General features: G+C 40.4%; 2 pseudogenes; both read left to right on the forward strand.

Moving 5' to 3' along the window:
• The first annotated feature begins 24,125 nt into the window (after positions 1-24,125).
• LOC149138896 (isoleucine--tRNA ligase, chloroplastic/mitochondrial pseudogene) lies at positions 24,126-25,456 on the forward strand (annotated as a pseudogene).
• A 3,190-nt stretch (positions 25,457-28,646) lies between these two features.
• Positions 28,647-29,607, forward strand: LOC149138897 (MLO-like protein 11 pseudogene; annotated as a pseudogene).
• Positions 29,608-72,089: the final 42,482 nt, after the last annotated feature.

The following is a 72,089-nucleotide window of genomic DNA, read 5'->3' on the forward strand; positions in this document are numbered from 1 at the left end:
ATACAGAAGTCATTTTAGTTCCATAAGCAAAGAAAGAAACACCTATAGCATAAGGACCAACAACGATAGTAACAAGGGTGGATCTAGAACCACCTACAGAAGAAAGGGTGGTAACATATGTTCCAAAGCTAGTTGTTTAGTATCCTATAGAGATTGTAGAGCTAGATGTTCCATATTGTATCTTAGTTCATTCGTGAATCAAACAATAGCATTAGTTAGTCAACTACATAGCTATGGAATATTGTGTGAGCTTGGAAGCAAATAGATGTTGAGAAATGGCAACAAGAAATTCCAGTTTAGTTTACCTTGAATTAAATTGAGAATTAAAATCTAATTCTATTCTCATAACAACTTGTAAATAGTTAGTTAAGTTTAGTTGACTTAATTAACTTAGGAATTTCAAGTTGGAAGTCATGCATATATTCTCCCTAGGTTTTAGGGGTCTAGTATGAGTTTAAATTGAGTTGTAAATTAGATCACTCAGTTTACTAAGTTATATTCAATTAAATTAGTTCCAAACTATTTGTGGAACTAATAGAGAGTTAAAAGTCAGTTGGTGCACTAGTGCATCAACAAGTGTCACTCTAGTTAACATAACATTCCCTCATCAAGAACTCATGCATGTCAATACTGAGAAAGACCCAGTTGAGACTAGAGTGCAGGGACAACGTACTATTGGTTGTGTGATTTACTGAGCTATAAAGATCATGCATGCAATAAGAGAATAACCTATGTTTGGATTGCGCAGTTTTGGAAGCATGATTTCCCTTTAAATATGGGTTATTCATCCTAGGAATTATGCAAGAGATTAAGGGTTTGGAGAGTTGCAAAATTGGCTAAGTGTTAGCCAAGAGCTAGCTTGTGAGATGAGAGAGTAGAGCATAGTTGTACGGAATTGTTCCAGTGAGAACAAGCTTTGTATCCTCACTCATATTTCTGATATATGCAATACAGATAGTGGGGTTTTGAGTAGTGACTTTCCTCGGATACATCTTGTGTTATGTGCCATTGATTTATCTTCTTATTGTTAAAAATATTTTAATCAATCTATTGGATTTCATTGGTTGAAAGTAGAAGTAGATTCTTGTCATGTACTTTAGTATGTTGCATGAGCTTGTGAATCTACAAGGATTTATACATGGTATCAGAGCTAACAACAATATACTAGAGGAGGTTTCGACATTTTGAGTTCAGGGTTATGGGTGAAATTCAAATTTGCATTTCATAATTCAGGATCGACAATTGTCGTTCTATAGCTTGCAGCTTGAGTATGCCTTGGATGGAAACTCAAATTATATAGCCTAGAAGGACAAGATGGAGGTCGTGTTGGAGGATAAAGGCTTGAAGGAATTCATTGATGAGGAAATTCCTAAGCCACCAGCATCGAATGCTCAAAATATGGCTGAATGGAAGAAATGTGTGGCAAGGATGAGGCAGATAATCCTTGAGGGGAGTTCAAGACCACATTGTCTCGAGTTTCCATGGGAAGGAAACTCTGCATGTAGATGGTAGTGTGGAGAATCATAAGGCTATATTTGTGGCCTATGGCTTTTCACTAGTAGAAGGGATTGACTATGATGAGACCTTTCATCCTATTGCAAGGTATTCATCAATGAGATCTATATTAGCACTATCAACACAGATGTGTTGGAAGATACATGAGATGGATGTGAAGACAACCTTCCTTAATTGCATGATTGAGGAAGAGGTGTACATAGAGCATCCTAAACGTTTTTAGACCTTTGACCATGAGTCGCATGTGTGTTGGCTCAAGAGATCGTTTCATGGGTTGAAGAAAGCACCCCATGCTTGGTACACCAGGATATATAACTACTTCACCAAGTTGGGCTTCACAAAGAGTGAAGCGGATGTAAACCTGTACAACATAGTGGTGGAAGGTAAGTTGTTGATCATTGTACTTTATGTTAATGATCTCATAAGGACAGGTGATGATCAATTAATCAAGTCTTGCAAGGAGGACCTTGAAAGAGAGTTTGAGATGAAGTACATGGGGCTCTTGCACTAATTTCTTAGCATGGAGGTATGGAAGGGTGATGGGGAGTTGTTTATGTCTTAGGGAAAGTATGCCAATGAGATACTGAGTAGATTCTGCATGGAGAGCAGCAAACCCATGGAGACTCCTTTAATAGGTAACTTGAGGAAGGAGGATGCTACTTCAGGGGAAGTGATAGAAGCTACTATTTATAGAAAGATTATGGGTTCACTCATGTACTTGGTGAACACATGACCGGATATATGCTATGCAGTTAACCAACTTATTTAAGTGATGGTTAGGCCTACCAATCTATATCATAAGGAGGCAAAGCATGTGTTGAGATACCTCATGGTACTTCCCAGTATGGATTATGGTACATACAGATAGAGGGAGTGAAGCTTCAAGGCTTCACCGATGCAGATTGGGTAGGGAGTCCATCCGACTGGAAGAGCACATCAAGAGGGATCTTGAGTATTGGATCAGTGACAATTTCTTGGTACAACAAGAAACACAGATTAGTTGCACTTAGTTCGGCAGAGGCAGAGTACATGGTTGTGAGTCAGGAAACATGTGAGGCCATCTGGACGAGGAAGATCATGGTTGGGCTGTTTGGTCAGGAGATGGATCCAACTATGATTTACTGCTATAATCAGAGTTGTATCAAACTCTCTGAAAATCTAGTTTTTCATGGTCAGTCCAAGCATATTGATATCCGATATCATCATCTTAGAGATTGTGTATTGAGGCGGATTAGATTGTTAGAGTATATTCCCATGGAGGAGCAAGATATTAACATTTTTACAAAGGCATTGTCAAGATGTAAAGTCGAGTTTCACAGAGACAAGTTCAGGGTAGTTGATAATCCCTTTCTTATTGAGAGGGAGTGTTCAGAAATGGAAACAAGAAATTCCAGTTTAATTTTTCATTGAATTAAATTGAGAATTAAAATCAAATTCTATTCTCATAGCAACTTGTAAATAGTTAATTAAGTTTAATTAACTTAGGAATTTCAACTTAGAAGTCTTTTGGAAATCATGTATATTTTCTCCTTAAGTTTTAGGGGTCTAGTATGAGTTTAAATTGAGTTGTAAATTAGATCACTCAGTATATTGAGTTATGTTCACTTAAATTAGTTCCAAACTATTTGTGGAACTAATAGAGAGTTAACAATCATTTTGTACACTAGTGCATCAAAACATGTAACTATAGTTAAGTGATTATTCCCTCATCAGAAACTCATGCATGTTGATTATGAGAAATACCAAGTTGAGACTAGAGTGCAGGGACAATGTACTATCAGTTGTGTGATTTACCGAATTGTAAAGATCATGCATGCAATCAAAGAGGAACCTATGTTTAGATTGTGCAGTTTTGGAAGTATGAATTCCCTTTAAATATGGTCTATTCATCCTAGGAATTATGCAAGAGATTATGGGCTTGGATGGATGCAGAATTGGCTAAGTGTTAGCCAAGAGCTAGCTTGTGAGCTGAGAGAGTAGAGCATACTTGTGCAGAATTGTTCTAGTGAGAACAAGATTTGTAACTTCACTCATATTTATGATATATGCAATACAAATATCAGGGTTTTGAGCAGTGGATTTCCCCAGATACATCTTGTGTTATGTTCCATTTATTTATCTTCTTCTTGTTCATATTGTTTTCATCGATCTATTGGCTTTTGCTGGTTGAGAGTAGAAGTAGATTCTTGTCCTGTGCTTTAGGACATTGCATGAGCTTGTGAATCTATAGTATTTTTTGCAAGAGATAGGAGAAAAGCCTAATGAAATTGGACCAATTAATTCATTTGTTACAAATAGGAAGTTGTTGGGATAGGGTCCTTGGGGTCAAGTTTGAGTCAAATTATGGTTAAAATTTGTAATCTTGTTTTGTAAGCATGTAAAGTCTCCACAAAATATGGAAGCGGAGCGTGAAGCTATTATTAGTCAAAGAGGCTTTAGTCCCTTAAGTGGGTAAGTGATAAAGAGTTTTGAGACCCGCCCATAGTCCGTAGACCATGGTATTGTAAGCAGAATGTTATATATAGGTGAGTCATAGTGAGTCTAAGGAAGTAACTTTTTGATAAGAATTTTTTTAAGGGCAAGAAGCTAAGGTAGGAAAGGTCTTTTTCCTATACTTGTGTGAAAAGGGAAGGCTCCTGCAGTTGAGTGGATGGAGACCTTGTAAGTCCACAGGCTAAGTGCATGGGCCCCTGCAGCTGAGTGCACAGGGAAAAGAAGTCTGTAATTGCACGATTATACTTAATAAAGACAATTTTGAACCAATACGGATGCATCTGAATCTTATTTACTACTTCTGCAAGTTTATGTAGCTTCACTCTTAGCTATGATTTACATGAATTAATGTTTGTTTGCTGTGTGAAAATACTAGATCTGTAATATTTATGCATGTTATGAATGAATATAAACCTTCATAAATATCTAGAAGTTGTTTAAGTTCATTTACAATAATTGTATGTTCGAAAGGGTTAAAGGTGGGCAAAGGTAGATCTAAGACATAAGGACTACAGGATCCTATCACACAGGCCTTTGGATACAGAAACCTAGTTTTTTCATCCCCCAATACTGCTTTGGTTGAGACTACAACCTACACTATGTAGGTTGTTTCTGAAAAGGCCAACAGTTAGGGTTTTGTTGGTTGGCACAGATAACATTGAACCTGGGTCAAGCCCCATGAAGCATTAGAACACTTTTCTCTCTAAAAATTTCTTGTGATATTTCTTGCCTTAAGTTGATGAATGTGTCTAATTGGGAAGAATGTTTTAAGCACCCAGGGCTAGCTAATGTGTCTGAAACTTTTTGTAAGGCCTTCTTGGACATAATGATAGCCACTAACACCACAGAAGCCACAAGTTTTGAAGCTCCAGCCCCTGAAGTCGTGCCAGAAATGGAAGCAACACCCTTTGTACCTACAGCACCGAGGTCACCTAGGCCTAAGACATCTATTGCTGAGAAGAAATGAAAGAAACTATAACCAGTTCTAGTGAGGCAGTCACCAAGGAAAAACCCCATTAAGATTCGCCAAAAGGGAAAATGGACAAGTCAAAATAGCTGCATGAACCCTTGGATCTTGGTGAAGAGGAGCTTCGTGGAGGCCTTGAGGAGTTGGATGCCAAAGAGGGTGAGCCTATAACTCGTCTCCTGAAGTATATCCCACCACAAAAGGGAAAAGAGAAGGTACCAAGGGACCTAGATACTACAAAGTTCATGGTTTCTACACCACTATTGCTGGAGAAAGTGGTATTTGAAGGCGTGCTATTAAGGCTCATTCCATCAATTAAGATGGAAGATTTGGATCTAACAAATCATGAGAAATTCCCCTAGCTTGCACCGAATAAGTATTTGGCATGGATCTATTATGAAGATATCGACATAACGCGACTGGAGCCAATGAAATGGGTCACAGGGGTTGAGAAGGCAAGATTGCTGAACATGTTGTGCATGCCACATTTCAACAAAAAAATCATCAACATGGTCTATGTGTGACAATTTCTTACCCTAGTACATGATGGGTGTCTCTAGTTGGGAGAACCCATCCCCATTATGGACATGTTGATCCACCGCATTACAATGTTGCCCTACCAAGGTGTGGATCTAGTCGAGGCATTTGGAGGTAAAGCCAAAGAAAAGCAACTAACAGACCAAATGAAGGGCAAGTTTTGCTGAGTAAAGGAGTTGTGCAGATACTCCATTCGCTCTATTATAGACAAGGCAGTCTAGTTTTCTGCGCAGATCTTGGCCTACAAGATCATGAGGAATTGTTATACGGACGAGGTTGCGGCACCAGTAATTTCATTAGTTGCGTAATGCGTTAAAGGTGTATAGTAAAACTGGGGGTAGTACCTCTACAATGAATTTCTGGCAAACTATCGTGAAGCATAGGATGAAGGTAAGGCATTCCATGATTCCTAGCTATTATTGTTGATTTCCCTCGTTGCGTGGAGGTTTCCATAATACAGTCAATTCCCTCCATAGGAACCTGATTTACCAAAATCCATGAAGTTCGCTTTGCTATGGGTGACAAAGGACCCTACGCGGGGCATGGAAACTAAGATGTTTTGGGTGCTGGTTGAGATGGGGCTCCGCATGGTGATCAACTAGAGGCCGAGGCCATCACCAACGCTATATGAAATTTTGAAGGCTTATGCAGAGTTTAAGGTGGATTTTCATAATGTGTCTATCCGTGAGAGAAAGGATCAGAAGAAGACATTGTACAAGTTTTCATACCTGGTGGATGACACTGACGTATAGGATATTGTGGGGAAATGCCCAGGAGAGTGGTTGCACCCATCAGATCTTGGTGTGAGTATAGACAAGGTTGGGGAGATTTACTCTGCACAGACCACAGTAGCACAAAAGAAAAAAGAGGCTAAGCAGGCTGCAACTTAAGAGAAATATTCACAACAGAAGAAAGAAGTTGCTGCCAAGGCAGCTATAGCTCAATAGAAAGCTTCACAACAAAAGAAGGAAGTTGTTGCCAAGGTGGCTAAAGATAAGGCATATGTTGCAAAAAAGTGTGTTGCTAAGGAGACCACTATCGATGTTGTGGAGTATGCTTCTTAGCATGCTAAGGACAAAGGGGAATCTGATGTCAAAGGAGGCAGGGGTGAGGAGAAGAGCACTCCCTTTAAACTACAGAAGACAACCAAGAAGACAACTTCTAGACCTAGAAAAATGCAGAAATCTGACAAGCACACACACATTGATCCAATGGTCCTCACTAAGGGGGACTTGGATGAAATTGGAGATAAGGTTCACGACACCACGATGGAATTGTAGACGTAGTTCAAACAACAATACTACTGGGTGTTGGGGGATGTGTAGAAGGATCTGCACAGCCTGTAGATTTAGACAGTACGATTGCAAGCGAGAGTTGGTTAGGCGAGCGGAATTCAAGTGAGCCTGCAACAAGCGAGCGCAACTATGTTGGATACTGATCGGACTCTAGATCTTAGAATCATTCCACTGCGAAAGGGGTCCTTACGTGTGCAGGGAGAGGAAGGAAACACTTAGTTGTCATAGCTCAACGACTTGGGTGTCAATCTCATGGCACTTCCTATTCAAACCCTCCATGAATTACATCAACAAGTATCTAATGCATTAAGGGATAGGGAGCAACGTGTGCTGCTATTAATCACCGAAGTGAAGACCAACAATGAGAAGATATTCGCATAAAAGGCACAGGCGCTAAAGTAGAGGGAAGAAATGGCCACGCACAACCAAAATTTGGGGACAACCATTACACATGCATGTAATACGGTGCCAGAACTCAACATTCCCAAAGATGCTAAGTTAGCATAAAAAATTTTGGAAGTTGGCTGTAGCGGTCATGGAATCAAAGGAGGAAATCAGTTGAATCTGATTTGAACTTCAAATGCAAATCTTAGAGTTGTAGTTGAAGTTGCAGCCAAACACTCTACCAGAAGTACGGGAGCAACGATTAAAGAGGGAATGACCACTTTGGACACAACAGTCAAGGATTTCATAGATCTCTTTGAGAAGGCCACAGAACTTTGGACATATCTGCAAGAGGATCCCACTCTATAGAAAATTGGTATAGATATAGGGGAGAAGTAGCAGCAGTTTGACGAAATCAGGTCGACTGCACACACTTTGGCGCCAGCTCAGCGCTTCGCTCAGTTACAGGAAAGAAAATAGCTACAAATAGCAATTGAAGAACTGAAATGTAAAGAGGCCATCTTGAGGGCCAGGACACAACCATGGATAGAGGAAGTCTGCCGGCTTACTTTGTCAGTTCAAGAAAAGTTGAAAACCATCCAGTAGATGCAAAGGATGATGGGCCTCGTAGTTGAAGGCCCTACTACAGAGAAGCTGGTTGAAGAATTACAATAGGCCATGGTGTAGGGTACTGCTAATTTGCAGGTGCTGAAGATGGAGTTCTGTGAACTCCAAGACAAGATTGTTGCATTAGTAAAGTGACTTGAGGGTGAGTCACCCAATTTGTGTTGGGGGCCTATTGGGATAGGGTCCTTGGGGAAAGTTTGAGTCAAATTTTGGTTAAAATTTGTAATATTCTTTGTAAGCATGTAAAGTCTCTGTGAAATATGGAAGCAAAGCACAAAGATAGTATGAGTCAAAGTGGCTTTATTCCCTTAGGTGGGTAAGTGATAGAGAGTTTTGAGACCTTCCCATGGTCCGTGGACTATGGTATTATAAGTATAATGCTATATATAGGTGAGTCATAGTGAGTATAAAGAAGTAATGTTTTTATAAGAATTCTTGTAAGGGAAAGAAGCTAAGGCAGGAAAGGTTTGTTTCCTATACTTAAGCGAAAGGGGAAGGCTCCTATAGCTAAGTGCATGGAGACCTTGGCAAGTCCATAGGCTAAGTGTGTGGGCCTCGGTAGCTGATTGCGTAGGGAAAATAAGTCTGTAATTGAACAATTATACTTAATAAAGACAATTTTGAGTCAATGCTGATGCATCTAAATCTTATTTACTACTTCTGCAAGTTTATGTAGCTTCGCTCTGAGCTATGATTTACATGAATTAATGCTTGTTTGATGCATGAAAATAGTAGATCTATAATGCTTATGCATGTTATGAATGAATATAAACCTTTGCAAAAATCTAGAAGTTGTTTAAGTGCATTTATAGTAATTGTCTATTCGGAAGGGTTAAAGGTGCACGGAGGTAGATCTTAGCCACAAGGGCTACAAGAATCTATCACATAGGCCCATGGATGTAGAAACCTAGTTCTGTCATCCCTCAATATTGGTTCGGGTGAAACTGCAGCCTGTGCTACGCAGGTTGTTGTTGAAAGGGCCAATAGTTAGGGTTTTCTTGGTTGGCATAGATAACGCTGAACATGGGTCAGGCCCCATCAAGCCAACATAAGGGTTGATGGCTTCCCCCATCTCACCTGCAATGCTTATCAATAAAATTTTGTCATTCTTGTCAGAAAGACTATTTGAGTTTGCCTCTTTGACTATTTTTGTAGATATAAAAGGGTTGATAGGGAAAAATCAAATATAAAGTCAAGCCTATCCATGGAGAAATGTCCTTCTACATGGGCCAGTCAACAAAAGCCATCTAAATGAGCAGCATTCCCTATCTATCACATAATTATAGAGAGACACAAATGAAGGTAATATATCCCAAATTTTGAATGCAATTTACGAGATTGCATTATCGGGAATAGGTTAACTAAGATACCTGCATTATACAATTGCGTCAAGGTGGGGATCCAATGCAAGGAAAAACCAACTTGGCTTACACAAGCGATTGTAAAGAGGACAATGTGGAAATCCACACCATATATTCTCCAAAAGATCATACATGAAAATGACTGGAGAGTAGTTTCTATAAAATAAAATCTTGCCCCAAAGACCAATAGTGAAAAAGTGATTAAGATTACCATGACTGAATTTACTAAAGAGATGATCAGGCATACTACACACTTTCTTCCATTGCTTGACAGACTCATCGAGCTCCCATATACTAATCTTCCAAAGAAAGTGATCCCCCATGGAAAGGGAGGGTTTTCTTGGGTTAGAATTATGCTTCTCACTTGGCCAAAGAAAGTGATCCACCGAACGAACCATTCTATCTTGGCAAAGAAAGAGACAAGAGAAAATAGATTGATTGATGCCTGCCCTAGTTCCTAAATTGATGTCTTCAAGAGCCTAATTGTCTTGGTTCTTTCCAAGCTTCAAAACTCCAAGATCCTCGATACCCCTAACAAGAATCAAGGACCCCTCATGCTCCAATATATGCACAAAAACCACAGGGGGAATGGTAAACTCAACCAAATGCCAAGTTCTGATATAAACATCAAAGTTAGGACCATGGGTGAGGCAAAACAAAATGAAAAATCCTATCGGTTTTGGTGAATAAATTACATACAACAATGAACTTCTTTTTGTTCTCTGCTACCAACAGACCCCCACCTAATACTATAGGCTTAACAAAACGAAGCTTTTCCATGGAAAATTAACCCAGTACAAGGGCTTTGAAATACCTTGCCAATAGTAGTAACCAGCTTGCCTCAAACAATAACACATTCATCCTTATCTTGCTTTGAAAATTACCTATGGTTTTCTACAGTCTGACCTATGCTTTTCCACCACTTGAATTGAGCTAAAAAAGATAAATACTCACTAGTGAAAAATCCCAATGGTCTCCTTGGCATTGCTATGCTCTGAGTGAAAAATCTCGATGGTATCCTTGGCACTGCTCCACTCTAATATATTTTTTATAAGCCAAAGTCTCTTTCTTGAAAACAAGTCATGACCCATGTAAAACTCACGAATGGAGACTGTATAATTTATATAGGAAAATCCCCTAAATTCAACCCTACCTTTGATTTGCAAACCAGGAAATCAGGATGATTGTAACCAAATCCAACCTCCAACCTAGGAAATTGAGTGATTGTAAGCAAATAAAACCTCTAAACCAGGCAAATCGGGGTTTTCACTGTTTATCTGCCTTATTTTTTTATGGCTAAAATGTAATAAATATTTATTTTTTAAATAAAATTTGGGCTAACTATAGAAAATGGGTGTAATATAATAAAATTTCCCCTCCAAAATATAAAACCCATTAAATTTCACCCTTGGGCTACTATTCGCCCCTAAAAATTTATATGCATGTCTTGGCTACATCATCACTCTCCTAAACCCTATGGTAGTTTTGGTAACATTAGTAGTATCGTCTTCCCCAAAATGTTGGGTAATCACCATAAGGATGGGTTGTACTGCTTATGTAAACATAGGTATAGGAAAAAAGCCAGCAATTGGAAAGGATTGGTGGCTAGGAGCCAAAATCATCTGTAAGAAAGCTTATTGTTCCCCAGCTAGAAGAGCGTAATAGCTTTAGAACAAGGTAGTTTTAGTAAACTTTTTAGAGTCAGGAGAAACTGGGTACACTAGATATTTTTTATTAGTTTTGGATTTATCTCCAGGATCTTCACTCCAGTAGATGATACAAATAAATTTTTGTCTTCAACATAAGATGCGACAAGCCATGAAATAAACTTCGGAAAATGATAGGAAGATGGTGCAATTTGGTAATACAACCATGACTCCACTACCCTAAAGGGGTCTTCTCCCTTGAAATGGCAATCATACATGTCAAAATGGAGGTTTGGCAGGTGGTAGGAGCATGGCGATTCATAGATTTAAGATTCTATGTCCATGAGAGGCTTAATGTTCAAATAGGATTTCACCTCTCATGGATTAGGGGTTGTAGGCATAGGCTTCTTCATTTTGAGCATAAGGATAAAAACTATAAATAAAAGGCCTGTAGATTTTCTGATAAGTGAACAACATCGCAGACCAGTGTAGCACCAAGAGGAATTGACTTTAGGAAATAATATTTTAAATTCAAACGGCTAACGGGTCAAATTTTTATAGGTGGGGGAAAATGGTAACGTGACAACAGGTGAGCTCGTGAGAACGTGACAAGTGGCAGTAAGCGATTAGGGGGATGTCTGGATGAAAATCAAAAGAGGAATACCTTTACCTTTTACCATAACACTTGCTTGTAGATGTTGATGGCACCTTGATGTATGGTGTGGTGGGAGTGGTCCCTACCTTTATCCGGTAGGTGGACAAGTAGGAGTCAGGATCGAGCTGAGACCTCTCAGTGTTTATCTGGGTCATTGACCCGCCAGATCTTCTTTGTTGAATTTTCTCCTCTGGGGGGTGGCACTGACATAAGAGTTGGTCATTTCCCCCCTGTAATGCTTCCGAAGGCTGGACGGATCTCGATGAATGACGATCCACCCGAAACCTACTCAGAGTTTAAGCGAAGGGCCCCACTTTCCATTAACCTCTAGCTCTTTGATTTTTGTGTCCATGAAAATAAAAGTGTTTAATATTGCCTTTTCCTAAGTGTGTTTAGTGTGCAATAAGAACCTATCTTTTTTTTTCCTTTTTCCAACCTGGGTGTGTGTGTTCTTTTCTTGCATAGAGATAGATCTAGGACCATTCGATTAAGATGTAATCATGTTAAAGAGGAGAACAACAAAACCTACAAGTGGTAGATTGTGGGGCCATGATGTAATCAAGTTGAAGCTTTTAATAAAAATAAGATTGGTGTATTTTGTATATGATTCTCATGTTCTTTATGTTTATGATGTTATTTTTTACAAGATTGAGTTGTGTTGTTGATCCATGAATACTTGTTAAAGTGATTAAAAAGTGAAATTTGTGAAGAATTGTATAATTTGGCCACACTAATGTGTTAGAAGTAACTTATTTGGTATGGGGTGGGTCCAAAATGGTAGCACACCAAATGGTCTGATGAAATATACAAAATGTGGTACTGATATGCACTACTATGTAGGAAGAGAGTAGACGAAGTGTTGGTTAATTGTAATGCACCTGAGGTTTGATAGAAGACACAAAATGTAATATGGATATGCACCATTATGCGGGGAGAAACTAGAGGAATTGATTGCTAATAGTTAATGATGTGTTGTGGAATGCTTGAGACAAAGTATTGGGTTGAGGTAAGCATAATTTATAAAATTGGGTTGTAACACCTGCCTCCCACATCTACCCAAGTAACCGACCAACCGGGGTACACATGTGATGAGAAGTTACTATGATATGATTCGAATCCCTATGTGTCATGTAAGGAAGTGAAACCATTGGAACACATGACACAAACCTTCCACATCAGAAATAGAATTCCCAGGAGCCATTCTAACCACTCAGGTAACCATCCCTTGAGACCTACTAAAGTTTTAGTTCACCAAACCCATGGACGCTCCCTTGATATGGACAGGGGTGCATTTGGGAGGCTCTAGAAGCTCCCACAACAAGTGCAAGGGTGCTTCCAGAGATTATTTTCCCTAGCGTTGTGCTCATGTGTTGGGAACAGGTCCCCAAGGGTCAATGTTTGGGTTAAAAGACCAAGTTTTGGAGTTAAAGGCCCAAGTTTTGTATAAAGAATGTAAAGTCCCCACATTTTATGGTCACAAAGCATGAAGATGTAAAGAGTCATCAAAGGGTTTTTTCCCTTAGTTTATGTAACTTGTGTCGGATTTATGAGATCCACCCTTGGTCTCCGGACCATGGGATTGTATAAAAAGGGAAGTATTAGAAGAGTCTAAGGCAGTTTTTAGTTCAGTTAAAATATGTTTTGAAGAGTCATTGATTTAATGGGTGTGTGAGAGCTAAGAGTGAAGAGTCTTAGCATAGGAAAGAGGCTCTGTAGCTATGAGAACAGATGCCTAGGGTAGAATTCCACAGCTGAGTGCGCGGGCCCCTGTAGCTGTGTGCCCAAGGTAGTTAGAGTCTGTACAAGAGATCTAAACATCAATAAAGAGAATTGTTATGGAATTACCTACGTATGAGTTATTTTACTTCTGCTATGAATGCATGCAGTTGTGTTATGTTGAATACTTGGTGTATGATTTAATACTGTTTTGATGCACAAATCTATGTGTTTTACTTTGTTATATTAACACAAGTAAGAATATATTTTTACGCGAAGATAATCATAATGCATGTCGAAGTTATCCACTACTTAAGCTAATTTGGCTAAACACAACAGTAAGTGTAATTACAGAGGAACATAAGTGTCTGAATTGCCTATTTAGGGTATGTGAAAGACGGTGGTAGACCTTCATGGAGGTCTAGAAGACAACTAAGGGAAGTATATTGATAAGCCCTAAAAGGATTACTGATCTATGTGAAGGAAGGGTTAGGGTATAAAGTGACATCACTGTCATCTTAGGTTGCGGAAACTTGGTTCCTACATCCCCCCATACTGATTTAGGTGAGACTTCATTCCACACTCTGTGGATTGATGCCGAAAGGGCCAGTAGTGTAGTGATTTGCATGGCAAATTATTGTTGAACCTGGGTCAGGGCCCATTAAGCCAAAAAATGGTTCCATTACCGAGATCAAGATTTTCATAAAGAGATGTGTGATGTCGTATCACTAGAATCCAACTAAAAAGGATATCGAATACTGGTCGGATTGAAAGATCCACGAATTCACTGCACAAGAGAACAAGAATCTGTGATTGAAAAAAGGACAGTGGTTGGACAGATATATGTCAATAGAGATACACAAGATCTTATTTTTCTCCTTCCCAATCGAATTGTACGAGTGGGTCATGAAATTGGCAAACATCCAAGGAAGGCAGACGCTTGACGGTCCAATAGTCTGGACCCTAGAGTTAGTGCATAGATTAGAAGCCTCTGAAGATAATATCACACATGTTGTCGATCATTGGCTTGATCGTATCATAGGAGGGTTCGTGACAGAGTTCACAGTCGATACCTCAGTCAATTACAGTGAAGCAAAGCACCACTTCTTCAAGGGGTTGTGAGGTAAGTATATAAGGTATTTAAATACTTGGATTAAGATGCTCTTATGTGAAAAGTGGGTTATGCAGCTACCTTGATGTTCGGGGCTACGTGAAGTGGAAAGACCTTTAGGAATAGAGGAAAAACAGGCCCTAAATATAGCCCTTTGATAGAACCTCCTTTGAGTGATGATGAGGAAGCAACACAGGCTTCTCCTTAGAGCGTTGTTTAGTTGATAAAGCAAGGGTTCCTACGAATACCCCATCCACCCTCATCACCTCCATCTTCACCTCCACCACATACACCTTCACCTACACCATCACCACCTCCACCACTGTTCAATATGGCGAACTTAGTAAAGCTACCTGTGTTCACAGGCTTGGGAAATGAGGATCTGAACCAGTTTTGCTTCATCATGAAGGCTGTATGGGAAGCTTAGGGTATCACATATGATCAAATGAAGAAAGAAACATTGGTTAGTGCTTTGCAGGAATGCGCACTAATGTGGTACATTAAGTACTACATTGATAACCTGATGTCTGCATTGGCAGATATTCAAACTGCACTGAATAAGGAATTCAGTAGACCTAAGTCTGAAGCGTAATCAATTGTGGGATTCAAAGAGATCATGATGAAGCCTGGTGAGACACCCTGGGATCTGGATTAGAGATTGAAGTGTACAATCTGCGAAGCTAACATGAATCTGACAGATGGGTAGCATCACGAATGGCTTGTATCTTCACTCCCGCCTCATCTAAGGGTTGTGCTATCACAACAAAATATTGGGACCCAGGCGGAAGCTCTGGAAATTGTGATGAGATTGCATGAGACACTAATGCAAGATGCTAATTTGGGGGTTCAATAGATTCATGCACAGTTGTAGAACCTTTTCCTAGAAATGTAGAGTGTGAAGAACAATATAACAGTTCAACCAGAGGTGCACGAAGAATTTTGGTGCCTGAAATGAAAAATCCACGGCCATGACAAAGATCCCTACCCAATCTTTGCGAATTATGTTGCAGCAGGAGGACGAATACCTCTAAGGCCATAAGCTCCAACATGGCCAAGTATTGGGCCCATGCTATGGTGTGCTATCTGTCAGGTAGCCGGAAAACATGTGACAGACAATTGTCATTTACTGCAGAAATTTATACAGATACCGCAACAACTCTTATACAACTTCTGTCAATTGGTGGGTCATGATGAGTGCAATTTCATAGTTACAAGTTAATGATGGATAGAACACCCACATATAGGGTTCAGGTAGAAACCTAGCCTCCAGACCAAGGCATTGGGGGAGCGTGAGGTGAATATTAGGGGCATAGATGAGGCCTAGGTGGAGGAGGACCTAGTAGAGGTTGGGGACATGTCATTTGTTACAATTGTTGAGGACCAGGACACTCAATGTGAGACTCCCCGAATCCGACATGTTTTTCATGCCGATATTGTACTCAGTTTGACCATGCAACTGAAGATTTCTTGATATTGATAGCTAAGATACATGAAAAGGGGGCACAGCCTCTGCACCCAACTCAGAACCTGCAGATGATGAGGGTTGAGCCTCATGAAGAGGATCTCGAGGTAAATATTGCACTGCAGAGTGGGATGATGAATGGCGAAGATAAGTGGAAGCAGCCTGAAGAAAGTGAATGGGTCCGCAAAGCTCCAGAAAAGGAGGTCAAGTTTGATCTTAAGCATGGATGGGAAACACTTATGGAAGCAAAGAAAAGCTTTGTTGAAGCCTCTACCTTAGGAATTCAAGATAATCCAGCTAAAGAGATGGACCCTTCCGTGCTTACTATTTTCTTGGAGACTTGTATGAAGTTGCTCCATGACAGCAAGGCTGTGAAAGGACTAGAGGAACTGATAAATAAGTGTGCCGGGGAAGAAAACGCTCATGATGGGCCGCACGTAGTCAGGAAGATTGGTAAGCATAAGGCAAGAATGGGGCGTGAGATGAGACTCACTACACAGATAGGGAAATACGAGATGGATCAAGTAATTCTGGATATGGGGTTGGATGTGAATGTTCTACCTAAACATACATGGGAAAGGATGGGGAGACTTGTGCTGCAGTGGTCTCCGATTCAGTTAATGATGGAAAATCAACAGAAAATTATCCCCATGGGAATATTGTAGGGAGTAACAGTGGACATTGAGGGCACGAATGCATTGGTTGACTTCGAAGTGATAGAGATTGTGGATGACAACAATCACTACCTTGTGCTCCTTGGGATTTATTGGGCCATTAACATGAATGGGGTAATCAATTTGAAGAAGTGGAATATGATATTTGAGAAGAAATCACTCCACGTAGTAGTGCCCCTAGACCCTACATAAGGATCATGCTATACTGAACAAGTCTGCGATTATGAAAGTGATGATGATTTGGACCAAATTTATAAGATAATGGTGTGAGATCAGGATTGCATGAATTCGACAGTAGATGGACATATTGCATGGGACCGCGAAAGCTCCTGCACTTCAGATTCAAATGAGGAGTTGGAGCACTGGTAGAATCGACTGCATGAAGTATCTACGTTGCACTGTAATATGATGACCAAGTCATCATCAGAGGTAAGAAATTTTCCTTACTATGATGTCTTAATTGATGTCGATAAATTTTTGGAGGCATTCAAAAGGGAAGTGCTAGAAAAGCATCACTTCTAGGTCTTGGATTGGGTGCTATGCTTGCGATATGGTGGGGTATGCACAAAGACAATTTTCATGGTTGGCGTGTGTACAGAAAGATGATGAAATTGCAGTTTGGTCACCCACAAGAGCGGCTAATAGAGAAATATGATGGAAGGAATGACCCTCGTGATCACCTAGCCAAATGAACTAAGGTTTATGGAGTGGAGCCTTAGGCTGAATGGGTACATCTGTTTTTTCATACTTTGGACATAATACCGATGAAGTGGTGCTTGGAGAAAGAGATCTGCCATCGCACTGAAGAATGGGATGTTTTGCGACAAAGATTCTTGATGACGTTTAGCTTTGAGGATGGGTTTGAAAGTATTAACGAGGCGCTACAGGAAGTTAAGGCAGTGATATTCAGAGCACCACAGGATCCCTTGGACTTAATTCAACTAGATTGCACCACCTAGATGAGCCACGTGTTGGAGTGCTACAATGTGACTGTCGAAGAATAGGACGAGGACCCAAGGAACATTAACATCCTAGAGACTGAAGGTCACTGCAAAGTTGAAGGACCACAAATTGAAAATCCAGATATCACCACGCCACTAAGAAAAAACAAGTGAACATTAAGATAGAATCAAAGCTAAAATTTGCAAAAAATGGGGACTACTGGGATGATGCAATAGTAGATAAGGTCGCTGAATTGCTCTGCGAATATTAGGACTTGTTCCCTACAAATTTTTCAGATTTGAATGGGATAATAGGGGACCTGGGAGTCATGAAAATTACATTGAAATTGGACACGAAGCCAATCAAGCAGAGGCCTTATCACCTCAATTCGAAGTATAAAGAAAGGGTCTGCTTAGAGTTGGATAAAATGCTTGCAGCGGGCATCATTGAACCAGTAGAAGAGTCTGATTGGGTAAGCCCAATAGTAGTTCAGGACAAGAAACAGAAGCATGAAATAAGGATATACGTAGATCTTAGGAAGTTTAATGACACCTGCATACATGATCCCTTTTGTTGTCTTATTGGGGCCCGACCTAGGTTCAGAGTTGATTTAGGCAAACAAATCTCGATACTATTGGCCCTTTTAGCAACAATCCGTGGAGTGTGGACTGAGGTCTCACCTGAAGTAGTATGGGAGGGTGCTAGAACCAGGTTTCTGCACCCTGGATATGTCTTATGAGTTCAAGTGATCTACGGTTCGACCCAGCGCACACGTCGTTGTGCGCACTTTCCCGTACCTCGCAGCCTGAGATGCTGCGTTCGCGTAGCCCTACTCGGGGGCCAAACACTGTTATTACCCCAGTCCTTACTAGAATTCCAATGTTAGTTTATTATTTTAGTGTACTTGTGTGCTTTAAGTTATACTTAACAACATAAATCATTCATACAGGTGCGCATAGTAAATAAATAGTATATTTGCAATTTATATCAAATATGCATTAATCCAAGAACAAATACACAAATTGATATCAAACTTCTCTTTATTAATACCTTCTTTTGTTATAGACTTGACTCCAACCTGCACACTCAGCTATAGGGGTCCGCACACTCAGGTGTAGACTACTAGGCCTCTACACACTCAGCTACAGAGCCTTCTCTTACTCTACAACCCAAAGACACACTTCACCTAGTCACTTAGACTCTTTCTCTTTTATTTTAATACTTCGCTATCTCTTACACTTAGAGCCTCGCTCTATTTATACAATCCCATGGTTCGAATACCATGGGTAGGCTGACATTACATTACAGAACTAGGGCAGACAACCCTCTAACTCTATCGTACATTTCGCGCTCCGCACCCACACTTCGTGGAGTCTTTACAACAATATCGGGTCAAAACTTAGGCTTTGAGCCCCAAAACATGCCTTTTGGAGATTCCATGCCCAACATACCCTCAACACAAACATCATGACTCACCCTTGAGTCACTCTGTCACTACGTTGATCTTTGCATGGAGTCTCTCCAACTATTCTCGAACTGTGCTAAGGTCAGTAGCGCACTCAGCTTCTTGTTGTTCCTTTGTGTCTGAACTATTTCCATACATCTATACTGGTATCTGATGCATATGTTTATAGTCCCATGCCTTTATCCAGTTCCTTGGAGTATGAAGACTGTGCTTCGGCTAGCTAGTCAGATAGTCAACCCACCCGTGTAGGGCTTCAAATAGCTGCCATTCACTTTGTCTGGGAAGGGTTCTCCATTTAGTTTGATTAGCTAGACCGTGCCTTTGTCTGTGTCCTCCTTAACCACATATGGTCCCAACTAATGAATTCTGAACTTTCCCAGGAACTTTTCAAACTTACTGTCATACAACAACACTAAGTCATTTACCTTAAAGGTTCACAACTTAATATGGCAATTGTGTCAGGCCTTTTCACACTGCTTTTGTACCTGCTGATGAAAACCCGCCAGATACTATTCCTCCTCAAGTTCTTCCAATTGTGCGAGCCTTTCTTCCAGAGCTTCGCGATCTGTCATACCTATGAGCACGACTATTTGTAGACTAGGTACAATATACTCCATTGTCATGATAACTTCCACATTGTAAACTAACCAGAAAGGTGTTTGTTTATCGGTTTCCTGCTCGTTGTCCTATAAGCCCATAGTACTACAGGTATGCGTAGGTCCCAATTTTTTTGCACACTTTGGTTAGCACAGTCTCTAGTATTTTTTTGAACACTTCTACTATCCCATTGGCTTGTGGGTGATACAATGTTCTTTTCTGATGATACACCTGGAACTCTTCTGTGAGCGCGTTGATGGTTTCATTCAGGAAATGTGTACCGTGAACACTCATTAATATCTTTGGACATCCAAATCAGGTCAACATGTGTTCAAACAAAAACTTCATAGCCATAGCGGCCGTGCAGTCTTTAACTAGTTGCGCTTCTGCCCAACGCATCAAATACTCCATCGTGGAGATGATGTTGCATGCACCCATTTTTCCCTGAGGTTTGAAAGGTCCCACAAAGTCGATTTCCCATTTCTCAAACGGTTGTAACGTCATTTGTGGATTTATTAGCATCTCGTCCCTCCGTGATGGTTTTCTGGTCCTTTGACATATATTGCAGGCCTTACAGTGTGATTTTGAATCCTAGTGAAGGGTTGGCCACCACAACCCTGGATGAAGAATCTTTTGTGTAGTTGCTCGTCCTACATAGTGTCCTCCTGCAATGCCCCCATGTGCTTTTGTGAGGATCTAACTTTGTTCAAATTCAGGTATGTACTTTCACAATATCTCATCATTTCACATTTTATATAGGTGCCCCGCGATGATAGAAAAATCCGCTACGCGCACCACCAATTCCTTCTTCTGTTGGACAAAGTATTCCTTCAGCATGGTCCCTATTGTCAGAGAGTGGATGTGTCCATCCACGATGCACACAGCAAATATTTGTGCGTCAAGTAATCCTTCATCCAAAATAGTAGGTTCCTCCTCTCTCTCAATACACGACAAATGATCTGGTCTTGCTTTCAGGCGTCCAGGTTTTACCACGACCTCAAAGTCATATTCTTGGAACAATAAGAGCCACCTACATATGCACCCCCTGAACATAGGCTTATTGACCAAGTAATTTAGCACAGAATTGTATGTATACATCTTGAAATGTCCTCCCAGCAAATAGTGTTGGTATTTTTGGAGTGTGTACACCATCGCTAACCCCTCGTGCTCAGTTGTGGAATAGTTCTTCTCAACTTTAGACAATCTACAACTTGAAAACATGATAGGTTGATCCAAGCCCTCTTCGCCCTCTTGTGTCAGCAATGCTCCCAGCGCAATACACAATGCATCAACATGGACATGAAACTCCACATCCCATTTTGGGAAGACCAGGATTGGAGCGGAAGCCAATTTCCCCTTAAGGACATCCAGGCTCTTCATGCAATCATCATTCCAGCAAAATGTGACATGCTTTTTCAATAGTTTCTCCATCAACGTGGTGATTTGGGTATAGCTTTTGATGAAATTCCTATAGTACCCTGTGTGTCCCAAGGTAGCATGCAACTATTTAAAACTTCGCGGTGCTTCCAAATTCAGAATTACTGCAATCTTCACGGGGTCTACCATTAGTCCCTGTTTATAAACCACATGTCCCAGTAGGTTCCCAAAGGGAACGAGGAATGTACACTTCTTAAGGTTCACCGCAATCTAGTGTCATTGGCAAGTATCTGGCATCAAGCATAAGCTTGCTACGTGGTGTTTAACCAATCCAAAGAAAGTCCAATCATCCAGATAGACCTCTAGGAATTTGTGAATATATTCTTTGAAGGTGGCAACAACTATGCGCAAAAAGATGGTTAGCGCATTCTTTAACCCAAACTGCATGACGGTGTACTAAAAAAAGCCCCATTTAGTGGCGAAGGTGGTCTTGCTCTTGTCTTCTGGCATGTTTTTGATCTGGTGGTACCCTAAGAACCCATCCATGAAGGAATATGCTTCTTGCCCGAAAACATTTTCTAATACTTCATCTGTGAACGGTGTCGGGAATGGGTCGTGTACAAAGGCATCATTCAACTTCCTGAGGTCCACGCATATTCTTATCTCACCCTTCTGATTTTTCTCCTGCGCTACCATAGGGCTCACCCAGTCGGATTCTTCCACTGGTTCAATAATTCCGGCTACGAGCATTTTGTCTAGTTCTATGTGGACCTTTTCCTTATACTTCGTATTCAAGCAGTAAGGTCTCTACTTAACCGTCTTCGCGATGGGTTTTCATGTGATCTTCATCATCCATAAGTCACCAATGATCCTTTTTAAGTCTATAATCTTGGTCGAGAATAAGTCTTGGTACTCGTGAAGTAACTCAGTGAACTTATCCACCATGGCATCATCCCAATAATCACTGAGCGTTGCATATTTTGGTTCAGCCTCCGTCCCAATGTTTACCTGCTTTGTTTTTAGTGGTGTGATGATGTCAAGATCTTCAATCATTGGTCATTGAAACTCGCAACAACCTTTAGTTTCTAGAATGTTAATTTTTCGTGGATCCTCATCATCCTCCTCAATATTTACATTTTAACACTCCAGCGCGTAGCTCAGCATGGTCACCCATTCTAGTTGAAGCACTTCCATTGGCTCCAGGGGTATTTTTGTTGGCTTGTTGGGGCCTAACCCAGGTTCAGAGATGATTTAGCCAAACAAATCCCAGTACTACTGGCCCTTTTGGCACCAGTCCGTGGAGTGTAGACTGAGGTCGCACCCGAAGAAGTATGGGAGGGTGCTAGAACTAGGTTTCTGCACCTTGGAGATGTCTGATGGTATCCAGTGGTCCACAATTCGTCCCTTCATGCACATCGCTATCCGCACTTACCCTTACCTCACAGCCTGAGATGTTGCCTTCGCGCAGCCTTACTCGGGGCTTAAACAATGTTATTACGCAAGTCCTTCATCGCAGCTGATATTAGGTGATTAACTGAACTTATTTATACACTTTTAGTTATATTCAACACTATTCATAATTCATATAAGTGTGTGCAGTAAATAAACAGTATAATTGCAAGTAATATCAAACATGTAATAATTCAGAACAGATACACAGGATTCAGGTAAAGCTTCTCTTTATTATTTTCTTCCTTCTATTACAGACTCAACCCTACCCTGTGCACTCAGCTACAAGGGTCCGTGGACTCAGCTGCAGAGCCTCTTCCTACTACTACGACCCAAGACACTTAGACTCTTGCTCTATGCTCTGCTATCTTTCAGACTCCATTTGTTGGTTAACTGCTTTACAACTTAGAGCCTCGCTCTATTTATACAATCCCATGGTCTATAGACCATGGGTAGGCCGACATACATTCAAAACTTAGGGCGGACAACCCTATGACTCTAACATACAATTCGCGCTTCATGCCCGCAATTCACGGAGTTTTTACAACAATATTACTCAAAACTTGGGCTTTGAGCCCCAAAACATGTTGTGGGGGGACTCCATGCCAAGGAAGCCCCCAAAACAAACATCGTGAATTGCCCTCGAGTCACTCTATCAACACGACGATCTTGGCACCGAGTTCCTCTAGCTGGTCCTGAATGGTCTTGATGTCTACAACGCACTGAGTTTCTACTTGTTGCACCTACTGCATTCTCTCTTCTGAGACCTTTGTAACTAAAATCTTTCCATACAACCATACCAATACATATTTATAGTCCTGCGTCCTTGTCTAGCTCTCTGAAGCGCAAATACTGTACTACTATCAGCTAGTTAGATAGCTGGCCCACCTGTGTAAGGCTTCAAGCGGCTTCCGTTCACTTTTCCTGGGAAAGGTTCTCCATTTAATTTGACGGGCTGAACCGCGCCTCCATCTGTGACTTCCTTAACCACGTATGGTCCTACCCAATGCATCTTGAATTTGCCCAAAAAATTTTCAAACTTACTGTCGTATAGTACTACTAAGTCATTTACTTTGAATGTGCACAGCTTAATATGGCAATCATGCCAAGATTTTTCACACTGTTTGTGAACCAGCTGATGAAAACCTGCCAAGAACTGTTTGTTAGTTCCAATCTTCGTAGACTATTACTAGGGATCAAAATGGGCTCTTGCTATGTCTGGTTTTCAGAGATGTTTTGCACCCGATCTTCAATGCGAAACATGTCATAAGTGTGTTCATCAAAAACAACTCAGAAAAATCTTTCTAATGGTATATCACACTCCCAAAATTGGCTCCTAGATCAGAACATATGACCTAATGAATGATTGACTCAAAGATCTCCCAGTGTGGAAATTTGTGTATTGAATGATCTAGAGGAAGCTAGGAGATGCCAGTGGCTCGTTTTATGGCTGGATTGTGATAGAGAATGAGAGAACATAGCATTTGAGGTCTATTTCCATGCTGCTAATCCTCATCTCAACATATGGTGAGCTTGTTTCTCTGCTTTGATTGAAAGATATATCCATGAATCTATGCTGAGGGCACTGTACATTGTAGACTGTGATATTGTTGGTGAAAGGAATACAGTTCTTGGTCTCATGGTTCTAGAGAAGAATTACTTGGAGATGTATAAGTATGAATCTTGGAGAGGTTCAACTATTCCAACATTTATGACTCGACAACAATTTGTTCCAACAAGATTACTGATGCAAATATGCATGATCATATCAAAAAGCTATTAGATCGGCACTATGCTACCAAAGATGCAAAATACATAGTTTTGTCCAACAAACTTGGGTGAGGCAATTGTTATGGACTATGATGCCATGGGATATGAACTATGGAAACCACACCTTCGTGCCATGATGGAATGTGACATGAAAGCAGTGAATATAGGTTCAAAGAATAAAGTAGAGGTTTTATAGACTTGCTTGCAGTAGGATTTAAAGAGACTATCTAGGTCATCAAATCATTGAAGCACAAACCCTCCACTTACTCTGGTTCCTAGGAAGTGGGTTTGCAAGGAAAATAGAACTAAAGCTATGGAAAGGTATTTAAATCACACCTCTTTGGGAACCCCACAATCATATCAATAGACCTAGAAGTTAGCAAGGTGGTTCTACAAAATGAAAGGTAGAGGGGCTGATTCTTGCATCAAAGAAAACATCAAAAGGTAACACTCAAGATGATAGCTATTATAAGCATACTGTGGATCTACCTCAGACAAGTTTCAGCCTCAAAGCAAATTTTGTAGTACGTGAGCCAGAAATACAAAAATTATGGGATGAGGAAAAAGTGTTGAAGAGGCTTCTGATTAGGAAAAATGGGGAATATTTCACTCTCCATGATGGACCACCTAATGCTAATGGGGAATTGCATATTCACCATGCCTTAAATAAGATACTAAAGTATTTTATCAACCGATATAAGCTTCTTCAAGATTACAAGGTAAACTATGTGCTTGGTTGGGACTATCATGGTCTACCTATTGAGTTGAAAGTTTTGTAGTCTATGGATTTATAGGCAAGGAAGGACCTCTCTCCATTGGAACTAAGAAAGAAAGCTACTAAATTTGCTAAGAAAACAATCAATCTTCAGAGGATATCATTTAATAGATATGGTGTCTGGGGAGATTGGGACAATCCTTATATGAGACTTGCACCAAAATATGAAGTTGCACAGATTGAAGTGTTTGGCCAAATGGTTCTTCTAGACTGCACTTGCTGAAGCTGAATTAGAGTACCCTGAGGGACATACATCAAAAAGTCTCTATGTTGTTTTCAAGTTGGTTAATCTGCCTAATACTTCCCCTAATGTTTTGAAATATCTTTTTCCGAATGGGGGCTTGGCTATATGGACTACAACTCCATGGACAATTCCTGGAAATTTTGTTGTTGCATTGAATGAACAACTTCGTTATGTAGTGGTCGAGGTACATCCATATGTACATGAAGCAGAAGAGATTGTTTCTACCACTGGTAGAGATCAAAGAAATCTTGTTTCTGCCCTGAAAAATGGACAAAGGAACCGATTTCTTGTAGTGGCAGAAGATCTCATTTCCACTTTACAGTCTAAGTGGAGAGTCAATCTTCAAGTTAAGGGAACATTTCTTGGTTCGACTCTTGAGTATTGTAGAACATAAATATCCTTATGACTGGAGGACTAAAAAGCCTAAAATATTTAGAGCAACAGAACAGTGGTTTGCCTCTGTGGAGGCATTTTGGCAAGCTGCTCTGCATGCAATCAAACAAGTAAAATGGATTCCATCTCAGGGCAAGAGCTGAATAACATCCATGATAGATAGCCGATCTGATTGGTGTATCTCACGATAGAGAATATGGGGTGTTCCTATTCCAGTTTTCTATCATGTGGACTCTGGAAAACTATTGATGAATGAAGAAAATATAGCCCATGTCAAGTCTATTGTAGCACAAAAAGGAATTGATGCATGGTGGTACATGAACACTGAGGAACTTCTCCCTGAAAATATCGTGGTGGAGCTGGAAAATATAAAAAATGCACTGACACAATGGATGTTTGGTTTGATTCTAGGACTTCATGGGCTGTTGTTGTGAAAGGAAGAGAGGGGTTGTTTTGGCCTTCCGATTTATATCTTTAAGGAAATGATAAGATAAAACCTGAGGGTGGGAAAAATCAAAAGGAGGCAAACTAGATAAGTTGCAGCATAGTTCTGAAGAAACTATGGAAACTAATAAGGGTATTGGTCCCATGGAAGTATTGTTGAAGGCCTAGCTCAAAAACAAATTCCATGCACCCTGCATCCACAACACACACAAGTTAAAAATCAAGCCAAGCCAATATAAGGAGATGGAGTTGTGCGTTCAGAAGAGGCACTGTGCTTATGGGGATTTCCACAGTGTAAATTTACACTGCAATGTGCTTCTGGAGTGTAACGCTGTGCGTAGGACCCAGCATTGGGAGGCATCACCCATCATCGACATCCTATGAAACCTGTTAGTGTCAGTCTTTCCAGCCTTCCTACAGTGATCAAATATGCTCTTACAAAGTGGTCTCAGAGTGTCAAGGTCAAATTTTGTCATTTCAGTGAGTCTTCAAGCCAAAATTTGGTCACTAGGCATTAGGTCTAGGGTTTGACCAAATGTCAGTCTATGTCATCATTCAGCTGAGTGTATCATCATTCAGAGGGTTTTCATCATCATGTCAGTGTCTAATGAGTCATTTCACACCTTGTCCATGCTTCAGTTGCCACCCAGGCAAGGTCATTTCCCTCTCCTAGGGTTTTGAAGGCAATTTCTCTTGGATGGTCAAATCACCGGCAAAACTTGTTTCCTGATGTTCATACACCTTCCCCTATCCTTAAAGTACCTTATCAAACACTTCCCATCCCTTAGATCCGCCAAATTCCTCATTTTTGCACAAACCCTAGTTTCTAGCTACAACCTGGCAATTTTCTAGGTTTGACCTGTGTTTTGCCCTTTTGGACCCCTTCCCCTCACTCAATCTCTGAGATTCCACTTTCCCCTGCTTCCTAACATCCCTCCCTACTTCCGAAAATTTCCCCAAGAATTTAGAAGCCCCCTATCCCCTTCATTTCGCTCCATTTCGACAAAATCCCTTGTTTCACACATCGGGACAAGTTTCACTCAAAAGTTGTTTCTGAGCAATAAAAGATGAATATTGGAAAACTGAGAGAGGTTTTTGTCCATAACATGCCAAAGAAGAAAAACCTCCTTCAATTTTTACACAGGTGTCATGGTTTGAGAGAAATGTCAAAAATACCGGCGAGAACGAAGGTGCTCCAAGGACGGTTGGCCAAAGCACAAAAATGAAGGAAAACGCCCGATCCACTCCAAAATTTGGCCAAAGCCTCTTTGAATGAGCATGGTACTTGATTGGGGACTCCCAGCCCAAATTTCAAGAAATTTGGAGAAAATTTTGTCATTTGTGAATTTTTTGTGCAATTTACAGGTTTTGGCCATTGGAGTGGTCTCACCCCGCGCGCGACCACTCGGGAGGACTGCTCAGAATCACAAAAAGTTGACATTTTTGGAAAGGGCATGCAAAAACTAGAATTACCTATACTTGGGGTCAACTTGATTTTGAGATTTGGGCCTCCAAAAGCTCAAAATACATCAAAATTTTGACTTTCTGCCCACTTTTTGAGTTGCAGAAAGTGACCTTGGGAGAATTGACTTTTGAGGGGTCAAATCAACTCCAAATCTAGAAATTCCACTTGGGATGGAAAGTAGACACACAGAGCTTTCCAATGAGCCATCTTGCACTTTATTTGGACAACTGGAACCCACTCAAAAAGTGCTACAAAGGGGCGCGACCACTCGAGCTAAAATTGCCAGTTTTGACTTTTCAGGCCTGCAAACTCTGTTTTTTACCTTGGTTGATTATTTGTACTTGTAAATGATGGATTGTTGGGTAATTTTCATGGCACATGGATACATTTACTCTCCTTTAACACTTCTAGAAGTTTCCTTGATGTAAATAGTGAATATTTAATGCATGGATGAGTTAGCTAAGTTTTAGAGGCAAGTTGTTTTGACTGCCTATTATCTAGTTCTTAGTTTAGAATTAGTTCAAACTGCTCCTAGGAAGCTGAGCTCGACCCCTAGAGGTGGAGAAAGGAGTTAGATCAGCTATATTATGCCTTCTCATCCTCATTTTGATGGTTGGACTCTTGAGGGAGAAGCTCTATTGTATATTTTACTTGTATCTCTGCAATTTGAGGAAAAGGAAGGCCAGGGTTTTGCAGACATCATTGTGGATTCTTGTGGATTATTGTGTTGATGGTGTGTTTCCTACTTGTCATTGTAAGTGTGTTTATGTGTTCCATCTCTTATTCTATTGCTGCTAATCAAACAAAAGAAGTGATAAAGTTTGAATTCATGCATGCCATGCTCAGCTTTTAATTTTGTTTGATATTTATGTTTTCCACTGTCCAAAGAGGATTCAAAGCCATTGTTTGCCCTCTTTATCTCCCTCTCTTTCTTCCTTGATCATCCATCTCAGCTTAAGGCATCAGCACAAACTCCTTCCTTGCCCCAAAGACCCACCTGCAAAAACTGAGCTCAATCCCCGCACCCTGAATTGCACTCCCTCCAATTGCCACCAAAAACCCCAAAAACTTTAAATCAACCCTCCTTATCAGTTTACTAGCCTAATATCAGTGTTCCTAATTGGGTTAGCTCATCCCATTGAATATTTTACTGAGATTGACCGGAGAGAGCCTTCTCATACCTCGTAGGGCTAGCTACGAGGTGAAATGGTTTGATGTTGCCTTGAAGGTTTACCTTCCTCAGCCTAGGGTGAAATCTCAAGCGCTAACAAAACCCATTACAATGCAAGAGATCATAGAGATTACGAAGGAATTAACAATTAGGCGACAATCAACACTAGTACAAGTTGGCATGTCAAATTTCTTGAGCAGAAACAGAATCTTGGTCTAGGTGACATGTTTCTTTCGGTAGTTTGGTGAATCTGTGGCACAGGAAGATTATTAGAATGGGCTTCATAACAAATCATAACTTGAAATCAAGATATGATTTCCATAGTTATATGATCAGTTCTATGGAGGAAGAATTTAAAGAAATCATTGGTATCAACACACAACTGTGGGGCTTTGTTATCACATTTATGCTATTGAATATAAATGGATCAAACTTGTACTTCTGGATTTCCCTTATTCCTTTCATCCTTGTACTTCTTGTTGGAGCAAAGCTGCAGCATGTGATTGCAACACTCATCTTAGAGAATGCAAGAATGTCTGGATGTTTTGTAGGGCCAAAACTAAGGCCCCGAGATGAACTATTTTGGTTCAACAGATCAGAGTTACTTTTATTATTGATACATTCCATTCTTTTTTAGAATGCATTCGAATTGACTTCTTTCTTTTGGTTTTGGTGGAAGTTTAGTTATGACTCTTATTTTCTCCGTCAACATTTGCATGTCTACATACATCTGATATTAGGATTCGCTGGACAGTTCCTTTGTAGCTATAGTACCTTACCACTTTATGCACTTGTCACTCAGATGGGAACATATTACAAGGCAGTGTTGATACCACCCAGAATCAGAAAAACAATTGAAGGGTGGGGGAAAGAAGCGAAGAGGAAAAGAAGGCTTGGTGCGGTGACTAATGACTCAACTATAAGAAGTTGTGATCAGAGCACCGTATGCTCAAGTGAAGATAATCATCAGGCCATTTGTCAAGGTAGCTACACTGGCAGATCCACTAATGAGATAAATCACAATGGAGTAACCAATTGTAATGGGAATGGTCAGAGTGAGATTGAGATGTAGACTGACAGTGCAGGACCCATGGTTGTAGGTGCAAATTTGAATCGTGACAGTGTTCCTTGACAAAACTCAGCTTCAGTTCCTCAAGGACATCATGTAGAGGGCATTGACAAATTTCTTGGGATACTCTGCCCAGCTAGGATCAAGATTCAAGATGATCAAATGATTGAAGTGAAGGTGCAGTCAATGAGCATCTAGTTTTTAGTTTGAAACTACTGCCCCTATATACATGTCATTTTGTACTTGTAGCGATGACCTTGTCATTTGGAAGCAAATTTGTGCAAATAAAAGGTTTCATATGGTGGACCTGTATATATACATCGCCTACACTACAAAAGATGGTTCTACCAAATATTTCATCTGGAAGAGTGTTAAACAAATCACTGTAAATTCTCATCGCTCACCGCTCATCAAACACCAACCATTTGATTGATGGTTACAACCACCCCATCCATGCAGTCCGACAAATGAACACATATTACAGATGGCAAGTGTCTCAGCCATGAAATCAACAGCGCTGAGTTTTTGAAGGGGATAGATGGTAGCGTTCAAATATTCCAATGGACAGGTGGCAGAGTTTGTAGGCTTGAAATCAACAACTATTAAAACATTCCAGATTTCCAGCGATGATTCCAAACAAACTTTGGCAGGCAATTCGACTTGTGGCAGCAAACCAATTTCTCTTCTTTTTTATGAGATTTAATTAGATTATTTAGTTATAATTTAATTTATGTTATAGGACGGCAGCACATATTTAGTTTTGATTTTGATTTTAATTAATTTTTCCTATGTTTAGGAAATCATAATTAATATTTAATAGGGTATATATAGGGTGATTTTTGAAGATGTAGAGGTTCGAATTTTAAAGCAGAGGAGGCTACTTTTGACTGTGTAACATTTTTCTTGAATATTATTTTAATGCAGCAACTTCTGCCTTTTAGATTTGGGATCCATCACATTGTTTAATGTGAAGCATGTTTTTCTTTTAAATTCATTTCCATGCTTTGTTTTTCTGCTAATTTCGTTACAACATTCTCTGAGGGAAGTGTTAGGAATCCATCAATGCCACAATGCTCCTTTCATAATGATTATGTTGTTTAATGTAGTGGTTATCTTCTCAGAATCCATCCTCTGTTAGATGCTCTGTTGAGTAACCCTGTGCTTCTCTTTCTTCTAAAGTTGCCACTGTAGATCCATCCCCTGATTGATTCCTACAGGGCAGCGGGCTTTCTCCTCTTTCCTTCTCTCATTTACATCTTTTATCTGGCTGAACATTGCACTTATTTTGCCCCAAGTTTGCTAGCAGAAGCTAGCCCCAAAATCCATAGCCCAATGGTCCCTTCTCTTGCTATTTTTGACCCACAATTTTCAACCAAATTTTCATTCTTCATAGCCAGCCTAATATTCATTTATTTCAACCACCCTTAGTGGGCAAAGAGAGAGCCCTCTATGGTCTGGCATGGCTAGATGCCATATCAAAAGTTTGGTCTATGGTTACCTCAAAATTGCCTCTTCTTATCCTTGAGGTTCATTTTGAGTGCTAACACCGTTCCTCCTCAAGTTCTTCCAATTGCGCGAGTCTTTCTTCTAGAGCTTCATGGTCCGACATCCCTCTGAGTGCTGCTATTCAAAGACTAGGTACAATATATTCCATTGGCATGACAGCTTCCATGCCATAGAATAACCGGAAAGGGGTTTGTCCCATTAGTTTCTTGCACATTGTTCTATAAGCCCATAGTACTGCAAGGATGCGCAGGTCCCAATCGCTTTGTTGTGCATTGTACACTTTCATCAGCACAGTTTCCAGTATTTTTTTGAATGCCTCTACTGTCCCATTCGCTTGTGGGTGATACAGTGTACTCTTCTAATGATATATCTAGAATTATTCCGTGAGCGTGCTGATGGTTTCGTTCAGAAAATGTGTTCTGCAATCACTCATTAGGATCTTTGGACAGCCAAATCTGGTCAACACGTTGTCAAACAAGAACTTTTCAGCCATAGTGACCATGCAATCTTTCACTGGTTGTGCTTCCACCCATCATGTTAGGTATTCCGTCACAGTGATGATGTAGTGCATGCCTGTCTTTCCCTAATGTTTGATCAGTCCCATGAAGTCGATTGCCCATTTTTCTAACGACTACAGTGTCATTTGTGGATTTAACAGTATATCGTCCCTCCTTGATGGTTTTCCAGTTCTTTGACATATATCGTAAGCCTTACAATGTGCTTTTGAATCCTGGTTTAGGGTTGGCCACCACAACCCTGCATGGAGAATCTTTTGTGCAGTTGCTCGTCTTGCATAGTGTCCTCCTGCAGCGCCCCCATGTGCTTCCACGAGGATCTGACTTCTTTCAAATTTGGGTATGTATCTTCACAATATCACATCATTTCCCATTTTGTATAGGTGCCTTGCGATGACAGAAAAATCTATCGCGTGTACCACCAATTCCTTCTTTTGTTGGATGGAATATTCCTACAGCACAATCCTTGTTGTCATAAAAATGGATTATATCTTCGAAGTGTCACCCGCGACGCGCACTGCAAAGAGTTGTGCATAAGGTAATCCTTCCTCCAGATTAGTGGGTTCCTTGCCCATATCAATGTACGATAAATGTTCTGGTCTTGCGTTCAAGCATCCCAGCTTGGCTACGACCTCGAAATCATATTCCTAGAACAATAGTAGCCACCTGCATATGCGCCCCCCCAACACAGGCTTATTAACCAGGTATTTTAGTGTGGAATGGTTGGTATACATCTTGAAATGTCCTCCTAACAAATAATGTCAGTATTTTTGGAGTGCATACACCATTGCCAACCCCTCGTGCTTGGTGGTGGAATAGTTCTTCTTGGCTTTAGACAATCTTCAACTTGCAAACGCGATAGGGTGATCCACGCCCTCCATGCCCTCCTATGTGAGTACTGCTCCCAGCGCAATACACGATGCATCAACATGTACATGAAACTCCACATCCCATTTTGGGAAGACTAGGATTGGAGCAGAGGCCAATTTCCCCTTCAGGACATCCAAACTCTTCATGCAATCATCATTCCAACAAAATGTAACATCCTTTTTCAATAGCTTTTCCATCGACGATGTTATTTGGGCATAGCTTTTGATGAACTTCCTATAGTACCCTGTATGTCCCAAGGTAGCGTGCAGCTGTTTAACACTTCGCGGTGCTTCCAAATTTAGAATAACGACAATCTTCATAGGGTCGACCATTAGCCCTTGTTTGCAGATCACATGTCCTAATAGGTTCCCAAAGGGAACCAAAAATGTGCACTTCTTAAGGTTCAATGCAATCTGGTGTCGTCGGAAAGTATCTAGCATCAAGTGTAAGCTTTCTACGTGGTGCTTAACCAATCCAAAGATCGTCCAGTCATCTAGATAGACATCCAGGAACTTGTGGATCTATGCTTTGAATGTGGCAACAACAATGCGCGAGAAAATGGCTAGCGCATTCTTCAGTCCAAACGGCATGACGGTGTATTGAAAGCATCCCCATTCTGTTACGAAGGTTGTTTTTCTCCTATCTTTCGGTGCGATCTTGATCTGCTGATACCCCAAGAACCCATCTCTCAACGAGTATGCTTATTGTCCACCAACATTTTCCAATACCTCATCTATGAACGGTGTCGAGAATGGATTGTGCACATAGACATCATTAAGCTTTCTGAGGTCAACACATATTCTTATTTCCCCCTTCTGCGTTTTCCCCTGTACTACCATAGGACGCACCAAGTGGGATTCTTCTACTGGTTCAATAGTTCCGGCTACGAGAATTTTGTCTAGTTTTACATGGACCTTTTCCTTGTACTTAGGATTCAAGCAATAAGGCCTCTGCTTAACCAGCTTCGCGTCAGGTTTTAGGGTGATCCTCATCATTCCTATGTCGCCAATGATCCCTTTTAAGTCCATAATTTTGGTCGGGAATAAGTCTTGATATTCACAAAGTAACTCCGCGACCTTATCTACCATGGCATCATCCCAATAGTCTCCAAGTGTTGCATACTTTGGTTCCACCTCCATTCCAATGTTTACCTGTTTTGTTTTTAGCGGTATGGTGATGTTGGGGTCCTCAATCAATGGTCCTTGAACCTCGCGACAGCCTTCCATTTCTGGAATGTTAATATTTCATGGGTCCTCATCATCCTCCTCAACATTTACATTGTAACACTCCAGTGCGCAACCCAACTGTGTGGCCCATTTTGGCTGAAGCACATCTGTTGGCTCCTGGGGTATTTTGAAGATAGTTGCTTTTACTACTTGTAGCACATCATCAAAAGTATCCCACCAACAACCTTCAAGCATGAAAATTAATAGAAATCCCTAGCACAAAATATCCCATTCGCTCATACCATGGCAAAGCTCTATCTCAGTATACCAATTCATGGGTATGACATCGAGGGTATGACAGAACAAATGCACCCATTCAGGCTGTGGCTCATCCCATAGGCCTTGGTCCATTTCACGAGGTGTGTATGTGGATCATCCTGTCCATCGTACTTGTCTTCTAGCCACATTTGTGGTTTCCCAAATCATAGGCGCATCATCCTTCTACATCTGCACCAATCCTCAAAGCTTTTTTGATGCATACCCCACCACCTTGCGGGTGTAGCGTGCAGTGCCCATTTCATAGCATCAAAATGTTGTTGTTTTGGTACTTCGCTCTCAAATTTGTTCAGGAACTCATCCACTGCTATCAACCCATCATACCTAGGTAGATCCCTTATCTATGTGGTCACATAGCGCAGTGATCTTACCACCATGTTGCAATTGAGTGTAGTTACTTCGTGTAACTGATTCTACAATTGTTTTATTTCTTTGTCTGAATCCGAAGTGTAGGAGCTTTCACACTCCCATGAAATCCTACCATCTGTTGTTGGATTCACCCAATCTTACTCTCGAGCAGTTATCTTGTACACACAATCGAGATTATCATCACTATCACCATCGCGCATCGGTTCTATGTAGTGCGCTCCTTCTGCAGGGTCTAAAGGTACTACTACGCATAGTGACTTTTTCTCAAAAATCATTTTTTTCTTCTTTAGATTTATTACTCTGTTCATATCAATGGCCCAATCTATTCCTATTAGCACAGGATAGGGATTTCCGTCATCGACAATCTCTATCACTTCGAAATCTACCAGCGTACTAGCACCTTCGATATTTATTGTTATCCACTGCAATCTTCCCATCGGTAGGATCTTCTGCCGGTTCGCCATTCGCAATTGAATAGGAGACCAATGTAGCACGGGTCTACCCATGCGTTCCCATGTTTGTTTTTGCAGTACATCTGCATCTGATTTGAGATCCAAAATTACTTGATCCATTTCATACTCTCTGATTTGCGCAATCGATCTCATTTCCCCTCTTGTTTGCAATGCATGCTTTCCAAGTTTTCAGACTACGTGTGGTTCTCCTGACCCCGCGCACCTAGTAATAAGTTCCTACAGTCCTTTTACAGCCTTGCAGTCTCGCAATAGTTTCATGCATGTCTCCAGAAAGGTAGTGAGCATTGAATGATCCATCTCTGGTTCTAGTTGATCCTTACTACCTGAAGTGGAGGCCTCCATGAAGCTCTTCTTAGCTTCCATGAATGTCTCCTTTGCGTGCTCCAAATCAAATTCAAGTTCCTTTGTAGGAGCCTTGTGAACCCATGCACTTTCTTTTGGCTACTTACATTTGTCATCTCCGGTTGCAATACCACTTTAAAGCACTATGTTTACATTCGGGTCATCTTCGCACAGCTCAGACCTCATCATTTGTAGGTTCTGAGTCGGGGGAGGCTGGAGTACTCCTTTATTGTGCAACCTCACTATTAGTGTAGGGAATTCCTCCATATCATGATCAAATTGGGTAGAATATAAAAATGATGCTCTCGTTGGATTCGTACAATCACAGGCATAGTGTCCTAGCCCTTCGCAATTGTAACAAATTAGTTGTCTGTGACCCCTTCCTGGTCCCATTCCACCTCGACCTCGTCCATGCCCCTGAAATCTAGCATGCGCCATGCCTGCATTTGGATCAAGGGCTCATGTTTTGGTCTGTACTCTATAGGTAGGGGTCCAATCTATCATTAACTCGTAACTTCTGCAGGTGCACTCATCATGGCCTACCGATCTGCAGAAATTACAAAATAATTTCTAGGACGTCTTTGTATACTTCTGCAATAGGTGACAGTTATCCATAGTGTGTTTTCTTCCAATCTGACAAATCGTGCACCATAATGTAGGCGCCATGCTCGGGCCTACTTTTCCCTCTAGTCTTAACGGCATTGACCCTCCTCTTGCCAAGTAATTCATTGAAACTAGATAGTGGTCCTTGTCATGCCCCTGACCTTTACATTTTATGCACCATACCTCCTCGTGCGCCTCTGGCCGAGTTGCCTTGTCTTGTTTTAAACTATGCATTTCCAAATTTTGCAGTTGCACGTGGATTTATTAGACTCCCAGACTAGGATCTTGTATAGGGGTCTCATGCAATCTCATTGCAATCTCCAACACTTCAGCCTAGGTGGATAGCTTTTTTTGTGACAGCGTCATCCTTAAATGCGATGTTAGTGACACTACAAACCATGCACAGTGTTGTCCATTCGTCAAGGTCATGTTGGCTTCATGAATCATACTCTTCAGTCTTTGGTCTAGATCCCATGGGGTCTCACCTGGAAGCATCATGATTTCCTTAAACCCAATAATCGATTATGTCTCTGATTTTAGCCTGCTAAATTCCCTATTCAGTGCGGCTTGGATATCTGCAATCCCTTTGTTTGGATGGTCATTAGAATGCTTAATGTACTACGTTAGTGCACGATCCTGCAACACACTTACTAGCGTAGCCTTCTTGATATTTTCATCCACGACTCCTTGTGCTTCCCATACAACCTTTACTACGAACCAGAATTGGTCCGGATCTTCGTTCCCAACTCCTCTGAATACGGAAATTTGATCACACTCACCATATTGAACTGTGGTGGCAGTGGAGGTGGTGTGGGTGGAGATGGGGGTGGTGATGGTGAAACTGGTGGTGGCATAGGTGGGGGTGGTATGCACAGAATTCACTGCCTTATCAGAATGATCAAGCTTCTCGAAGAAACTTTCACGAGATCCTCCTTGCTCTCCTGTGAGGGTGAAATCAATGGACTAGTTTCTAATTCTTTTCTACCTCCGTTTCTATAGATATTCCCACTTCGCGTAGTCCCAAACATTAATTTATTCACATAACCTTCTTCTCACACAGTAGCATTTTAATCCAGGTATTCAAAGATTTAAGGTACTTACCTCACAGTCCCTTGAGGAAGCGACGTTCCACCTCGTTGTAGCTGACAGTCATATCTACCATGAACTCGGTGATAAATCACCTATAATTTGATCAAGCCAATAGTCCACAACGCATGTGATCTTATCTTTTGATGCTTCTAGTCTGCGCACCAATTTTGGAGTCCACAAAATTGGCTTGTCGAGCCTACACCTTCCCTGATTGTTTGCTAGCTTCATGATCCACTCATACAGCTCAGAGGGGAAGGATGGAAAGAAAATTTCATGGATTTCCATATATAAGTAGTGCTCTAACCATTGTTCCTTTGATACTTGTGGATTCCTATTTTCCTGTGCTGTGAATTCGTGAATCTTCCTGTCCAACCACCCTTCAATTTCTTTCTTTGTTGGATCCCAGTAACATGGCATCAGACATCCCTTATGCAAATCTCGGTCCCAGCAACAGAACCATTTTTTGGCTTGTTGGGGCCTGACCCAGGTTCAAAGATGATTTAGCCAAACAAATCCTGGTACTACTGGCCCTTTCGGCAACAGTCCGTGAAGCGTAGACTGAGGTCTCACTTGAAGTAGTATGGGAGGGTGCTAGAACCAAGTTTCCACACCCTGGAGATGTTTGATGTTATCCAATGGTACACGGTTCGACCTTGTACACACGTTGCTACGCGCATTTACCCTTACCTCGTAGCTTGATATACTACCTTTATGCAGCCTTACTTGGGGATCGAATAATGTTATTACCCAAGTTCTTCCTCACCACTAATATTAGGTGATTAATTGAACTTATTTATACACTTTTAGTTATATTCAACACTATTCATGATTCATATAAGTGCGTGCAGTAAATAAACAGTATAATTGCAAGTAATATCAAACATGTAATAACTCAGAACAGATACACAGGATTCAGGTAAATCTTCCCTTTATTATTTTCTTCCTTTTGTTACAGACTCAACCCTACCCTACGCACTCAATTGCAAGGGTCCGCGCACTCAGTGCAGACTCTACTAGGCCTCTACGCACTCAGCTGCAGAGCCTCTTCCTACTACTATGACCCAAGACACTTAGACTCTTGCTCTATGCTCCACTCTCTTTTAGACTCCATCCATTGGTTAACTGCTTTACAACTTAGAGCCTCACTCTATTTATACAATCCCATGGTTCGGAGACCATGGGTAGGCCAACACTACATTCAAAATTTAGGGCGGACAGCCCTATGACTCTAACATACAATTCACGCTCTATGCCCACACTTCGTGGAGTTTTTACAATAATATTACTCAAAACTTGGGCTTTGAGCCCCAAAACATGCTGTGGGGGGATTCCATGCCCAACAATTTTGAAGATAGCTTCTTTTACTGATTGTACGGCATCATCAACAGTATCCCACCAACGATCCTCAAACGTGAAGGTTAACAGGAATCCTTTGCACAAGATATCCCATTTGCTCGTGCCATGGCAGAGCTTCATCTCAGTTTACCAATTCATGGGTATGATTTCTAGGGTATGACAAAATAGATGCACCCATTCAGGTTATGGCTCTTCCTCGTAGACCTTGGTCCTTTTAGCGAGGTGTGCACGTGGATCATCCTGTCCGTCATACTTGTCTATTAGCCTCATCTAAGGTGTCCCAAACTGCATGCGTATCATCCTTCTGCATTTGCACCATTTCTCAAAACTTCTTTGATGTGTACCCCACCATCTTGCGAGTGTTGCATGTAGTGCCCATTTCAGAGCATCAAAAAGCTACTGTTTTGGCACTTCTCTTTCAAATTAGTTTAGGAAATCATCCACCTCGCTCAACCCATCATACATAGACTGATCTCTTACTTTTGTTGCTACACAACGTAGTGACCTTATCATCATGTTCCATTTGAGTGTGGTTACCTCGTGTAACCGGTTTTTCCATAGTTCTACTTCTTCATCTGAATCTGAGGTGCAGGAGCTTTCACGCTCCCACGAAATCCTGCCATCCATTGTTGGATTCACCGAATCCTGCTCTCACACGGTTATCTTGTAGATACAGTCTAGATCATCATTGTTGTCACAGTCATGCATCGGCTCTGTGTAGCACGATCCTTCTGCAGGGTGTAAAGGTACCAATACATGGAGTCACTTTTTTATCAAAAATCATCTTGCGATTCTTTAGATTTATCACTCCATTCATGTTAGTGGCTAAATCTATTCCGAGTAGTGCGGGATAGGGATTGTTTTCATCAACAATCTGTATCACTTTGAAATCTACAAATGCGCTCGCACCTTTGATATCCACCATTATTCGCTATAGTCTCCCTATCGGTAGGATCTTTTGTTGGTTCGCCATTTGCAATTGAATAGGAGACCATTGTAACACGGGCCTACCCATGCACCTACATTGGTAGGACGTTCACATCTGATCCTAGATCCAAAATCACTTGATCCATTTCATATTCCCTGATCTACATGGTAAATCTCATTTCCCTTCTTGTTCGCATTGTGTGCTTTCTGAGCTTCTATACTATGTGTGGTTCTCTTGGTCCAGCACATCTAGTGATGAGTTCTTGAAGCCCCTTCAATGCTTTGTTGTTGTGCAGCAGCTTCATGCATGTCTCCAGAAAGGTAGTGAGCATTGATGGGTCCATCTTCAGTTCTAGTTTGTATTTACTACCTGAAATGGAGGCCTCTGTGAAGCTCTTCTTAGCTTCCATGAACGTCTCCATAGCGTGCTCCAAATCAAATTTTGGTTCCTTTGTTGGAGCCTTGCAAACTGAGGCACTCTCTTTGAGCTTCTTGGCCTTGTCATCTCCTGTCATGATACCACTTCTAAGCACGATGTTTACATTCTGGTCCTCCTCACATAGCTTAGACCTCATCATTTGTAGGTTCTGAGTCAGGGGAGGTTGGAGTGCTCCTTTATCGCACAACCTCGCTATCAGCATGGGATAGTCCTCCATCTCATGATCAAACTGGGTACAATATAAGCATGATGGCCACGTTAGATTTTTACAATTGCGGGCATAATTCCCTGGCCCATTGCAATTGTAACAAATCAGCTATTCGTGACCCCTTCCTGGCCCCATTCCACCTCGACCTTGTCTACGCCCATGAAATCCAGTGCGCACCATCCCTACATTTTGATCGAGGGCCCGTGTTTCGGTATGAACTATATAGGTAAGCTCATCATGGCCTACTGACCTGCAAAAATTATAGAACAACTGTTGGGACATCCCCATATACTTCTATAATAGATGGCATTTATCTGTAGCATGCTTCCCTCCTATCTGACAAATCATGCACCATAATGCAAGCATTGTGCTTGGTCCTGCTTATGCCTCTGGTCTCAATGGCATTAGCCTTCCTCCTGCCAGGTAGTTCACGAAGACTAGACAATGATCCTTGTCATGTCCTTAGCCTTTGCACTTTATGCACCATACTTCCTCGTGTGCTTCTGGGCAAGTTGTCCTATCTTGTTTCAGGATTTACATCTCAAGACACAAGTTTTTCAGCTGCGCATGGATCTGTTGGACTCCCAAGTTAGTATCTTGTATTGGGGTCTTGTGCAGTCTCATTGTGATCTCCAAGGCCTCGGCCTGAGTTGAAAGCTTCTATTGTGACAGCGCGTTCCTTGGATGTGGGGTTAGCGACGCTACAAACCATGCATGGTGTTGCCCATCTGTCAAGGTCATGTTGGCTTCATGAATCATACACTTTAGTCTTTGATCTAGCTCCTAGGGGGTCTCACTTGGAAGCATCGTGATTTCCTTAAATCCAATAGTCGACTGTGTCTCTGATTTTGGCCTTCTAAATTCCCTATTTAGTGCAGCTTGGATATCCGCGATCCCTGCATTTCTATTCTCATTGGAATGCTTAATGTAACACATTAGTGTGTGGTCCTGCAATGCACTCACCAGCGTTGCCTTCTTTATATTGTCATCCGTGACTCCTTGTGCTTCCCATACAGCCTTTACCATGAACCAAAATTGGTTCGGATCTTCATTCCCTACTCCTTTGAACACCGTAAATTTTATTGTGCTTGCCATATTGGACTATGGTGGTGGCAAAGGTGGTGTGGGTGAAGATGGAGGTGAAGATGGTGATACTGGGAAAGGAAAGTCTAGGGTAACATCAAACCACACTTAACCTAGTAGCTAGCCCTACCAGGTTGGGAGAGGGCTCTCTCCTTCTCAATCTCAAGAAAATATAGCAAATGAGGCTTGAGATGACTGATGTAAAGACTAATTTTAGGCTAGGTATATGCTCAGAGGAGTTTGATTGAATTTTATGTTGGTTTGTTGGATCAAAAGTGAAAGGCAATTTTGGGTTTGGGGAATGGACTCAGTCTTGTAGAGTTTTCTGTGGGGAGAAGTAGGAAAATGCTTTAGTACTCTGAAATAAGTGAAATGGAAAGTCTTAAGACTGGTGAGGAGTTGGAGAGGGCATGAAAATATCAGGAATCCTCTTCAAACAGTAGAAAACATATCAAACAAATTAAACCCTAAGGTAGAGCACTGTAACATCAATAATTTCTAGCTTTATACTTGATTCATCTAGTTAAGCTGAAATGAGAGAGATAATGGCACACATAAACACATGATAACTTGAATTACAGAAGGAGAAACAATAATAAATCACCTTGCCAAAATAATCCCACAAAATGCTGCAAACCCTGGTCTATTTCCTTGCCAAATTGCAGAGATGAATGTACAATGATGCTCAAAGCTTTCACAAGAGCCCAACCTTCTACCAAAGTGCAACCCCTGCACTATGAAATTCATAAAATATATACATTTTCTCATCCTTGTACTAAGGGAATTGAGCTCAACCATTTTCTTCAAAATAGAATCAATTACATTAAACTTGGGCCGAATTTATGAAAATAGGTGTTGAAGATGAACTCATATCTCCTAAACCATAGCACCTGTTACAAAAATGAAAGATGTTTTTGTAGATAAGGTCATTTTAGAGAAAACCCTCTCTCAAATTTGGGAAATTCGTTTCCAGTTGCTCGCATTATGTTCCACAAAATCATATCTAAAACAAAAAATCAATAAAAATTTAAACCTGTGAAAATGAGCTGTAAATATCTAGTCACATATCCCAATTCATGACACCTGTGAATAAACTGAAAGTGATTTTTGTTATATGGCTCATGGTTAACAAAAACCTCCTTGGGTTTTTCAAAATTACTTTCCATATGGTGTAAACTGGCACCGCACTAAAATGACTAAAACAGTAAAAAATATGAAAATTTTGCTTTGTTTTAATGTAGGCTCCAAATATCACTGTATATCTCCCACGTAGTAGCACTTGTGCATAAACTAAAGGAGTTTTTGGTTATTTGGATGGGATGAACAAAAACCTCTTTCACTTTTGAAAAATTCCTTACCATTATTTCAGACACTCATTTTGTACTAAACTTGTCATTGTGTGCAGCAACTGACCTCAAAACATGCATAACCAAGAATCACTCATTCATTTTGATCATATCTTCTAATCTGAGAGCTGGTTATGGGAGTATGATATACCGTTGGAAATATTTTTCCAAGCTTCTTCTGATGGACACACTTGTGACATGATTTGTGCTGAACATCATGTGCAAAACATCTAATAAAACCAAACATAGTAAGAGCTCATGTTGATCCCTGGTGATAGGCTACGAAGACTGGAACTAACATCGGCTCCATTGGGGATGGCAGCTCCTTGGAGGTGTTAAGAACACCATAGACCAAGTGCCTCATCCATTGGGCAATGTGGTCAAACAACTGCAAACCCAAAACAACTCATACCAATCCAAAAACATATACATACTGCAACATGTACATAAACAAATACTGAAAACTGAAATGTTGCCTCGGGTAGCTTATTTATGTACAAATCTAACCCACTTTGCTACAAAATTGATAGATCAAGTAATGTTGTAATGCCATATCAACCAATCAAGTAATTGTGACAAGGATGCTGCTTGAAAGTGCTTCAACTAGGATGCAAATGTACATGCCGACAACCATACATGCACATAACGAGTCTGGTTGTGTAAAAGACAATTTGATCTATCATTCAAGCTTCAAAAAAATTCCATGTACGTTGCAATAGGATCAAAAAACCAGACTCTATTTGCTGCCCCAACTCCTCAATACATGCTTCCAGCTGCAAACTATCAATGCAAATATCCACGGGCAGCCTTACCTTCTATTCCTTCTGTTGAAAAAGGTCCCCAAAGAATGGGACTCGACAGTCCAGATCCTGGGACTGTATTTGGGTCTCCAATTCAATTAGATCTCCTTCAATTTTGATGGCAAACTCTTGCAAAAAATTGAGCTTAACTTCATGGCTGCATCGACAGGATTTCAGATAAGAAGAAAGAGATGAAGCAAAGTTCTCATCTACCTCATCATCCGTGCACATATCTTCCCATTCTCTAAAACCTTGAATAGAGGGCACCTCTATTTTGAATTCTTCCTCTTTCTCCATCCATGTTTCAAGAAAGATATGCCAAAAATCTGTAAAGGACTTAATAGATCTGATAGGAAAACCTTCAATCCATTTTCTACATTTGCCTTGAAACGAATCAAAGAACAATCTGATGAAGACATCTTCTTTTTTAACTCTAAGAATTTCCACAAATGTTTTAAAATTTTCTATATGTTCTAGAGTCAAAGTCAGATCTTCCCCATTGAATTTAGGGCCATTACTCAAAATGTATGCATCCTTTGGTAATTGATTAGGAAAACCAGGAAGATTAGAAAAATCGATACATGAATACCTTGAACAAATAGAAGCAACATCTAAGTCCTTCATTTAGCCAGTGGAGCCACCATCAATACTTTGAAACTAGGGACTTTGAATAGTGGAGTTGCCAGGTAGATGATTTCAGCCTTCATATATGTCTGACTACTGTCCACCATCAGAAATCAGATCTGTAACTTGAATGATCTTTCTCGGAGAAGATCTGTCACTTCTTCCACAAGGGCGTTTAGAATGCTTTCAAGTCAGATGTTCAGTTCATAAACTAAACTAGAGATTGACTGAAGCAGCATTCATCTACTATGCACTTGCAGAGCAAGAGTAGTTCGAAGGCTACTTGGCTAACTTCAGGCTCTGTCTGTAGTTTATAAACCAAACAACAATAAAAAACAAACAAAATTTTCGTTCCCCGGTGGAGTCGCCACTATGTTAGGGCCTAAATCTACCTCAGGCTGAGAAAGGCAAGTCTAGGGTAACATCAAACCACGCTTAACTTTGTAGCTAGCCCTACTAGGTCGGGAGAAGGTTCTCTCCTTGTCAATCTCAAGAAAATATAGCAAATGAGGCTTGAGATGACTGATGTAAAGACTAATTTTAGGTTAGGTATATGCTCAGAGGAGTTTGATTGAATTTTATGTTGGTCTGCTGGATCAAAAGTGAAAGGCAGTTTTGGGTCTAGGGAATGGACTTAGTCTTGAAGAGTTTTCTATGGGGCGAGGTAGGCAAATACTTTAGTACTCTGAAATAAGTGAAATGAAAAGTTTTAAGACTGGTGAGGAGTTGGAGAGGGCATGAAAATATCAGGAATACTCTTCAAACAGTAGAAAACATATCAACCTAAATAAACCCTAAGGTAGAGCATTGCAACATCAATTATTTCTACCTTTATACTTGATTCATTTAGTTAAGCTAAAATGAGAGAGATAATGGCACACATAAACACATGATAACTTGAATTACAGAAGGAGAAACAATACTAAATCACCTTGCCACAATAATCCCACAAAATGTTGCAAACCCTGGTCTATTTCCTTGCCAAACTGTAGAGATGAATGTACAATGATGCTCAAAGCTTTCAAAAGAGTCCAACCTTCTACCAAATTCCAACCCCTACATTATGAAATTCATAAAATATATACATTTTCTCATCCTTGTACTAAGGGAATTGAGCTCAACCATTTTCTTCAAAATAGAATCAGTTACATTAAACTTGGGCTGCATTTCTGAAAATAGGTGTTGAAGATGAACTCATATCTCCTAAACCATAGCACCTGTTACAAAAATGAAAGATGTCTTTGTAGATAAGGTCATGGTAGAGAAAAACCTCTCTCAAATTTGGGAAATTCATTTCCAGTTGCTCGCAATCTGTTCCACAAAATCATATCTAAAACATAAAATCATTAAAAATTTAAATCTGTGAAAATGAGCTGTAAATATCTAGTCACATATCCAAATTCATGACACCTGTGAATAGAAGGAAAGAGGTTTTAGTTATATGGCTCATTTTTAACAAAAACCTCCTTGTTGTTTTCAAAATTACTTTCCATCTGGTGTAAAATGGCACCACACTAAAATGACTAAAATAGTAAAAAATATGAAAATTTTTCTTTGTTTTAATGTAGGCTCCAAATATCACTATATATCTCCCACATAGTATCACCTGTGCATAAACTAAAGGAGTTTTTTGTTTTTTGGTATGTGATGAAAAAAAGCCCCTTTCACTTTTGAAAAATTCCTTACCATTATTTCAGAAACTGATTTTCTACTAAACTTGTCATTGTGTGCAACAACTGACCTCAAAACATGCATAACCAAGAATCACTCATTCATTTCGATCATATCTTCTAATCCGGGAGCCGGTTACAGGAGTGTGATATACTGTTGGAAATATTTTTCCGAGCTTCTTCTGATGGACACACTTGTGACATGATTTGTGTTGAACATCATGTGTAAAACGTCTAACAAAAATAGACATAGTAAGAGCTCATGTTGATCCCTGGTGATAGGTTGCGAAGACTGGAACTAACATAGGCAGGGGTGGTATGCGCGGAATTCATTGTCTTATCAGACTGATCACACTTCTTGGTGAAACTTTCACAAGCTCTTCCTTGCTCTCCCATGGAGGTGAAATCAAGGGACTAGTCTCTACTTTTGCGCTACCTTTGTTTCTGTATATCTTCCCACTTCACGTAGCCCCAAACATCAATTTATTCGCATAACCCACTTTTCACATAACAACATTTCAATCCAAGTGTTCAAATATTTATTGTACTTACCTCGCAGTCCTTTGAGGAAGCATCGTTCTGCCTCACTATAGCTGGCTGAAGTATCTACCGCGAAATTGGTGATAAACCCTCCTATAATTCAATCAAGCCAATGGTCCACAACGTGCACGATCTTATCTTCTGATGCTTCCAGTCTGCGCACCAACTCTGGAGTCCACACAATAGGTTTGTCAAGCTTACACCTTCCCAAATTGTTTGCTAGCTTCGCGACCCACCCATACAACTCAGAGGGGAATGATGCAAAGAAAATTTCATGGATTTCCGTATATAAGTAGTATTCTAACCACTCTTCCTTCGATACTCGCAGATTCCTATTTTTTCTGTGTCGCGAACTCGTGAATATTTCTATCCAACCACTCTTCAATTTTTTTCTTTGTCAGATTCCAGTGACACAACATCATACATCTCTTATGCAGATCCTGGTCCTGGCAATGGAACCATTTGTTGGCTTTTTGGGGCTTGACCCAGGTTCAAAGTTGATGTAGCCAGTCAAATCCCGGTACTACTAGACCTTTTGGCAACAGTCCACGGAGCGTGGACTGAGGCCTCACCTAAAGTAGTATGGGAGGATGCTATAACTAGGTTTCCACACCCTGGAGATGTCTGATGAGTTCAAGTGGTCCGCGGATCGACCCGGCACGCACATCGCTATGTGCACTTTCCTGTACCTCGCAGTCTGAGATGTTGCCTTTGTGCAGCCCTACTCAGGGTTTGAACACTATTATTACCTCAGTCCTTACTAGAATTCCAATGTTAGTTTATTATTTTAGAATACTTGCATGCTTCAAATTATACTTAACAACATAAATCATTCATACAGGTGCGCACAGTAAATAAACAATATATTTGCAATTTATATCAAACATGCATTAATCCAAGAACAAATACATAGATTGATACCAAACTTCTCTATATTAATCCCTTCTTTGGTTAAATACTTGACTCCGCCCTACGCACTCAGCTGCAGGGGTCCGTGCACTCAGCTGCAAACTATTAGGCCTCTGTGCACTTAGTTGTAGAGCGTTCTCCTACTCTACGACCAAAGACACACTTCACCTAGTCACTTAGACTCTTGCTCTTCTCTTTTACTACTTCTTCGCTATCTCTTACACTTAGAGCCTCACTCTATTTATACAATCCCATGGTCTACAGACCATGGGTAGGCTGACATTACATTACAAAACTAGGGTGGACAACCCTGTGACTCTATCATACATTTCGCGCTCTGCACCTGAACTTCGCAGAGTATTTACAACAATATCATATCAAACCCTAGGCTTTGAGCCCCAAAACATGCCTTGGGGGGATTCCATGCCCAACACCTTTCCAACTCCATTACCTGACGAGGTGCTGGATAATGTAGGAGGATAGGAGGCATATTCATTGATGGATGGGTTCTCGGTGTACCATCAGATCAAGATCGCGCTAGAGGATAGAAGTAAGATGAATTTTGCGACTGAATGGGGATGCTTTCAGTATACTGTGTTGTCATTTGGATTGAAGAGCTACTATAGGGATTAATGCACGAGTGTTTGGTGATGTAGAAAACCCTCAAGTATCTTCCCGGGATCCTTGGTAGACAGTTAGATTAGCTGCAGTTGTCACAAAGATACATGCATATATATGTTTAACAAACGAATATCAAAGCGAGAAGGAATTATTACCTTGAGTCTTAGTTTGGTGTTGCTGGAGAGCGCAATGCAGCTAGGTGAAATACCCCTGAGCCGACTCTAGATCAAAACCTGTAGATAGCAAAGACAAGCATAATATCACAACATAAAACCTTAATAAACAAATGCATGAACATATAGAAGATATCTAGTTACATATAACTAAGCCACTCATGCTAAAAGATATTGAATAAAAATATAAACAAGTTACACTACCAACATCACGGAGTGGACAACACAACTACAGTTCTATATTGATGTAGAAAGAGTGATTACAAGCATCAGTTGCATCAGCCTTCCCTTACCCCTCTAGCTCCTCTCTCTCTCCCTTCTTAACCTCTTATGATGCCTTAATCTGAGGCTCTGCTCGACAGTCAAATAGGAAATCCTTTCAAATAGTTCAATCTCTTTCCCAATGGCCCTAGCCTTGCATATATAGCATGTGATGTTAGGGTTTCCAAGTCCTTCATGAGTTCCATTAGGCAAAAGCAGTGATGTTTCCATGACTTACCGCTATTTCCCGTTTGCATACCCCATTAGTGTTATAAGCATATTTGGGCACATCAACCCCAAAATCATATGTCGATCATATTAGGGCTCATCAATCCCTAAAAGAGTTGTTTTATACCCTAAAGAAGCTTAGTCATTTGAATGCCTCATTCCCCGAAAGTTCCATCTCACAAATCATCCAGAAAGTGCCTAAACTGAACCATATCTGAAAGCCCTGTGTTAAGGTGAGAAGCATCTCACCTACTACACTATATAAGTGAGATGCATCGCGGTTTGGCCCTTTGGTAAGTGTGATGGGTGAGGTTGGACAAAATTCTGAGACAATTTTTTAGTTGGTTGCTCATGGAATCTTCTAGAAACTTCTCTTGTGCCACTTGCCTCTCTGAATTCTCCCAAGGATGACCAAGGGAACTAGGAAACAATCTCCAATTCCCCTCTCTTGAGGAACTAATTTCAACAAATGGAATGGCATTAATCATCCCCATTAATGACTCACCCTCTTCGAATCATCTATAAAAGGATCTCCCGTCCAAGAGATCAGAGGGCTGAATTATTCTGAGTTGTAAGGAAGTGCTGCTAGTTTCAGTATTGAGGTGAGAGCATTGTGATATTGCTGGTGTGTTCTTGCTGATTCATGAGGTGAAGAAGGCTTGAAGCTGGGAGGATGGCATTGGATCAGACTTCTTATGGGTTGTAATTCTCCTTGATATCAATAAAGTTATTTAAGATTTTTCCCAATTGATTGCATTAATTGTAAATGCATTCATTTGTTTATCATATTTTTTATTCTATGATGTTTATGCTATGATGGATCATTATGCTTTGACAGGTCTTTGTTTTTGTAGCTATGCAAGTACTCTCCAAGCGTGTTAAGTACAAGGAGGAGTTATGGGATTGACAAAAGGAGAGAGAGATCAAGCGAGGATTCAAACGAAAGTTATAGGTTGGTCTTTCATAATCTCTTTCTTATTTGTCACTCATAGGAAAAGATATTGAATTGCTTTAACTGTTGTTTCTAGGTTATCTACCAAACCTAGAGGGTTAGTCGTTCGAAAAGAGACTAATTTTCCCAGAAACAAATTGGAAACTATGCTAGGGAAAACCAGATGAGTGTTTGTCGCTATTTTTTGTTCTATGTTGAATTATATAAACTATAGACAGAGTCTAAAGCTAGCCAGGAAGCTTTCGAACCGCTCTTGTTCTGCAATTGCGTAGTAGATAAATGTTGCTTTAGTCAATCTCTGGTTTAGTTTATGAATTAAACATTTGACTTGAAAACACATCTAGATTCCCTTTTGGTAGATTAGTAACCTCTTAGGACATTCCATCATACTTTGCTTATCATTGTTCATCAAAATCAAGCTTAATCCATTGAAAACTACTGCAAATTTGAGCCAAAACCATTTTCAGAAGCGCTCCTTGACCATCACATTGTCTTCCACTGTGACTTGATATGCATCTCACTTCCTGAGTGAGAAAAGTGCGATGCATCTAACTCTCTGTAGAGGCCAGGTGCGATGATTGATTGAACTCAATTTCCAATCTAGGAGTTGAGGGTTTTTTTACTAGTTTTCATTCTTGTTTGGTTGCTTGCTAAATTTGAACAATACCTCATCACTGAAGCTAACTTACATCACTCAAATCAGCCTCTATTTAGAATAGGATTAGTAAATGTTTTTGTGTTTGTTTTTCATTTACAATCCATTGTCAAAAGTAATATTAATCGATTTGTCATTTTGATAGAAAAGTGTCATAAAATCTTCCATTTTTTGTCGAAAAAGTGAAGTGTCACAAATCCTCCTTCATAACTTATCGATTAAACTATTCTTGATGCATTTGATTTGATTTGAGTTCATTCAAAGTGTCAAAAAGATATTTCCTCAAGTTTGAAAGTGTCATTTTGAGTCTTCCTTTCTCTCTCTGAAGAAAAATTGTAGAAAATTGCCATTTTGTGTGAAACATTTTGAATCATTGTTGCATTTATTTTTCCTTCTTGAATCATTCACATTAGGGAGAGATGAAAACAAATACATGCATTTTTCATTGTGCATATTAAGGTTTGTGAATGCTTGATAGGAATAGCTAGGGAAATTGCATTAGATGTGCTCTTTGCTCTTTGTCAAAGATCTGATTGCTCTATCCTTTACTACCTAAGGTTTTCATCGTTCAAACTAAATCAAAAGTTTGTTTATCATGATAGTTGCATTTTAGGAATTGTGAACATACATCACACAGTGAACCCTAAAAGGAAAAATTTTAAGAAATATCAACTTAAAATGAACCTCAATTAATCTAATAACGCATTGGAACCTAATGCAACACATCTAGAGGTCTAGGCTAGAGACGTGTTCCGGTGTCGTTAAACCTAGTGGCTATCATTTTCATTGAAGGTTGGGTGATTCCTCCTCTTTGATATGACAAGTTCTAGCATGGATTTGTGCTCCCCATACCGTCGCATATATATTGGGAGACCATAATAGACTTAAATCCTTTATCCATAGGAAACCAAGTTTACCGCCTTATCAATTGCAATGCTCTGAACACAAAATTCGGGAAGATTGACTACCGTACATAAAGTCCCTGGTAATTTCTCTTTAATTTATCATGAACGTGTAGATTGCAATTGTTCTAGTAACCCTTTTTGTCTAGATTCTCCAGAGTAGTCACTTTAATTCCTTTTCGACTCTTTAAAATAAAAGGTTCATCTGAGCACTTGTCCTTTCAGGCTCATTAAAAATCAAAGGCAACTAGAGTCATATTTAAATTTTTCTTGACTCTTTAAAACTGAAAAAGCAAAGTTGTGTCCAAGTATCATTAAAATTAATTGATCGCGAATAACATCCCTATTCCCTAGTTGATCCTAAGTTAAAAAATATGGCGACAAATCCGGAATCCACTGATCAAGGAATTCCTTCTGATGGGAATCCTAGTCCTTTTCCTTCTTTTGGAAATATTGGTGCTCCTTATATGGCTACATTGTCCCTTCCAGGATTTACCATTGGCTTGCTAGTCTGGTTGTTTTCAATCTCCTTGGTTCAAAATGTCATGAATTCTCCGCAATTGAGTACACCTCCAACTGGAAAAAATCAACCTCCAGTTGATCCTAAAGTTGACCCTTTGCCTTCTTCCTCGTTTGTTTCTTCCTCCCCTTCTTCCTCTTCACCTGGTGAAACTATTGGTACTAGTAACCAGGTGGCTAAGAAGAAGAAGAAAGGGAAGAAGAAAATTCAACAGAAGGGAAACCAAACAACCATTGCCGTGAATGCAACCACTGATGAGAAACCATCCGTTAAACCTCACAAAGTTCGATATCCATGCAAACTTTATGCGGGAAACCATCTTCTTTGAAGTTATCTTGATATTCCTCAGATCTTAGAAGAATGGTCTTCCCGTTCAAATCATCCTGTGTCATCAACTTCTGGAAATCATGTTGGTGACACACCAGCAACTAGTGATAGTAAAGTTCATGGAAAGAAGGGAAAAGTCAAGTTTCCATGGAGGTTGTGTGAAGGGAATCACCCCATTCACTTTTTTCCCTATCTGGATGAAGCTAAGAAAGTGTTGGATAACCTTCCTGCTTCACCGTAGTGACTTCCATCTGGTTATAGGAAACTCTCCCTAAATCCTTCACTAGTTGATGAGCCAACTGACCAAAATCAACCGTCAGTTGAACCCACTCTCTCTGAAAGTGAATCCTATGAGTCTATACCCGACCAAAATCAACATGTCGAGGTAATAGTTGACCCGATTTCACCTTTGGTAAATCATACCTTTTTCGAAGAGAGTGAACACCATACCACTCAGGTTCTTTTTGTTTCTTCAGATTCAAATGAGATTGGGGGCAATCCTACTGTTCCATCAAGACAGGAGGAAAATCCTCCCACTCTCGTAACTCAAGGGGTTAATTCTCCCATTTCTACAGTACCCCCTCCAAGTAGTCTAGTCACTTCCTTTGATTGGAATCGACTGGCAGGATTTCGCCTTCCTTCTTATGTGCCTTTCCATAACATAGTACAAATTTGTAAAATGATTGTATATGGCACTATTATATATGAAGGTGCATCATTGAGTATCCTTTCCTCAACTACTTGGAAAGCGCTTGGTTCGCCACCACTTGTACCTGTTACACAAAATTTGTTGGGTTTTAACAGAGGAACGAGTCAACCGTTAGGGATCCTCCCTCAGTTACCTATAATTTGGGAGGAAAAACTATTTATCTAAATGTGATGGCAGTCCCAGGCCCATTAGATTATAATTTACTTCTTGGGCGCAACTATGTTTATGACATGGGAGCTATTGTTTCAACACTCTTCCCAGTGATTTGTTTTCCGCATGAAGGCAGGATTGTCACCATTGACCAGCTTTCATTTCCCGGTCCAAATATGGCTCCCAGTCAACCATCTTCCCTAAGTGGTCCTTTTGTACCAATGGTATCAGCCCTACCACAGGTTAATTATGTGTCAGCCTCATTAAAAAATGAAACAAGGAGTATGAGGATAGTTCTTTTACTGTGTAAACCTTGTTAAAAAATGAAACAGGCCTCTGAGGATAGTTCATTGTCTTGTGTCAACCTCATTAAAAAATGAAACAAGGTTATTTGAGGATACTTCTTTACTATGTCAACCTCATTAAAAAAATGAAACAAGCCAATGAGAATAGTTCCTTATCTTGTGTCAAGCTCGTTCAAAAATGAAACAAGTAATTTGAGGATAGTTCATGGTCTTGTATCAACCTCGTTAAAAATGAAACAAGGGTTCGAGGATAGTTCCTTGTCTTGTGTCAACCTCTATAAAAAATAAAACAAGGGTTAATGAGGATAGTTCTTTTACTGTGTCAACCTCATTAAAAAATGAAAAAGCTCTTATGAGGACAATTCCTTGTCTTGTGTCAACCTCGTTAAAAAATGAAACAAGGAATATGAGCATAGTTCCTTGTCTTGTGACAAGCTCATTAAAAAATGAAACAAGGTCCCCTAGATCAAAGTTCCAAGTCGAGTCTTTGAGTAGATCTTGTAAAATCCCAGTCAAGGCTTTCACTTGATCTCGTAAAATAACCTTCATTCCATCCGCCTGATAGCCACGAGTAGTCTACTTAGGTGAATGTAATGAAGCTTGGGAGGCATCCACCTAGTGGTAAAGATAACTTTCCCTGTAGGTTATGTGAAGGGAATCACTCCATTCACCTTTGTCTATCTGGATGAAGCCAAAAAGGTGTTGGATAACCATCTTGTTGTTGGGTGTGGAGCTTGATTATCTTCTGTATTCAAAGGTTTTAGCCAGATGTATACCCTAGGAAGACTGTACACCCCTCCATGTGGGGGGGACTTGTCGCCCTCGTGGGGGTCCGGGGGGGCTAATCCTCCCCTAGCTGGGGGGCCCGGGGGCCAGTTGGGGTTCGGGGGCAGCGCCCCCGAGGCTAAAAAAATAGATGTAAAATTGCCTTGTAAAAGTCTAGTAATTTCTAGTCAATCTGAGCCGTTCATTAGGCGGATATCTAACGGTGGAAGTTATGTTTAGTTTAGGGTTTTTTTGCCCTAGAAGGAAACCCCTCACTATATATGAGGGAATTGTATTACATCTATGTATATCTGTATTCGGGGTGAGGAAAAGAGAGGAGATTGAGAGTAAAGAGGGAGTTACAGCGAATCTGTTGTAGGTTGTATCTCTTTAGTTTGCTGGATAATATAATAAAAGAAGGACTGGATGTTTCTCCGTGGATGTAGCCCAAACTGGGTGAACCATGTATATCTGTGTCTCTCTTGTTTTATGTGTTTTTTGTGTTAATACTTCTGCAATATTTTATATGTTCCATTTCTTTGTAATATATAATTTTCTAACAATTGGTATTAGAACCGAAGGTCTATTTGGCTGATAAACTTGCCGAAAAGAGAAGGGTTCCTAGTTCGAGTGGGAGCAATGGAGAAAGATGGTAGGTTTAGGGTCGAAAAATTCAATGGCGAAAACTGCCAGCTGTGGAAGATGCAGATGGAAGATTATCTGTATCAGAGAGATTTGTACCTACCATTGAGCGGAATGACAAAGAATCCGACGAGTATGACAGAAAGAGAATGGAATATTCTCGACAGAAAGGCACTTGGAACAATACGGTTGTGCCTAGCGGCGTCGGTAGCATTTAATATTTCACAACAGAGGGTTTAATGTCGGCATTGGCCAAACTATATGAAAACCCTCAGCCTCAAATAAGGTATTTCTTATGAAGCGTTTATTTAATGTGAAGATGTCAGAAGGTGGATCTATTGCTGATCATTTAAATGATTTTAATACAGTTACAAGTCAGTTAAGTTCTGTAGGGGTAAATTTTGATGATGAAGTTAGGGCTCTGTTATTTCTGTGCTCATTGCTAGAAAGTTGGAATGGTTTAGTTATGGCCATTAGTAACTCTATATCTAGATATAGTACTTTAAAGTTTGATGATGTTGTCGGTGCAATCCTTAGTGAGGAAATGTGACGGAAAAGCTTTGGTGAGACACCAGGTAATGCTTTGACTGCAGAGACTAGGGGAAGAAAAATGGAAAGAGGAAAGATCCCTAGATATTGTAGTAAGTCAAGAAAAGGTAGATCCAAGTCCAGATCGGGGATAGTGTGTTGGAAATGTGGGAAGAAAGGACACCTGAAGAAAGGCTGCAAGTCTCGGAAGGGAAAAGAAGGAGACGCAAAGAAAGAAACTAATCATGAAGTGAATGTAACAAGTGATGTGTTGCAAGATGCTTTGATTAATTCACTAGAAAATATTATTGATGCCTGTGTGGTCGATTCAGGGGCCTCATTCCATGCCATACTTGATAAGAAACATTTTCATGATTATGTTCAAGGAGATTTTGGACAGGTTCAATTGGGTGACGATAAACCTTGTAAAATCGTTGGAATGGGTACAGTTTTCATAAAACAACAGAATGGAAATCAATGGCTATTGAAGGAGGTAAGGCATGTTTCAGATTTGAAGAAAAGTCTGATTTCAACAGGGTAGTTGGGAGGTGAAGGTTGCGTAAGTACTTTCACAGATAAAACCTGGAAGGTCACTAAAGGATCCTTGGTAATAGCAAAAGGAGGAAAGGTTGGTACATTGTATTTATGCAATGTCATTTCTAATTTTGTTAATGATTTAACCTCTACAGGAGAAGATACGACATTCTGGCATCATAGGCTCAGGCACATGAGTGACAAGGGGCTGCAGATTCCTCACTCAAGAAATTTGCTGCCAGGTTTGAAGCATGTTGATTTAAAATTCTGTGAAAATTGTGTTTATGGAAAACAAAAGAGAGTCATATTCCTTAGAGTTGGGAAAGAAAATAAGAGCGAAAAATTAAAGCTTCTGCATACAGATGTATGGGGACCTGCTCAGGTATCATCTCTTGGTGGCTCTCGTTATTATGCTACTTTTATTGATGATGCAACTAGAAAAACCTGGATTTATTGTATTTAAAATAAATCTGATGTATTTGATACTTTCAAGAAATGGAAAGCTTTGGTTGAAAATGAGACAGCGAAAAGGTTGAAGTGTATCAGATCAGATAATGGAAGTGAATATTGCAGCAAATAGTTTGATAGGTACTGTTTAGAGAATGGAATTCATAGAAAGAAGATAGTTCCAGGAATGCCACAAGAAAATGGTGTGTCAGAAAGGATGAACAGGACAATCATGGAGCGTGCAAGGTGCATGAGATTACATGCAGGATTTCCTTTACATTTTTGGGCAGATGTTACAGACACTGTTGTATATCTAATAAACAGAGGGCCTTTAAGTTCCTTGGATGGTGGTATTCCAGAGGAGGAATGGACAGGTAAAAAGGTAAACTACTCATTTTTAAAGAATTTTGGTTGTGAAGCCTTTGTCCACATTAATAAAGAAAATAGAACAAAGCTTGAGGCAAAATCAAAGAAATATACCTTTATTGGATATGGTGTTAATGATTTTGGTTATCACTTATATGATTATGAAAATCACAAAATCATTAGGAGCAGAGATGTAATATTCAATGAAAAGGTCTTGTATAAGAATTAGTTGTAGGAAAAGAAACAGGAAAAAAAAACAGAGAATACACAGTGCTTGACGATATCGCAAGAAAAGTGATGGTGCCTGAAAATCATAATGATCAACAGCTAGAACAACAACCACAATAGCAACAAGCACGTTAACACCTAAAAGTGGTGTTAGAAGATCTACCAGGATAAGTAGACCCCCTGAATGATATTCTCCTTCATTATATTATGTATTTTTGACTGATTTTGGTGAACCGGAATGTTATGAAGAAGCAGTGCAGGTGGAAACCAGGAAGAAGTGGGAGCAAGCTATGAAAGAAGAGATGTACTCCTTAGCACATAACCAGACTTGGGACTTAGTCAGGTTTCCTGTAGGTAAAACAACATTGCAGAATAAATGGGTTTATAATTTGAAGGAAGAAGATGGAGGTAGAAAAAGGTATAAAGCTAGACTTGTGGTGAAAGGGTTTGCACAGAAAAAGCGTATAGACTTTGATGAGATATTTTCTCCTATTGTGAAAATGAATTCAATCAAAACTATTCTAAGTCTAGTAGCAGCTAAAGATTTGCATATTGAGCAGTTAGATGTAAAGACATCCTTTCTCCATGGGGATTTGGAGGAAGAGATATATATGCAGCAGCCACAAGGATATGAGATAAAAGGGAAGGAGAAACTAGTGTGCAAGTTGAAGAAGATCTTGTATGGCTTAAAATAGGCTCCAAGGCAGTGGTATCTAAAATTTGACAGGTTTATATCTGAACAATGTTATACTAGATATCACTCTGACCATTGTGTTTATCTCAAAAGGCAAAATGATGGCAGCTATATTATATAGTTATTGTATGTAGATGGCATGCTTGTTACAGGTTCTAACATGCAGGAAATAAATGTGCTCAAAAGTAAATTGGCAAACACATTTGCAATGAAGGATTTGGGTGCTGCAAAACAAATCCTTGGTATGAGAATAACTAGAGACAGTAAGAATCACAAATTAACATTATCTCAAAGTGAGTACATAGAAAAGGTGTTGAAAAGGTTTAATATGCAGAATGCAAAACTAGTTGGTATACCTTTGGCTAGCCATTTCAAATTAATTAAGGAGGCGTGTCCCGAGACTCGGGAAGAAATGGCTCATATGTCTAAAGTTCCATATGCATTAGCAGTTGGAAGCTTAATGTATGCAATGGTCTGCACAAGGCCTGATATTGCACATGCAGTGGGAGTTGTAAGCAGGTACATGAACAATCTAGGAAAAGAACATTGGATGGCGGTGAAGTGGATTCTCGGGTATTTGAGAGGTACCACAAATCAAGCATTATGCTTTGGTGGTTCAAACATTGTTCTACAAGGATATGTTGATGCAGATGTGGCAGGTGACAGAGATAACAGGAGGAGCACTACAGGATATGTATTTACTGTAGGTGGAACAACTGTCAGTTGGGTTTTAAAAATCCAAAGTTTTGTTGCACTTTCAACAACAGAAGTAGAGTATGTTGCTGCTACAGAGGCTAGTAAAGAAAGATTTGCTTACAAAGGTTTCTAGATGAATTGGGTAAAAAGCTAGAGTTGGGCAGGTTATACAGTGATAGCCAGAGTGCCATACATCTTGCAAAGAACTCTGCATTTCATTCCAAGACTAAACATATACATCACAAGTACCATTTCATACGGTTAGCATTGGAAGATGGACAGTTGAAGCTAGAAAAGATACACACTAGCCAAAATCCTGCAGATATGTTAACAAAAGTTGTAACTAGGGAGAAATTGAGAATTTACTCAACTTCAATTGGTCTTCGAGTATGATGAAGAAGATGAGAAACAGCCAGGTCCAAAGCGGAGTCATTTTCTAGCAAATGAAGTAGCGATGGAGTTGCTATAATTAGTCTCCAAGTGGGAGATAGTTGGGTGTGGAGCTTGGTTATCATCTGTATTCAAAGGTTTCAGGCGGATGTATACCCCAGGAAGACTGTAAACCCCTCCACGCAGGGGGGGTGTGGGGGGGACTTATCCCCCTCGCAGGGGTTCGGGGGAGCTAATCCCCCTTGGCTGGGGGGCCCGGGGGCCAGCGGTCCCCCGGCGGGGGTTCAGGGATAGCGCCCCCGAAGCTAAAAAAAAATAGATGTAAAATTGCCTTGTAAAGTCTAGTAATTTCTAGTCATCTGAGCCATTCATTAGGCAGATGATCTGACGGTGGAAGTTATGTTTAGTTTAGGGTTTCTTTTCCTTAGAAGGCAACCCCTCACAATATATGAGGGAATTGTATTGCATCTATGTATGTCTGTATTCGGAGTGAGGAAAAGAGAGGAGATTGAGAGCGAAGAGGGAGTTATAGCGGATCTGCTGTAGGTTGTATCTCTTCAGTTTGCAGGATAATATAATAAAATAAGGATTGGATGTTTCTCCATGGATGTATCCCAAACTGGGTGAACCACGTATATCTGTGTCTCTCTTGTTTTATGCATTTTCTGTGTTTATATTTCTGCAATATTTTATGTGTTCCATTGCTCTGTAATATATAATTTTCTTACACCTGCTTCACCACAACGACTTCCATATGGTTACAGAAGACTCTCCCTTTCACCATGTTGGGGGCATGTAAACTAATCTCAAGCATAGTTTTTCATTTTAAGCTTGTGTAAGAATAAAACTGAATCCAAGCTTAGGTTGTCATTTCAAGCTTGTGTAAACATGAAACTGAATCCAAGCATAGTTCCCTATGGTTCAAGCTTGTGTAAAAATGAACCCATTTCAATTTTTAGCCCTCGTGATTGCCATTTTATCAACCTTTTTTTCAGATGAGCCTTGGTTGTTTTCATCCCATCTCCACCATCCCTTTGGTCGATCATATGCTTTCACTTGGTTGTTTTACCCTTTTTGAGGAACAGTTGCAATGAGTGGTCTTATTAACCAGCCTCTTCACATAAATCAACATGTTTTGAGAAGTTCCAACATCACCGGAACCAGTTGCTACCCTAAAAACCACTCGTTCCTCAAAATGGAGTCCTCTTTAAACTCTTTTCAGACTCTTTAAATAAGAAAAGATAGTCAAGTGCTTGTCTCTTCCAGCTCGTTAAAGTATTGGAAACAGCATCCCTCTTGTATTATTTTATCCTTTTTCAGACCTGAGGGATTATTTTACGAAAAAGAAATTATTGAGTTTTCTTTTCGTCCCGTTTTAAAATCTCTAAAAATGAAAAGGACCAAGTTATCTTTGTTGTTAAACTCGTTAAAATAACAGTGACAAACTTGTCCATCTAGACAAGACCGAGTTTCACCATCACTAGACTCGTTAAGACATCAAATAGCGATGGGGTTTCCCAAAGGGAGAATTATAGAATAAGCATGTGTTATCCTCCTTAATCTTGATAAAAAATAAAGAGGTACTGGTCAGCAATGACAAGGGAAAAATGGGAAAAATCTTGAAAACTTATGGTAGTGAGTCGCTCTTGAACATGACACTTTCACTCCATCTCCGTGACTAAGTTGGGTTGGGTTATTATGTTTGATGGTCATCATACCATTGGTCTATCACACCATCCATCACCCTTATTTTGGGTCAAACGCTACCAATTCATCATAGTGTCGCCAATATGTTCAAGAGAAGTCATCCAGTTAAAGTCACATACACTGCAATACTTCCAACCTTCATTTTTCATGACTACCATTCCTAGACCTTGTGTCTTCAGTTCATTTTTACCTCCAGAAATCATTTGCTTCATTTCGTGTTGTAGATGTGGGATACATCAAGGCCCTCCTACGATGAGTCGCTTCTTATCGACATCAGCTCACTATCCAGGAAGTTGACTTAGAAACACCCTTCCAGTGCTTTGAATGTTGTTTACATCAATGGCAAATTTCTGTCTTTTGGCGACAGGTTGACATCAACGGCCTTCAACCGAAAGATTTTGTGTGGTGTTCAACATCGAATCATGTATTCACACCACATGAAATGTACTGTAGTACCTTGAGGATCATTATCATTATCAGTGATCCCTCTCGCGTCTGTTAACAGCTCACATCATTGGCTGGTAATCAGGCGATCTATTTCCATGTTTGACCTCAGAACATCTCTTCACATGGTCTGACTTGTACATCGAGCGAAAATTGAACGAGCTTGAAGACCTCAGATCTAGTTTCATCCATCCAGGCTGTGATATATTTAGGGATACAAAAACATCAAATGTACAAAGGATCTACACAGATGGTCATCCTAATCATGGATTATGACTCTATATCTATAGAATCACAAGTCTGTATCTGCAGATGACTATCTGATCTATGTACATGAAATGAGAATTTATAATGCTGAGCATGGGAATGCCTCCCTCAGCTAGTTCATGAAAAATCATATTATCATGATGTACTGTATTGTAATTTATGCAACTCACCTTCCAGTTCGAAACATCTGATCCTCATGATAAAGCATTTCACCTGACATGAACATTTATGACCTTATGCTTTAGGGGGCAACTGTTATAGACATATTTGGGCACATCAACCCCAAACTCATATGTCGATGATATTAGGGCTCATCAACACATAAAAGAGTTGTTTTATACCCTAAAGAAGCTTAGTCATCTAAATGCCTCATTCCCCAAAAGTTCTATCTCAGAAATCATCCAGAAAGTGGCTAAACTGAATCATATCTGAAAGCCCTATGTTAGGGTGAGATGCATCTCACCTGCTAAACTGTCTAAGTGAGATGCATCGTAGTTTGTCCCTTTAGTAAGTGCGATGGGCGAGGTTGGACAAAATTCTAGGACAGTTTGTTGGTTGGTTTCTCATGGAATATTCTAGAAACTTCTCCTGTGCCACTTGCTTCTCTGAATTTGCCCAAGGATGACCAACGGAACTAGGAAACCATCTCCAATTCCCCTCTTGAGGAACTAATTTCAAAAAATGGAATGGCATTCATCATCCCCATTGATGACTCACCCTCTTGCAATCATCTATAAAATGATCTCCTATCCAAGAGATCAGAGGGCTGAATTATTCTAAGTTGTAAGGAAGTGCTGCTAGTTTCAGTATTGAGGTGAGAGCATTGTGATATTGTTGGTGTTTTCTTGCTAATTCAAGAGGTGAAGAAGTCTTGAAGCTGGGAGGATGGTGTTGGATCAAACTTCTTATGGGTTGTAATTCTCCTTGATATCAATAAAGTTCTTCAATATTTTTCCCAATTGAATGTGTTAATTGTAAATGCATTCATTTGTTTATCATATTTCTGAATCTATGATGTTTATGCTGTGATGGATCATTATGATTTGACAGGTCCTTTTTTCTGTAGTTGTGCAGGTACTCTCCAAGCGTGTTAAGTATGGGGAGGAGTTACGGGATCAACCAAAGGAAAGGGAGATCAAGCGAGGATTCAAGCGAAAGTTACAGGTTGGTATTTCATAATCTCTTTCTTGTCTATCACTCATAGGAAAGATATTGAATTGCTTTGACTGTTGTTTCTAGGTTAGCTACCAAACCTAGAGGGTTAGTCATTCGAAAAGACACTAATTTTCCCGGAAACAATTAGGAATTAGTAATTCCCCCAAACAGGTCAAATTCTGATGTCTCCCTACTTTTATGAGCTGACATAGGTGAGAATCTATGGATATTTTCTCAGTCAATTCACTCCTTTGACCCATATAAACTAATGTAGGGTCACTAATGTTGTTCCTGAGGTAACAAGTAGAGTTACCCTAGGCACTAATGTACCCTTATGCTTGCTAAGAAGCTTTATAAAGTAGGTTGATAGTGTCTAGACAACGTTGGCTTGACAAGTGGGCCTGTGAACTTGGCCAGTCCTTTAGTCATAATGTCTTTATCCTTTGAGATGATGAGGAGGTCATTTTCCTGTATAACAAGAATGCACCAACGATCTTCTCGCGTGTAGTCATTGTAGTGTTCAAGGACTTCATTCACAAGTTTTTGGAGGTATACTTTGATGATTGGACGGTGTTTGGGTTGGTAAAGTGCCATGTAGCTAGTCTATGCTTGATGTTGGATACATGCCGGAGGTACCAGATTGCACTCAATTTGAAGAAATGCTTGTTCTGTGTCCCTTTTGGGATCTTGCTGGGTCACATGGCATGCAAACAAGGTTTGATGGTAGACCCTACTAATATTGTGGTTATAATTAATTTTGAGGCACCAAGAAGTGTGAAACAGCTACGCACAACATTGGGGCGTATAGGATAAAATAGAAAGTTCATCAAAAGATATGCCCAGATTACTGCGTCAATGGAGAAGCTGCTAAAGAAGGATGCTACGTTCTATTGGAATGAAGAGTGTTAGCAAAACTTAGATGTGTTGAAGGAAAATATGGTCACCATGCCGATCCTAGTTTTCCTAGATTGGAAGAAGGAATTCCATGTGCATGTGGACGAGTCATGTATTGCTCTCGGGGTAGTACTGACATAGGCCGGCAAGGGAGCATTGGATCACCCTATAGAGTTTGCAAGTAGAAAATTGTCTAAAGCTAAGAAGAACTATTCAACAATAGAGCAAGAAGGATTGGCTATGATGTATGTGCTTCAAAAGTTCAAACATTACTTATTAGGTGGACATTTCAAGATGTATACAAACCATTTTGCATTGAAGTACCTGGTTAACAAGCCTTTGTTGGGGGGGAAGATATGCAAATGGTTGTTGTTGTTTTAGGAATATGACTTCGAAGTTATTGTAAAGCTAGGACGATTGAATGTAGGACCACATTATCTATCGCACATGAAATAGGAGAGGAGCCTACTAATTTGGAGGAAGGACTGCCTGATGTGTAACTCTTTGTAGTATGTGTTGTGGACAATCACTTTGCAGATATAATACACTTCCTGGCGACGGGGACGGCTCCAGAAGGGTATACTAGTCAACAAAAGAAGGAGCTAGTTGTGCATGAGGTAGAATTATATGTCATTGCAGGGCATTTATATAAAACAGGCTTGGATGAAATCCTGTGATGTTATGTACCTGACTTTGAATGAAATAACATCCATGTTGAAGCTCATGGAGGAGCCGTGAGAGGATATTATGCAATAAAAGCAACATCACAGAAGATTTTACGTGCTGGGTTATGGTGGCTGACGCTTCATGAGGATTCCAAGTCTTATTGTAAGGAATGTGATGCATGTCAGAGGATAAGCTGACCATCATGGATGGACGAGCTACCTTTGAATCCGTAGATGTCATTACAGTCATTCGAAAAGTAGGTGATTGATTTTGTGTGACCAATTCAGCCTCCAGGAAAGAAGACAGGTGCACGATACATCATCACCGTGACGGAGTATTTGACCAGATGGGTGGAGGCGTAGCTTGTGAAGGACTGTACTAGGGCCATAGTAGCAAAGTTCATCTTTGAGTATGTACTGACTAGACTTGGTTGCTCAAAGATTTTGATGAGAGATTATGGTACACATTTCCTTAATGAGACGATCAGTGCACTGACAGAGGAGTTCCAGGTTTGTCATCAGAAGAGTACACCATATCACCCATAGGCTAATGGATGGTTGAATCATTTAATAAGATATTGGAGAACGTTTTGATGAAGTTTTGAAATGCACAAAGAAATGAATGGGATGTGCATGTACTTGCGGTGCTATGGGCTTACAAGATGACCTGCAAAAAGCTGACTACAGAAATGCCTTTTAGGCTGGTTTATGGTGTAGAAGTTATGATGCTGATGGAGTACATTGTACCTAGTCTACACATAGCAGCATTCATAGGAATGGTAGATCACGGAGCCCTGGAAGAAAGGCTCGCGTAGCTAACAGAGTTGGAAGAGGATATATTTTTGACTAGATCCCGTCAGCAAGTTCAAAAGGAGTGCAAAAAGGCATGGCACGGTCGGCACATCAAACTGCCCACCTTCAAGTTAAATGATTTAGTATTATTGTATGACAACAAGTTTGATAAATTTCCAGGAAAATTTCAGATGCATTGGCTGGGGCCCTATGTCATCAAGGAGATTACCGATGGTGGAGCAGTTTAGCTGGTGAAGTTGAATGGAAAACCATTTCCAGAGAAGGTAAATGGCAACCGATTGAAGACATACATTGGGGATCCGGCCAGACGACTATATGGTGGAGGCATAGTCTTAGCGCTCCAAGTAGCTGAAAGGAGGCGTGAGACTATAAACTATAGTGCCTGGGTTGTAGAGCTACATGACTAGGGGACTACGTGGAAGGAAGGAATGTCACAGTATCAACAGAAGCGTGAAGGGAGTTGCGCTATAGGAGGAGAGACTGCGTAGGGTAGCCAGAAAGTGAACGTTGTGGTCATTGTTGATGAGTTGACAGTGGGAAAATGGCTAAGTGGAGCAAGGGGGTGTCATTTAAGTCAAAATTTAAGAGCGACATCTGTGAAGATCTATTGCCAATATAGCATTTATGAGCAGATTTTTGGGGGAACACTCGTATTCAAATTCAATTTTTCCTATAAACTACAGATTTTTGCCCAACGAAAAACACTTTTCATTTTGAGAATTGAGGTGTTGACCTATTAGGCGCGCATGAACCTTGACTATGGGGTGGTTCCAAAATGGTAGCACACCAAATGGTGTGATGAAATATAAAAAATGTGGTATGGATATGCACTACTATGTAGGAAGAGAGTAGAGGAAGTGTTGGTTAATTTTAATGCACCTGAGATTTGATAGAAGACACAAAATGTAATATGGATATGCACCATTATGTAGGTAGAAAGTAGAGGAATTGATTGCTAATGGTTAATGATGTGTTGTGGAATGCTTGAGACAAAGTATTGGGTTGAGGTAAGCATAATTTATAAAACTAGGTTGTAACACCCGCCTCCCACATCTACCCAAGTAACTGGCCAACTGTGGTACACATGTGATGAGAAGTTACTATGATATGATTTGAATCCCTATGTGTCAAGTAAGGAAGTGAAACAAGTGGAACACATGACACAGACCTTTGACATCAGAAATATAACTCCCAGGAGCCATTCTAACCACTCAAGTAACCATCCCTCGAGACAAACTGAAGTTTTAGTGCTCCAAACCCATGGACGCTCCCGTGATATGGACAAGGGTGCATCTGGGAGGCTCCAGAAGCTCCCAAAACAAGGGCAAGGGTGCTTCCAGAGATTTTACTCCCTATTTTTGTGTTCGTGTGTTGGGAACAAGTCCCCTAGGGTCAATGTCGGGGTTAGAAGCCCAAGTTTTTGGTTAAAGGCCCAAGTTTTATATAAAGAATGTAAAGTACCCACATTTTATGGTCATTGAGTGTAGAGATGTAAAGAGTCAATAAAGGGTTTCTGCCCTTAGTTTAAGTAACTTGTGTCAGATTTATGAGATCCACCCTTGGTCCGTGGACCATGGGATTGTATAAAAAGGGAAGCATTAGAAGAGTCTAAGGCAGTTTTTAGTTCAATTCAGATATGTTTTGAAGTCATTGATGTAATGGGTCTATGAGAACTAAGTGCGAAGAGTCTTAGCGTAGGAAAGAGGATCTATAGCTATGTGCACAGAAGCCTAGGGTAGAAATCCGCAGCTGAGTGCGTGGACCGCTGCAACTATTGCCCTAGGGTAGTTAGAGTTTGTAGAGGAGATATGAACATCAATAAAGAGAATTATTTTGAAATTAGCTATGTATGATCTATTTTACTTCTGCTATGAATGTATGCGATTGTGTTATGTTGAATTATAGGTTTATAATTTAATACTGTATTGATGCATGAATCTATGTGTTTTACTTTGTTATATGAATGCAAGTAATAATATTTGTTTATGCAAAGATAATCATAATGCATGTCGAAGTTTTCCACTACTTAAGCTAATCTGGGTAAACACAACAGTAAGTGTAATTACAGAGGTGCATAAGTGTTTGAATCACCTATTTAGGGTATGTCAAAGAGAGTCATAGACCTTTGCAGAGGTCTAGAAGACAACTAAGGGAAGTATATCGATAAGCCCTAAAAGGCTTATCGATCTGTGCGAAGGAAGGGTTAGGGTATAAAGAGACATCACCACCATATGAGGTTGTGGAAACTTGGTTCCTACATCCCCACATCCTGCTTCGGGTGAGACTTCAGTCCACGCTTCGCGGATTGATGCCGAAAGGGCCAGTAGTGTAGGGATTTTCTAAAGTAATGTTGAACCTGGGTCAGGGCCCATCAGGCCAAAAAAATGGTTCCATTGCCAGGACTAGGATTTTCATAAAGAGATGTGTGATGTCACATCACTGGAATGCAACAAAGAAGGAGATCGAAGACTGGTTGGATTGAAAGATCCACGAATTCAGTGCACAAGAGAACAGGAATCCACGATTGATGAAATAAGAGAGATACACAAGATCTTATTTTGTTCCTTCCCGATCGAATTGTACGAGTGGGTCGTGAAATTGGTAGACATCCAAGGAAGGTGGAGGCTTGACAGTCCAATAATCTGGACCCCAAAGTTAGTGTGGATATTAGAAGCCTTTGAAGATAATACTATACACACTGTCAATCATTGGCTTGATCATATCATAGGAGGGTTCGTGACAGATTTCGTGGTCTATACCTCAATCAATTACAGTGAAGCAGAGCGCCACTTCTTCAAAGGGCCATGAGGTAAGTATTTAAGGTATTTAAATACCTCGATTAATATGCTCTTGTTTGAAAAGCAGGCTATGTAGCTACCTTGATGTTTGGGTCTAAGCGAAGTGGAAAAACCTTTAGGAACAGAGGAAAAATAGGCCCTAAATATAGCCCTCTCATAGAACCTCCTCTGAGTGATGACGAGGAAGTAGCATAGGCTTCTCTGCAAAACTGATAAAGCAAGGGTTCCCACGAATACCCCATCCACCCTCATCACCTCCATCTTCACCTCCATTGCATACACCTTCACCTGCACCACCGCCACCTTCGCCACCATTCAGTATGGCGAACTCAGTAAAGCTACTTGTGTTCAAGGGCTTGGGAAATGAGGATCCAAACCAGTTTTGGTTCATCATGAAGGCTGTATGGGAAGCTCAGGGTATCATAGATGATCAAATGAAGAAATAAACGTTGGTTAGTGCTTTGTAGGAACCGCGCTAACGTGGTACATTAAGTACTGCAGTGATAACCTGACATCTACATTTGCAGATATTCAGACCACACTGAATAAGGAATTCACTAGACCTAAGTTTGAAGCACAATCAATTGTGGGATTCAAAGAGATCATGATGAAGCTTGGAGAGACACCCTGGGATCTGGATCAGATATTGAAGTGTACAATCCACGAAGCTAACATGAATCTGACAGATGGGCAACATCATGAATGGTTTGTGGCTTCACTCCCACCTCATCTAAGGGTTGCGCTATCACGGAAAAATATTGGGACCCAGGTGGAAGCTCTGGAAATTGCAATGAGATTGCATGAGACACTGATGCAAGATGCTAATTTGGGGGTTCAACACATTCATGCGCAGTTGCAGAAACTTTTCCTAGAAATGCAGAGTGTGAAGAACGATATAACAGTTTGGCCAGAGGTGCACAAAGAAGTTTGGTGCCTGAAATGCAAAATCTAGGGCCATGACAAAGATCACTGCCTAGTCTTCGCAAATTATGTTGCAGCAGGAGGACCAATACCTATGAGGCTGGAAGCTCCAGTAGGGCCAAGTACAGGACCCGCGCCATGGTGTTTTATCTGTCAGGTAGCTGGAAAAAATGCAACAAACAATTGCCATTTTCTGCAAAAAATTATACAGACACCGCAACAACACTTATACAACTTTTGTCAATCGATGCATCATGATGAGCACAATTACCATAGTTACGAGTTAATGATGGATAGAACACCTGCATATAGGGCGTAGGCAGAAACCAGGCCTCTGGACCAAGGTGCTGGGGGAGTGTGAGGTGAATATCAGGGGCGTAGATGAGGCCTAGGTGTAGGAGGACCTGGTAGAGGTCGGGGACAAGTCATTTGTTACAACTGTGGAGCACTGGGACACTACGTGCGAGACTTCCCAAATCCAACGCATCTATCATGCTGATATTGTACTTAGTTTGACCATGCAACTAAAGGTTGCCCGGTATTGATAGCTAAGATACACGAAAAGGGGGTGCAGCATCTGCATCTGACTCAGAACCTGCAGATGATGAGGGATGAGCCTCACGAAGAGGATCCCGAGGTAAATATTGTACGGCGTGTTGGCATTATGAGACAAGTATTGTCCTTGATGGCAAACCACTCTGATGACAAATCTTAGTGCAGACGGTCAGCAGCAAGGAATTGATGATCAGACTATAAGAAGAAGAGAAAATTCATATACGCAGGTTCATCAAGCCCAAGTCGCGTGTACACGCCGGTTGACTTCAGTAAAAGCGTGTGTATGTGGAAAACTTATTTTTGGTCCGTGGCGGTTATTCCTTGGAAGTTGTGCCTATGGTTTCGGACCATGGTGTCTCGACGGACGTGTCGATCCCTAGTTTTGAGGATGATGGTATTGGATTTCTATGGTTTTGGCTCTTGGTATTGAACAAGGCCTAAGGCTATATAAGGAGAAGGAAATCATTAGGCAAGTGTATCTGAAAAGTCTTGAATATCTGATGAAGTATTAGATCCAGTGTGCAGGTTATTGGTTGATGATGTTTTGCTTGATCTGAGCTAAAAAGAGATCTCATCGGTTGATGGAGAACAAGATCTAAGGAGAGATCGGGATCAAATGGTTTGAAATGAACTATCTTTATATGGTTGATTATGCGTGTTTCTAGATCTGCATACTGACGCAATATTATATTCTGGGTATAACTGATATCTGGTACAGCTGCAAGTGATGAAAAATTATTTTTAGATCTGTACGCAGGTTGTCTTCGGTAAAACCGCGTGTATACGCGGGTTGCTCTATTGAAGTAGCGTGTATCTTTTGAAGCTTGATTTTTGGGTTTGCAGTTGGGTTTGGCTGTTATTGCAGAGTTCTGTAGTCTGCTCTGTGTTCTGGTGATTGGGTTTGACAGGGTTTCAGTGGTTCAGTAATTCAAAGATTGATGATGCTAGTATTGATTGTTTTATGCTTCAATGATTTGTGAATGAATCATGGTCTTCAGATTGTAATGTTGTGCCTCAGGAGTATCCAGTCTGAAAATTGATGAAAAGTGGTACCTGAAGGAAAGAAGATTGTAGGCCAGCACCTACGTACTAGTATCCTAGCTAGTACAAGAGCAAAGGGGGTTGGAGCTCCCTTCCAAGGAAGTTTGGAGAACGAGAGAAGGTTGAAGCCTTCTGCAGGCTGTAGCCTGCGTACTGGTATAAGGCTGCACCAGTACAAAAGATTGTAAACTGAAGTTCTTATTAAAGAAAGATAGAGACGACTTGCAGCAGGTGGTTTTCACCCACATTGGGTTTCCACCTTATATCATGGTGTTCATGTGTGTGGTTTTTGTGTGATGATCTGTTCTGTTATACTGCACCTGTTTACTCTTAATATGGTGAATAATGACCTGATGCACTTAACTGAAGATAAACTAACTGAATTATAAGTTTTCTGGTTATACGTTGTTTTCTTTAGACACAGTAGCGTGTACACGCTGGTTCACTTGACTGAAGTAGCGTATATGTTTCTGAGCATTGAAAAAGTTTTATTGATCTGATAATACTGATTCACCCCCCCTCTCAGTATTATTTCCAACACTGCGGAGGGGGATGACGATTGGCAAAGAAAAGTGGAAGTAGCCTGAAGAAAGTGAATGGGTCCGCAAAGCTCTGGAAAAGGAGGTCGAGTTTGATCTGGAGCGTGCATGGGAAACATTTATGGAAGAAAAGAAAATATTCGTTGAAGCCTCTACCTCCAAAATTCAGGATAATGTTGAAAATGGCAACAAGAAATGCTAAAAATAACATTGCTATAAATAGCAGTTCGGGTACCAATGTTGGACATAGCAACAAGGAATGAAAAATGGAAGTGTTAAAAATAGCATTGCTATAAATAGCATTTCGGGATGGATTCCAATTTTAGTTAGTCTGTAAACTAAAATTGAGAAGTAAAATTCGAATTTGATCTTAGCAGTTGTTTGTAAAATAATTAATTTATTCATCTTGAGTTAATTAGCTAAGGAAAATCAAACATAAAGTATATGTGGGGACATGCAATAATTTCTCCATTAATTGAGGAATTTATCCATCAGTTAAAGAGATAAGGATGAGTTACAATATTGAGTTGTAATTAGTTGGCTCAGTCAACTAAATCAAGTCCAGTTAGATTAATTCAAATAGTTTGTTGAATTAATTGTGAGTTCAGTTAGTTAATGCTTGAATGCATGTAACTATTGCACTTCAGATAACTGAATATTCTCTCATAAATAACTCATGCATGTTAGTTCAGACAAAGACCCAGTTGATATCAGAGGAGGGATCGTGTACTATCAGTTGGATGGATTTTTCCTATAAAGAAACTCATCCATGTAGAAGGAATTATCTCCTTCAGGTTTTTACAGTTATTTCAGAGGTCAGAGCAGTGTGTGAGGGATTATTACACACAGGTGGTAGCTTGAGGACCGAGGAGAAACTGCACAAGGAAATAGGAGGCTTGGAGGGCAGAGGAGAAGGTTTGTGAGAAGCCTTTGACTATCTATGAGCAGCAGAGGGATTGTACTGAGAGCTGGATAGCTTGTGAGCTAAAGCTTTGTGTAATCCGAACATATTTTCACTTGTATGATAATATAGAGATCGGGGTTTTTTGCTGAGGCTTTCCCCAATGTATTCTTCTGTGTTCATGTGTGATTGATTTCTCTTCATCTGTTATATGTGTTCTATTTGATCTTTCTCATAATTGATTAAGCTTCCACAAATTTTGTTGTAGAAGTAGATCTTGTATTTTTCTTTAGTATATTGCATAATCTGTTGATCTATAGTGGGAATTTCTACATGGTATCAGAGCCAAGTTTATCGGAGCAGTGAACAGTATATGAAGAAGAGAATTCGAAGAGAAAAAATTTGGGTTGCGAGTTTTCAAAGCAGATCTGAAAATTTTTGTGCAAAATTTTCAGAAACAAATAGCATATCTAGATTCCTTGTGATAAAATATCCAAATTTAAAAAAAAAAGTCGGCTGAATCAGAGTTCGGATGAGGGAGAAATCGTTGATTTAAAATCAGCTCTTTTTCTAGAAAATTTCATGATGGCAGGGAAGATGAAAAAGATTGGTGTGCTAGCCAAGAACCTGTATGCACTTGAGGTACAAGATGCATGCAAAGCCTTGAGAAGCAAGGCAAAGGTTAGATACTTGGTGGTTGAGAGGGAGAGTAAATTACCTCTCAACATGCAGCACCGAAAGAAGTCTCAGAGAATTGTGGAGGAGCCACAATTGGTGAAGCCCCTTTAGGAGGTTGTGGAGCAACCACAACTAGAGAAGCCGAGAGGAGACCGAGTGGAGGCATCCACTCATGCAGAGGCCTCTGGTAGGGGGAAATTTCGAGCCAAGTGGGCAGAGGGATCACATGCATCCATACCTCCAGGTCGAAGGTGGGGCGATGTGACGTGATAGTCCTAAGAAGGCTAAAATAGGGGTAGGATCCTCGAGGTACCTAGCCTCTTGGATTAGACCTTGATATGGGAGCCATGATGAGGAGTAGCAGGACTAGTTGAGTGGGTAGAGGTAGGTGCGGATGGAGCGACAGAGAGAGCTACAGTGCAGGAATCCCAAGGCAGTGCAGAGCTAGCAGGCTGCAACAATGCAAGAGGCACAAGAGTGTTGCACTAGTGTAGGATGGCACAGAGAAGTGCGCAATGGTGTGAGATGCATGGAGTGTTGTAGCAGCTCAGAGGTCAGAGAGGGAGCACTTGTCAGTGGCAGAGGGAGTTTCAGCATCATAGTATGTTTCTAGCCCAACAAAGAGGTCAGTTGGGGTTTTTTTTTGTTTCTAGAGTTGCTGGAGCAACCACACTTGGGAGAAGTGTTGCATGCAGAAAATTTCAAAGGTTCAGGATCGGGTTCAAGTTGAATGCCTTTCTTGTTGAGAGGGAGTGTTGAAAATGGCAACAAGAAATGCTAAAAATAACATTGCTATAAATAGCAGTTCAGGTACCAGTGTTGGACATAGCAACAAGGAATGAA

This window comes from Pinus tabuliformis, chromosome X (genome assembly GCF_031772625.1).
Source record: "Pinus tabuliformis cultivar Carrire ecotype Pingquan chromosome X, CPIR1, whole genome shotgun sequence".
Lineage (NCBI taxonomy): Eukaryota > Viridiplantae > Streptophyta > Pinopsida > Pinales > Pinaceae > Pinus > Pinus tabuliformis.